The sequence below is a fragment of the Elgaria multicarinata genome, chromosome 11 (genome assembly GCF_023053635.1).
Source record: "Elgaria multicarinata webbii isolate HBS135686 ecotype San Diego chromosome 11, rElgMul1.1.pri, whole genome shotgun sequence".
In the NCBI taxonomy this organism is placed as follows: domain Eukaryota; kingdom Metazoa; phylum Chordata; class Lepidosauria; order Squamata; family Anguidae; genus Elgaria; species Elgaria multicarinata.
This window is the reverse complement of record NC_086181.1, coordinates 35,543,710-35,615,107: the sequence shown is the minus strand read 5'-3', so window position 1 is coordinate 35,615,107 and position 71,398 is coordinate 35,543,710. Positions and strand designations below refer to the sequence as shown.

At 43.5% G+C, this 71,398-nt stretch overlaps 4 protein-coding genes across 4 annotated transcripts in view; all 4 read left to right on the top strand.

Annotated features, from left to right (window-relative positions):
- LOC134405693 (vomeronasal type-2 receptor 26-like) overlaps positions 1 to 7,943 on the top strand; it is a 10,321-nt gene extending 2,378 nt beyond the window's left edge. Inside the window, exons 2-6 of the mRNA XM_063136937.1 lie at positions 447 to 738; positions 1,731 to 2,147; positions 3,732 to 3,959; positions 6,210 to 6,276; positions 7,033 to 7,943. Of these exons, the coding sequence (XP_062993007.1) occupies positions 447 to 738; positions 1,731 to 2,147; positions 3,732 to 3,959; positions 6,210 to 6,276; positions 7,033 to 7,943 (1,915 nt within the window). The remainder of the gene's footprint in view (positions 1 to 446; positions 739 to 1,730; positions 2,148 to 3,731; positions 3,960 to 6,209; positions 6,277 to 7,032) is intronic.
- A 15,065-nt stretch (positions 7,944 to 23,008) lies between these two features.
- On the top strand, positions 23,009 to 24,321 carry LOC134405692 (vomeronasal type-2 receptor 26-like). Its single transcript, XM_063136936.1, has 2 exons — positions 23,009 to 23,015; positions 23,411 to 24,321. Exons 1-2 carry the CDS (start codon positions 23,009 to 23,011, stop codon positions 24,319 to 24,321), a joined length of 918 nt encoding a protein of 305 aa, XP_062993006.1.
- An 11,375-nt stretch (positions 24,322 to 35,696) lies between these two features.
- Positions 35,697 to 48,958, top strand: LOC134405691 (vomeronasal type-2 receptor 26-like). Its single transcript, XM_063136935.1, has 5 exons — positions 35,697 to 35,942; positions 37,586 to 38,440; positions 40,841 to 41,068; positions 47,670 to 47,796; positions 48,048 to 48,958. The coding sequence occupies exons 1-5, from the start codon at positions 35,697 to 35,699 to the stop codon at positions 48,956 to 48,958; spliced, it is 2,367 nt and encodes a 788-aa protein (XP_062993005.1).
- A 6,173-nt stretch (positions 48,959 to 55,131) lies between these two features.
- LOC134405689 (vomeronasal type-2 receptor 26-like) lies at positions 55,132 to 64,041 on the top strand. Its single transcript, XM_063136934.1, has 6 exons — positions 55,132 to 55,211; positions 56,532 to 56,823; positions 57,812 to 58,666; positions 59,813 to 60,040; positions 62,295 to 62,361; positions 63,131 to 64,041. The coding sequence occupies exons 1-6, from the start codon at positions 55,132 to 55,134 to the stop codon at positions 64,039 to 64,041; spliced, it is 2,433 nt and encodes an 810-aa protein (XP_062993004.1).
- The last annotated feature ends 7,357 nt before the right edge of the window (positions 64,042 to 71,398 follow it).

The following is a 71,398-nucleotide window of genomic DNA, read 5'->3' as shown; positions in this document are numbered from 1 at the left end:
CCTGGAAGGCCTCCAGGTGTGGATTAAGCCTTAGTAAACTTTACAAAAGAAAAGAGGTTTCAAGAACTTGGGTTTTTCGTATCCAAACCAAACCCGGGAGCCACTTCATCCTACTGGCTGTGCTGTTTACATTGCCTAAGAAGGTTATCCTTGTTTAATAATTAATTAATTATTTTTAAAAAATAATTAATTAATTAATTTTTGCAGCAACCTCTCATTTACTCAGATCAGGGGAGGGCAACTTATGGTCTTCCTACTACTTTGCCCTAAAACTCCCATGATCACTTACAATTGACTTGGGCTGATCTGAGTGGTATGTTTTGGCCCACATTTGGAGGACCAGTAGTTGCCCACCCTCACCACAGATGGATACATCATAATGTAAGCTGTAATACACTTGATTCTGTGATGTAAGGATCGAAGTCTACATTCAAATCTTCTTGCAGGGTGATCCCTAAAAACTACCAGCATGTCCTTGCTTTTGTTTTTGCCATGAGTGAGATCAATAAAGATGCCAAGTTATTACCCAACAGCACACTGGGAGCCAAAATCTATGACAATGCTTTCAATGCAATAAGGACTTACTGGACCACTCTGGATCTGCTATTCAGAGGACTGAGGAATCCTTCTACTTACAAATGTAACAGGAGAGAGGAACCCATGGCTGCCCTTGGTGGGATCAACTCCCAAACATCCATCCAGATGGCCAACATCTTAAATATCTTCAAGATTCCACAGGTATGTGTGTAGAGCAGAGGAAGGCTAACTTTGCGGGCTTGAGGCTCATTTGAATTTTTGAAGAGGTATTCAAAAATACTTGACAGGAAAAACTTCTTGACTGTTAGAGCAGTGCGACAATGGAATCAGTTACCTAGGGAGGTTGTGGGCTCTCCCACACTAGAGGCCTTCAAGAGGCAGCTGGACAAGCATCTGTCGGGGATGCTTTAGGGTGGATTCCTGCATTGAGCAGAGGGTTGGACTCGATGGCCTTGTAGGCCCCTTCCAACTCTGCTATTCTATGATTCTATGATTCTATGAAGGTGCCTTTACAAAATTGGCTGGTGTTGGTGTTCTCAACAATGTGGGCTAAAAGGAAGGAAGGAAGGAAGGAAGGAAGGAAGGAAGGAAGGGGGAGGAGACGGAGGACACTTTCAGATATCTTGAAGTTTGGGGAACGGGTGTTAATGAAATGTGGGACCTTTGGCATGCAAGGCATGTAATGATTCATTTTATGAGGGAACTCACATAGGCAGACAGAAACACACAAAGGCTCATTCACTCGCCGACACTCTTGTGGCACAGAGGAAGCAAGTGTTAATTGGGGTTGGAAAGCCACTGTAACTGGTTTAAACCAGGGTTAGTTTTGGTTCACATTGCACACTAAGACATACATCACCTAGCATGCTAAGCCATAATGTTGAGTTCAAAAATGCTTAACCACCGTGGCTTAGCATGTCATCTGAACAGGGTCGATGAAGGGGAGGGATCTGAGAGGGGGTAAAGCTTAGTGACAAAACAGTATTCACAGAAGAAGTAACTTGTACATCTGTACTCCCACGCAAAGTAAAAATGATGGTTTAGGTCTCAAATATGAAAACTGCCAAATTAGTTGACTGAGCTTTTAAAATCCAGTACATTTCCTTCGCATGTCGAGTGTCAGTTTCCATTGAAGAAAAAAATGAATGCCATTCACTCATTCATTCCTTCATTCATTGTATCTTTCCCACTAGCTCAGCTATGGCTCCTTTGATCCAGTGCTGAGTGACAAAATTCAGTTCCCTTCTTTCTACCAGATGGTCCCAAATGAAGATCCTCAGTATGTCGGGATTGTTGGGCTGCTCAAGCATTTTGGATGGAACTGGATTGGCCTCATTGTTTCAGAGGTTGACAGCGGAGAAACTTTCCTTCAGACCCTCAGACCAAGGCTCCTGCAGAACACTATCTGCATTGCTTGGACTCAAGTGATCCCAACAGTGACACCACATTTACCAAATAAGATAATCCAAGAAAAATTGCTCCCAATTAGTAATACCCTCTTTTTGAGTGACATCAATGTGATCCTTGTGTATGGGGATGGTCAGTCTGTGGAGGGTTTTCGAATGGTTTTGTATTCAGCTGAGTTCTTTAAAAAGCGCCCATTGGAAAGGGTATGGATCATAACTGCTCAATGGGATTTCACTGCTGTATCCATTGGGGCAATGCTCACCACAAGGACTTTCAATGGCACCTTGTCATTTACATTCCATACAAATCTGGTGCCAGGATTTCAGGACTTTCTTGAGAGCATCAATCCATTTCAGTCAACGATTTATTTCATCCAGCAGTTCTGGGCCAGTGCGTTTCTCTGTTCACTCCCACAATATAAACTTTATGTGCCAAACAAGGAAAGCTGCACTGGGGAGGAGAAGCTGGGAAGAGTCCCTGGACCTTGGTTTGAAATGGGGATGTCTGGCCAGAGTTACAGTATCTACAATGCTGTTTATGCTGTAGCACATGCTCTCCATGCCATGGATTCATCGAGAGCCCTGAAGAGGGCAATGGGAGATGGGGGGAAGTGGAGCCTCCTGAACGTTCAGCCGTGGCAGGTAGCTGCAGCTATCAAACATAATCATAAAACATAAAATAATGTAGAACCATTAAAAACAAAGGGGGGAGCAAAAATCTATATAAAAATCAAGGGGACTGTCCAATTCCAGCTTCCTTTGAATGAAAATAAAATCATTGTCTAAAACCATTTAAATCCAGCTTCAGGTTTGGTTCAGCCTTCATTACCATAATGAAAGGGCTGGAAAGAGGTAATGGGAGTGTAACCTTCTCAATGGCTTATTGTAGTATTAACCAAGTTATCCTTCTGAACGAATTCTGTAAGCTGGGAGCTGAAGTGTGGTTCAGATAGTTGTTGCAGGGTCAGTTCCAAGAGGTTGTCCCGGTTGCTTTCTGCTTGTGCCCTTGAAAGTTGCTCTAGATCATTCCACTGGTGACCATCTTGTCCCTCATGCATTTTAATATCTATGGCAAGCTGCTGGTTATCCAGGGGTTTGGACATCAGAGCCATTAGTATGTGGTGGACATACACTTCTACATCTCTTTGACCCTGTTCAGAAGATATGCTAAGCAATGGTTGTTAAGCATTTTGAGCTGAAAATTAAGGCTTAGCATGCTATGTGAACTATGTCTTAGCATGTCATGTGAACCCAATACTAACCCTGGTGGTTACATAACCATGGCTTAAACACATTCACTAGCATTTGCTGCAAAAACACTAGCAGCCTGACCATGGCTTAGGAATTGCTCTGCTGGGAGCTTCTCTGCCGGCAGCCATGCTTCAAAGAGGGCAGGATGAGGGTCCCCAAAGGCTAAAATAGCCTCATCAGCCCCTCTTCTGGCCAGTGTCACCACAAAGCCCCACCAATGCTAGGTCTTGAGGAACATCTCCTCAACCCCTCCCGCCTCACCAACAATAGCCCTCCAATGGTCAGGCAACCCAAGCGCAGGCTAGGAACATTAGTTTTAGTATTGATCTGCCTTCTGCCTTTGGATAGAATTTTTTGTAATAAAAGTGGTATTTCTGTAAAGTACATCCTCTTGTAGATTTATGCCAGGCAGTACTGATACATTGAGAAATGATACTCAGGACACAACTTGGCAAAATTTCAAAGACAGAATGCTAACCCTTTCCCCAAGATTGGCCTTAATTTGTATTTTTGTCCGTTTGTTTCCTTGCAATCTAGCTTCACTCTTTTCTCAGGAACATCAGATTTAACAATAGTGCAAAGGAAGAAATATCCTTCGATGAGAAGTGGGACCTTGCAAGTGGATTTGATATCATCAACCTGGTCACATTTCCCAACCAATCCTTCCAGAGAGTCCGAGTTGGAGAGATGGACCCTCAAGCTCCTGCAGGCAAAGAGTTCAAAATCAATGCAAGTGCTGTTACATGGAACCCCAAGTTTAAGCAGGTGGGTGTTACTTACATACTACTTCCTCCTCTTCATTCATCATCATCATCATCAATGAGCATAGCCTGTATAATGTTCAAATATGTCAGAGATGCCTATTTCTCAAAGTATGCTTGTTATTCTCTCCCCTCACCCTGGGCAACGCACACGCACACACACACAAACCCAATAATGTGATTTATTAAGTTAAATATTATCTGGAGAATATTTATTTTTTATGTGTGCATGAAAAGACAGAATGGAATGCCACCTCATGTCTCCTTTGGGCTCCACTAAGTGAGTGATTTATTTCACGCTCAAAATTGGACACTCAGGGATGTTTGAGGGTCAATTACATGATGTCGGCAACAACCAGGATGTCTCCCGAGCTATTTCCTGAAAATTCCGCTATGAAAAAAACCACTTTTAATATGATAATATCCAAAAAATGTGGGATTCATCCCCTACTAGATGGTGCTGTCACTATGGAACTGAATGGAGCACACTTACAGGGGAACTATTCAAATCACATGGTTACCCTCTGCAACGATTTAGTGCAGCCCATAACAATCATGCAAAAGAAGAAGGAAGCACAAAGCCAAGGGTAAGCAAGGCAATTTGCCTTTAATGTTGAGGTGTTCTCAATCTGACTTGTTGGGATTAGGAACGGATGAATCTATTTCGTTTCCTGTAATATTAACACTTTCTCAGGCATTTTTTGCACATATTTGACACAACTTTCCCCACTATGACTTTTTGTAAGCTGTTTTCATGAATGTATACATTTCTGTACACACTGTTTTGATTGGAGGACTGCAACACAAAATTTGGAGCAGAGTGAAAAATAAAGGATAATTGTATCCCCATTTGCAGATTAGTTTGCAAAGTGGGTATTAGGTCCATTCATATTAAAATGCTTGTGAAGTTACAATCATTTTTGAAGCCGCTAAATTGTAGCTATTTGGATCTCAGATATATAGGAATGTGATGCTTTTTAGCTGCTTCAGAATGCATAATTCAAATGTTTCACATTATTTCCTTCCCCCGTCACACACACATTTTAAATGATGCTCAATAGTGCAGAGCCAAAGTCACACATACGCTGTTATCAAGTGGATATGTTTTTTTATTTATTTACAATATTTATATACCATTCCATATCTAAGAAAGATTCCGGAGTGGTGAAAATAATAATTAAAAACAGTAAAAAGATTTTTAAAAGATGAAAACAGCATATAAAAATTGTTCATTTCAAAACTGAATACCAATAAAAATGGTGGCTGGTCAGTTATGGAATGCTTTCTGGAAAAGAGCTGTTTTCAGGAGGCACTAAAAGCATCAAAGTGTTGGTGCCTGCCTGAACACTAGAGGCACGGAATTCCAAAGAAAAGGGGCCACCACACTGAAGGCTCTTCTGCTGGTGAACTCCAACTGGGCCGTAGATCCATGTGGAACCAACAGAAGCATGCTCTCTAATGACCTCAATGACCAGGCAGGTTGGAAGGAAGAACGCACTCTCTCAAGTATCCTGGTCCCAAGTTGTTTAGGGCTTTGATGCTAATAAAAAGAACCCTTAAACTTGGCCCAATAGCAAATAAGCAGCCAGTGCAGTTTCCTCAGCAAAGGAGTTATTTTAATAGTTATTAAAATATTGATAACTCTTCTTATGGCCCCAACACCCTCATGACTATTAGAAACTCTTCATCAGCGTTGGATCCCTAGTCTACTTCCCATAGGTGCACCCAGCTTTGATTAATAGTACCCAAAGCTCTTGCATGGAATAGATAACATCTGTATGCACTTAGAAGGGAAGAAACTCAACACTCTTTTGTTCACTCGAACAATTCAGATTTTATATGAAGGCAATATACATGCATGGACTTGGCCTTCTGTACACTCAAGGCAGAACATGCTATTTGGGATTCAGAGGCACAGACAATGGAATAAACTGCATCACTGGGATAATGAACTGTAATGATGGAGTGGACAATATGCAACTCAGAAGTGGTGGTATGGGTGATAAATGAAGAAGTTTTGGAATCGGAGTGATGATTCTAGTTTCAGAGATAAAAATCATGAGATTAGATCTTACAAAGCCATCACCAACAGTTGAGGATCACTTGGGTTTTGTGGGCCTAGTCTTCTTGCCATGGGAATGGCGACTCCTTTTCATCAATACTATTGCCATTATTACCACCTTTCAGTTACCCGAGAGCCACCAGGTGAACCAGCAAAGTAGTGCTTGTAAATTCACCTGTCTTCTCCTTCTAGTTGGTTGTGAGAATTAGGTCCAGTAAGCCCCAGTCCTCAACACCCCCTGAAAAGATAGAGCAAGTGAGTGAGTTGTCCATCTGTGTGTTTGGGGAAGAGAGTGAGTGACAAGGTGTGTGAGATGAATTATCACCAAGAATTATGGTGATGGGTTTTTCTCAGGTGGTACATCCTTGACATCTTCACATTTTGAGATGCTGGTCACAAGGTGTTGCAATGTTCCAAGGCAAAAAAGGTGTAATTGAGAATTAGAGCAATGAGGACAAACTAGCTTAGCCAAATGTCCTTCCTTGTGGTTACCATTAGATGCTGCCCAGTTCTACCTGTGTCAAGAGCTGCCACCCTGGACAGAGCATGTTGATCCAGCAGGGACAACAAATCTGTTGCTACGATTGTCCTCAATGTGCTAAAGAAATGATTTCAATAATGATAGGTAAGTGAAGGCATCTCGATTCACATGGAAAATGTACCAGAACTTTAAAAATGTGTGTCTACTGTAATTCTGTCATGTGTGTGTGTGTGTGTGTGTGTGTGTGTTTGTGTGTTTGTGTTTATTGGAATGTATTACCATTACTTTAACTTTTGTAAACTGCCCTGAAAGCTTCAGCTATGGGACAGTATATAAATTTAAATAATAATAATAATAATAATAATAATAATAATAATAATAATAATAATGTGAAGGTAAAATTGAATACTACACATTTGTTGTCTAAGCCCAATAATGGTGCTTAAAGAACAAAATAATTTTGTTTGTCACCATTAAAATTAGTAGACGTCAACTAAGAACAGGGAATACTGAGACTTTTCTCATGACTTTCAGATGCAGACCAATGTGAGAAGTGCCCAGAAGATCAGTATCCAAACAAGAACCAGGATCAGTGTATTCCTAAAGACATAAGTTACTTATCCTATGAGGAGCCTTTGGGGGCAGTTCTTGTTTCCTCGGCTCTTTTCCTTTCTGTAATCACAGTTGTGGTGTCGTGGAGCTTCATTCAACATCAAAATACTCCCATCGTCAAAGCCAACAACTGGAGCATCACGTGTGCCCTGCTCTGCTCTCTGCTGCTCTGCTTCCTCTGCTCCTTCTTGTTCATTGGGAGGCCTGGGATGGTGACCTGCCTTCTGAGGCAAACTGTGTTTGGCATTGTCTTCTCCATTGCAGTTTCTTGTGTGTTGGCCAAAACCATCACTGTGGTTTTGGCCTTCATGGCCACAAAGCCCGGAAACAGAATGAGAAAATGGGTTGGGAAGAGGCTGGCTTTATCAGTCATCATTCTCCCTTCTCTTATTCAAGCTGGTATCTGTGCAGTGTGGTTGGTAATCTCTCCCCCCTTCCCAGAGTTTGACATGCACTCCCACATTGGGCAGATCATAGTGCAATGCAATGAAGGCTCAGTCATCATGTTCTACCTTGTCCTGGGCTACATCAGTTTTCTTGCTATCGTCAGCTTCACTGTGGCTTTCTTTGCCAGAAAGTTGCCCGATACTTTCAATGAAGCCAAGCTGATCACCTTCAGCATGTTGGTCTTCTGTAGTGTTTGGGTGTCCTTTGTGCCCACCTACCTAAGCACCAAGGGGAAATACATGGTGGCCGTGGAGATCTTCTCCATCTTGGCCTCTAGTGCTGGCTTATTAGGTTGTATCTTTCTTCCCAAATGCTACATTATTATATTTCAACCTGAGTTAAACACTAGGCAGCAGTTGGTGAGGAAAAAGAATGAACAGCTTTGAAGTGGTGACCACAAACCTTATTTTGTAGCCATAGACATCATTTATTTATTCATTTATTTATTGCATTTTTATACCTCCAAAGAGCCGAAGCTCACCTGCATATTGCGCGTCTGAGGCTGGGTTACTGGGTTGAATCTGTTCCCCAAATGCTATATCATTATACATTGAGAGGTAGAGCAGCTGTGAAAGAATTGAATTCTCTTGCTTCACTCTTTGAACATTTTAAATTAGCTGTATTTCCCTTCCTGGAGTAACTGCTCTCAAGCATCTTCTTTGATTCCACACATATTAGTGGTGGTTGGGCTGTATTTAAATGTTCTCCAACTGTTTCATTACCATTTACAACCTATCCACATGGCAGAGAGCATCTTGGTGACCCTTTTGGTAAAAAATGGGGGTACCTGTGTTGGCCTTTCCCCATAGCTGATTTTGTATGGAGGAATACTGCTATGTGAGTTCCTCCTGCAATGTGAAATTATATAGAGTACGTGCAGGTTTATGAAGCTGCATTACGCTGAGTCAGACCATTGTTCAATTTGGCTCAGAAGTGTCTACACGGACTGGCAGCTTGCATTCAAATTTTCAGAGAGGAATCTTTCCCACGTCTTTCAAGGTTTAAGCTGTCCCCTAGTTTTGTGTAGAATTGAGGGGCCTGGCTTGAGTGCAGATGCATGTCATTTGGGGAAGTTGCATGGTAAATTGGAAAGTAACATAAATGACTGGCATCCATTTTTGAAGGAAGAGCACCATTATTAAAACTAGCCAGGTACTTGAGTTGCATCTTTCTCCGCAAATTCTACATTATTGAGCTGACCAGCTAGTAAGGAAAAAGGGTCAAAAGTATTGACTTCTCCCTTTATTCTCCTAACTTCTTTACCCCCTCTTCTTCTGTATTGTCTTTTTGACTGTTCAAAAAAAGGTTAATTCCATAGACAATGCCATTTCCACTTTTTTGTTTGTTAAGCAGTTAGCAAGGTGTATGTACTCAAGAAATAATAAATAATAATTTATTAGCTCTTTATGTGTGTTTATATAAGCAGGCCATAGGCACCGGGCATTTCTGGAAACCTCCAGGGAAATCAGGCCCACCCGAGCTGGGGCCCAACTTACCGGAGAAACGGGGGCACCCAGCCCACAGTTGGCAGAGGTATGGCCTTCTTTCCCCAGCAGTTCAGCCATCTTTGCAGTGGGAAGTCTCGCAAGATATCCCAGATGGCAACGGAAGGCCAGAGCGTGGGTGGGGGTGGGGGCTGTTCTACGTGTTCTCTCACTTCTGGGAACACGTACAGCAGCCCTCTTAGAGTCACTCTAGGATTTGTCTGGTCTGGTCACAGGCAGAGTGTGGCTGGGGGTGGGAGCTACTCTATGTGTTTATACCCACCCAATAAACTCTCTCCATCAAAACTTCAGCATCCTATGGCCCCTTGTCTGACTGGGCATAAGGTGACTGTATGGTTTCCCTGTTCATAATTGAAACAGTCGCCTTTTAGGCTATATAGTCAGTGCTCTTGCAGCTTACTGGGATAAATGCTTTTGTAGTGTTCATGGATCATTGTGTTAGTGCATATGCTTTGCATGCAGTGGGTCCCATGTTTTATCCCCCCGTCCTGCATATCCAAGTTGGGTTGGGAAGGAATCCTGCCTGAATCCCAGGAGAGAGAGAAAATGTCCTACAACCAGCATGTGAGAAATAAACAAACATACAGCCACCAATTGCTTTCAGTTAAGAATATTCCTTGTTTTATAGATTTGTGTGTGTGTTTTGAATTTGAACACAGAGAAAAAAAACTAGGTCTCTTAAAAACCATTTATTCATTTATTCATTTATTTATTACATTTTTATACCGCCCAATAGCCGAAGCTCTCTGGGTGGTTCACAAAAATTAAAACCCATTAAGAGCATAATAAAACATCCAACAATCTAAAAACCCAAATACAAAATACAATATAAAAAGAACAACGGGGATAAAACCACACAGCAGAAATTGATATAGGATTAAAATACAGAATTAAAACAGCAAAGTTTAAATTTAGATGATAAAATACGGAGAAAATAAAAAGGCCTTCAGCTGGCAAAGAAAAGAATATAGTGTAGGCGCCAGGCGGACCAGCTTCTAGTGTGAAGCCGAACGTTTTAGTTATAAGATACATGCACATTGTACATTTTAGAACACATTTCCTTTCTCTGTACCACTTTCTTATAAGCTAGTTATATAAATCTGCTGTTTTATTAGAACCCACCCATTCCATACCTTGAGAGGATGCTGCAACAATCTAGGGCATATATGATGGGATTTTAAAAAGCTTTACCTGTTTCCTCAGAGTTTCTTTTCTATTATTGGATATGAGAAAGGTGATGGGGGAAAGAGGGTTCAATGTTAGGAAAGGTGAGGCTATGGTCATCTAGTGAAAGATTTGCAGCCAGAAAAGATATTTGAGGAAAGGGGAGACTGTATCATACATAGTATAGCAAAAGCTTCAAAAGTAGGAGTGAGTGAAGTTAGTTTCAGATACATTATGATGTTATGTAGAACAGGATTGTCTTAATTGTGTGCTGTGAAAGCAGACACGTGTCCAAGGCCATGTTTGGGTGGGCACACCCCCTTGGGGGCTGGGCATGTTGGTAGGCACGCCCCCTTGGGGCGGCCATGTTATCCTCCTTTTTGGTTTTGAAAATATGGTCAGCCTAGCTTATAATTCAGCAACAAGGGGGAAACAAAACCTTCTTTCCAGTTTCAAAAGGAGTGAAAAGAGAAGAAATATATCAAGGAAGAGGCTTCAGCTTCTTGGATGCCATTACCTTTTTAAAAGGATTGAACATGTCTCTGCACTTTCCTAATCTTCTGGTTGATTTGATTTTTCTTCTACTCTATTGGACTGATACATGTGATGTTGGCTTGAAGGTGGGCCTATTCATACCATTTCAATGTAGATCTCAGAGAATAACTTCCTAGTGGGTTGTACTTAGTGAGTCAGATCTATTTCTCAGCTCTTCCATCCCTAATGACATAGGAATTGCAATAGCTGAGAATGAGCAGTAACCTTGTGGTAGAGCATCCTCTGATGACATTGGCTTTCATAAAGCTTCCTCTGGATGTTGCACCTGCACCACATACAGATGACAACATGGCAGAAATGGCCAAGGGATGGACTCCTTGGCTGCTTTGGGGAGAGCCTATGTTTATGTGTGTTAGGGTGCATACTGGCTCAGAGGAAGGACTCATGGCTCAGTGGCAGAGCACATGTATGAGGCCCCTTGCTCCATCTTTAGCTGCAAGGGTAGTCAACATATGTCTCTCCAGATGTTGAGTGATTGCACTGTTGACCATGCTTTCTGGGGCTGATGGAGCCCAACAACACCTGGAAGGCCCACGATTCACTATCCCTGATCTACTTTTTAAAAGATTGCATACCTGAGAGAACGCCTTCTCCCCTACCAACCTGCCTGGTCACTGAGATCATCCGAGGGCATGCTCCTGGTGGTTCCACAAAGACCCATCCTCTGATTGGAGTCCACCACTGGAAGAGCCTTCAGCCTGGTGCCTCCCTTGCTATGGAATTCCCTGCCTCTGGAGGGAGGCACCAACTTTGTATTCCTTTCAGCGCCTCCTGAAAACGTCATTATTGCAAGAAGCCTTTCCTTAATCACCAGCCATAGTTCACTGTAAATTTTCTTTTTAAAAAATCTATTTTGAAGTGTTTAATTTTGTTTTTATCTTATTTTGTCTTGTACACCACCCTTAAATTTTCAATTGGGAGCAGTATATAAATATTGTAAATAAATAAATAAGTGGGAGATTAGGCTGGCCACATGTGGATTGATAATGTGATTTATTAAGTTGAATTTCCTTTCCTCCCACTGGTCAGGTCCCAATTCCTCTGTTAGGGCCAACTATCCAAGAGACATTAGTATCCTTTTTTAAAGTATGATTTCCTATAGAATAGCAGAGGTATTGTGGGATTATAGAGAAATTTTCTTTGCTTGTGTCAAGACCTGAGCAGATTGGAACAACAATGATTTGCCATGTAATTAACACTTAAAAAAGGAAATTACTGTGATCAGCACTGCAATTTTTGAAAACTCCATTGGCATCAAAAAGCCATGTGTGGAATCCGTTCCGAACCTGCCCATTTTAGCTTTGATGTGTTTATTTGGTGCACAGTGTATAAAGACTTCATCCCAAACCACATGCACTACCCTCGCCAGGAACGTCAGTTTGATACTGTGTCCACTTGAGCTTTGATACATTTTCTGTTAGACAAAGAGGCCTCGATTGGTGCATAGGTGAAATCTCTTCCTCCTTCTGAAGTAAAGTTGACTGTAACTCTTACCAGGACAAAGCCTAGTTGAGCAAGTGAATAGGTGGCCATGGAGACCTGCAGCCAGGAGTTCGGGCAAGATTTTTTAGCACTCACTTTGATTTTGCTGCTGCTACATAATTCTTTTAGCAAGAGTCTGAATTCCACCATCTGTAGATGGCAGACGACAACTCAAAATCATTCATATAGTCAGGCAAATGAGATAACCATTGCTGAATTTGTATCTCTTACACTTATTAAAGTGATTCCGCCTGGGTTTGTTGAAAATCCAGTTTCCTCCTATGTTGGCATGTAAGTAGTTCTTTCTTTTCATTTTCTTTGAAATGCTCTACTGGAATATATTATCATTGTCATCACTACAAAATACATGATTCCCTCTTCCTCCACTCTCCCATTATTGTTTTTGTCGTGCTGATATAGGCCATTTCTACACCTACCTTTTCTCCCTGGGAACATGCCCGGATCATCCCTGTGCATCCAAATGACACACAGGGGGTCCCAGGAGCAAGCAGGGATGATCCCTCCATTTCCCTGGGATAATCCTTAGGTGTACAAAGGGCCATAGATTCAGGCTAATTTCCTTTATACCGCTTTTAGCTGGTAGGAAACAGGGCATTGCCATTTAACCCTCCCGCTGAATTCAAGCAAATAATGTCTGCATTGCATATGCATGAATTGATAAGCTATGTGTTTTGCACTGGGCAGTGGAGTTTCATGTTTGAATTCAAGTGGTCTTATTTTACTTCCCATTTACACATTGTACACATTGAGTGACACACTTTGCACACTGCAATTGCTCTGTGGTTCCATGGCTTTAAGCAGTCTGTATTCAGTGAGTGTTAGCAAATATTCAGCCAGAAGAGGGGTTTGACATGATTCCTTTTAAATTTGGATTTTCCTGAAATCAGATTAGCTCCTCCTGGGGCAGATGGTAGCCAGTAATGTGATGTATAGATGAAAAAAAACCCCACTTCAATAGATTCATAATAGAGTTGGTTCAATATGCTGGGTTTGAGGCACTCAGCAAAGTTTTTAAATTCAATCAAGCTCTATGTACTTCAATCATTCCAAACCTAAGGGTGTGGTTTCATTGTGAAATCCTGGAAAGCAGTTGTGAGTCAACATATAGACAATGGGCTCATTAACACCATGCAGGATATAGCACTATGAAAGTGGTATATAAAAGGCAGGAGCCACACCAAGCAGTACATAGCAGTATGAAAGTGGTATTTGGTATGTGTCATGGGACACAACAGTTGTCAGTGCACTTCAATACCACTATTCTTTTTTTAAAAAAAAATATTAACTTTTATAACACAATTACCAAAAAAAAGGAACATAGTACATAAACATAAAATAGCATTTGTATCATATATTCAAGCTTAATCTATTAAACATATTCACACTCAACATAAAAGTGCACCCCCCACCTCGGGATCTCATTCCTGTTTCCAAAAACTCATAGTTTCTTCTGTTGGTGGTTTCTCGCTTCCCTTAGAAAACACAAATACTAGGAACTTTTTCCAAATTCCCTCAAAATCATTTGTTTTTACTATACCTCTTTTCATTTTAATATTACATGTCAATTTATCATTAATAGCAATATCCCACACTTCTTTATACCATTCTTCAATACAATAATCTCCTTGAGTCCTCCAGTTCCTAGCTACGATTAACCTTGCAGCCGTCAGCAAATTCGTTATCTGTTCCTTAATTTCTTTACTACATTTAAGATCTTCTTGCAGTGAGAGTAATGCAATCCTTGGTGCATTACTCATTACTTGGTGCATTACTCATTACTTCTTGCAGTGAGAGTAATGCAATCCTTGGTGCATTACAAAAAATATATATTAAAAAATAGAGGAATAGAGGACTTCAATACCATTATAAAGCAGTAGTTTTGATCCTGTCTTTTATATACCACTTTCATAGTGCAATATCCTGCATGATGTAGATGAGGTCAATATTGAGATCAATGGACCAATATTCTGAGTTCGTGTAAGGAAGCTTCCTGTGTGCAAGTTGTTACAAACACAAAGACGCCAAGCTGATTTCATCCCTATCCATCTAAGCACCCACGAGCATGTCACTTCCCAAAATACAAACAGTGTTTTCTGCATTTGGGGAGGGGGGGTGTTTACAGGTTGAGCAGAAATTTCTGCCGAATTCTTGTATTGTTCTTGTAATAATAAAGAGCAAGGAGGGAAGAGAGAAAGAGGAAAGGACGTGTTTATAGTGAGAGACAGGTAAAGGAGAAAAAAGGTGGAAAGAAGTTGAGTCTTAAAGAGAGACGGGAGAGGAGGAGAAGGAGAGAGGGAAAGAAATGTTTCTCCTGGGTTTGCTCAACCCTTGGGCAGATCAACCATTAGGGAGAAAGAAGGGCAGGAAGAACGGTTCAATCTGCCAGCCACCATGTGGGCTGTGTTCTAGCCACTTCTTACTTTGTATTATTGCATGCTTCTTCGGAAAACTTTGAAATAACAATATATCCTCACAACAACCCAAGAGGTAGCATTATCCAGAAGCACACTTAGGCCTAAGCTACAACTGCCATTTATCCCAGAGTGCACTCAAGTTCATCGCTGCGGGTCCAAATGCTGCACAGCTGTTCTAAGGATGAACCGGGAATGACCAGTCAGTTGTTCCGGGATATCTAGGATTGCTTTTGTCCTTGTTTTCTTTCTGGTCCTGGAACAATTCCAAGGTTCACAGGCGGTGTGGCACTCTCTCCTCAGGTCCTCCGTCTTCCCCATGAGTATCAGGGCTCAGGAAACGGGCAAGGAGCTGTGCAGGCAGAGTCCATGGGCCTCTGGGGTAAGGGGGAGAGCATTTTCACCATCTTTCTTCATTGTGCGTGTTTTTCAAAATGCACCTTCGCGAAGGATCATGCCCTCACTGTTGCGCAAATGCCTCTGCTTTAAGAAAAAACACTATTGTACCCCAGAATGGCCCTCCTTTACTTCAGGAAAAACTCGCTGATGTGTGGCCCCTGAGGGATGTTCCCGGAAGCGCAAATCCCAATGACCATCTCTTCCCACTCTTGGAAGGCCTCCAGGTGTAGATTAAGCCTTAGTAAACTTTACAAAAGGAAAGATGTTTGGAGAACTTGGGTTTTTCGTATCCAAACCAAACCCGGGAGCCACTTCATCCTACTGGCTGTGCTGTTTACATTGCCTAAGAAGGTTATCCTTGTATCATATATATTTTAAAATAAATATATATCATACAAGTAAGTATATTTTTTATATATATATATATATTGATTAATTATTGCAGCAACATCTCATTTACTTAGATCAGGGGAGGGCAACTTATGGCCTTCCAATTGCTTTGCCCTAAAACTCCCATAATCACTTACAATTGACTTGGGCTGATCAGAGTGGTATGTTTTGGCCCACGTTTGGAGGACCAGTAGTTGCCCACCCTCAACACGGATGGATACATCATAATGTAAGCTGTAACACACTTGATTCTGTGATGTAAGGATCGAAGTCTACATTCAAATCTTCTTGCAGGGTGATCCCCAAAAACTACCAGCATGTCCTTGCTTTTGTTTTTGCCATGGCTGAGATCAACAAAGACGCCAAGTTATTACCCAACATCACACTGGGAGCCAAAATCTATGACAATTTTTTCAATGCAATAAGGACTTACTGGACCACTCTGGATCTGCTATTCAGAGGACTGAGGAATCCTTCTACTTACAATTGTAACAGGAGAGAGGAACCCATGGCTGCCCTTGGTGGGCTCAACTCCCAAACATCCATCCAGATGGCCAACGTCTTAAATATCTTCAAGATTCCACAGGTATGTGCGTAAAGCAGAGGAAGGCTACTTTTGTGGGCTTCAGGCTCATTTGAATTTTTGAAGAAGTATTGAGGGTGCCTTTACAAAATTGGTTAGTGTTGGTGTTCTCGACAATGTGGGGCCAAAAAGAAGGAAGGAAGTGGGAGAGAGAGGGAGGACACGTTCAGAGATCTTGAAGTCTGGAAAATGGGGGTTGATTAAATGTGGGAGCTTTGGCATTCAAGGCATGTAAAGATTCATTTTATGAGGGAACTCACACAGGCAGGCACACACACACACAAAGGCTCATTCACTCGCCGACACTCTTGTGGCACAGAAGAAGCAAGTGTTAATTGGGGTTGGGAAGCCACTGAAACTGGTTATGTGTTTAAACCAGGGTTAGTATTGGTTCACATGACACGCTAAGACATGGATCGCATAGCATGCAAAGCCATAATGTTTAGCTCAAAAATGCTTAACCACCGTGGCTTAGCATGTCATCTGAACAAGGTCGATGAAGGGGAGGGATCTGAGAGGTGGTAAAGCTTAGTGACAAAACAGAATTCACAAAAGAAGTGGCTTCCACATGCAGGAAAAATGATGGTTTAGGTCTCAAATATGAAAACAGCCAAATAACTGGACTGAGCATTTAAAATCGAGCACATTTCCTTCACATGTCCAGTGTCACTTTCCAAAAAGGAGAAAGAAATGAATGCCATTCACCAACTCACTCACTCATTCATTCATTCAATCACTCACTGTATCTTTCCCTCTAGCTCAGCTATGGCTCCTTTGATCCAGTGTTGAGTGATAAAAATCAGTTCCCTTCTTTCTACGGGATGGTCCCAAATGAAGATCCTCAGTATGTCGGGATTGTTGGGCTGCTCAAGCATTTTGGATGGAATTGGATTGGCCTCATTATCTCAGAGGATGACAGCGGAGAAACTTTCCTTCGGACCCTGAGGCCACGGCTTCTGCAGAACACTATCTGCATTGCTTGGACTCAAGTGATCCCAACAGTGACACAATATTTACCAAATAAGATAATCCAAGAAAAATTGCTCCCAATTAGTAATACCCTCTTATTGAGTGACATCAATGTGATCCTTGTGTATGGGGATGGTCAGTCTGTGGAGGGTTTACGAATTGTTTTGTTCTCAGCTGAGTTCTCTCATAAGCGCCCATTGGAAAGAGTATGGATCATAACTGCTCAATGGGATTTCACTGCTGTATCCATTGGGGCAATGCTCACCACAAGGACTTTCAACGGCACCTTGTCATTTACATTCCATACAAATCTGGTGCCAGGATTTCAAGACTTTCTTGAGAGCATCAATCCGTTTCAGTCAACGATTTATTTCATCCAGGAGTTCTGGGCCAGTGCGTTTCTCTGTTCACTCCCACAATATAAACTTTATGTGCTAAACAAGGAAAGCTGCACCGGGGAGGAGAGGCTGGGAAGACTCCCTGGACCTTGGTTTGAAATGGGGATGTCCGGCCGGAGTTACAGTATCTACAATGCTGTTTATGCTGTAGCACATGCTCTCCATGCCATGGATTCATCGAGAGCCCTGAAGAGAGCAATGGGAGAGAGGCGGAAATGGAGCCTCCTGAACGTTCAGCCGTGGCAGGTAGCTGCAGCAATGAAACATAATCATAAAATGTAAAATAATGTAGAACCATTAAAAACAAAGGAGGGGAGCAAAAATCTATATAAAAATCAAGGGGACTGTCCAATTCCAGGCTTCCTTGGATGAAAATGAAATGATTATCTAAATCTATTCCAATCCAGCTTTAGGCCTGGTTTAGCCTTTGTCACCACAATAAAAGGGCAGGAAACAGATAATGGGAGTGTAACTTTCTCAATGGCTTATTGTACTACTAACCAAGTTATCCTTCTGAACCAATTCTGTAAGCTGGGAGTTAAAGCGTGGTGAAGTGAGGTTCAAATAGTTGTTGCAGGGTCAGTTCCAAGAGGTTGTCCCAGTTGCTTGCGCCTTGTGCCCTTGAAACTTGCTCTAGATCATTCCACTGGTGACCATCTTGTCCCTCATGCATTTTAATATCTATGGGAAGCTGCTGGTTATCCAGGGATTTGGACATCAGAGCCATTAGTATGTGGTGGACATACACCTCTACATCTCTTTGACCCAGTTGAGCTGACATGCTAAGCCATGCTAGTTATGCATTTGAGCCAAAAATTAAGGCTTAGCATGCTATGTGATCTATGTCTTAGCATGTCATGTGAACCAATACTAACCCTGGTGGTTACATAACCATGGTTTAAACACATTCACTTGCATTTGCTGCAAAAGCACTAGCAGTCTGATCCGGAACTTATGGGCTGACCCGCCCGTCCCCCTCTCTGCTCTGTGGAGTGAGATCTGGCTGCTCCACTGCCACTGCATGGACACCGGTGGTGGTGCAAGGTAAGCCAACACCCCCACCCCTTACCTGTGTCCATCACCACAGGCTTCAATTGGGCCTCAATTGAAGCCTGTGATGGATGCAGGTAAGCCTACTTCCTCCCTGCCCCCTTACCTGGCTCTGCCGCCGCCGCATGGACAGTGGTGCTGGTGGCAACAGGTGGGCCAACCCCCCACCCCGTTACCTGCATCCATCGAGGGTTTCAATTGAGGCTCCGGCTTGAATTGCTACCAAGTAGTTCTGCCCCCTTGTGGAGTGACATCACTGTGATCCTTGTGTATGGGGATGGTCAGTCTGTGGAAGGTTTACGAATGGTTTTGTACTCAGCTGAGTTCTCTCATAAGTGCCCATTGGAAAGGGTATGGATCATAGCTGCTCAATGGGATTTCACTGCTGCATCCAATGGGGCAATGCTCACCACAAGGACTTTCAATGGCATCTTGTCATTTACATTCCATACAAATCTGGTGCCAGGATTTCAGGACTTTCTTGGGAGCATCAATCCATTTCAGTCAACGATTTATTTCATCCAGCAGTTCTGGATTAGTGTGTTTCTCTGTTCGCTCTCACAATATAAACTTTATTTGCCAAAGAAGGAAAGCGGGGAGGAGAAGCTGGGAAGACCCCCTGGACCTTGGTTTGAAATGGCGATGTCCGGCCGGAGTTACAGTATCTACAATGCTGTTTATGCTGTAGCACATGCTCTCCATGCCATGGATTCATCAAGAGCCCTGAAGAGAGCAAGGGGAGATGGGGGGAAATGGAGCCTCCTGAACGTTCAGCCATGGCAGGTAGCCATGGGGAGGAGAAGCTGGGAAGCTTGACCATGGCTTAGTGTGTTGTCTGCACAGGCCCAATGTCATGAAAGTCAGGTGAAGCCATGGAAGTTCTTGCATTCAGTAATGGACTGCATGAGCATTAATAAACTGAAGCTGGATCCCAACAAGACAGAAGTGCTGTAAGTAAGTGGGCTTGGTGTCCAGACATAGGCATGCCCAAGGGGCCCAGGCACACCCTGATGTCCAAAGCAATGAGTGCTGAATTGAGGGGGGTCATTGAGTAGGGATCCAAACAATGGGGCAACAACCCTCTGGCTGCTGTTCTGCCAAACCTAAGAACTGCTGCCTCCAGGAGAAGACCATTCACCCTGCCAGCAGTAGCAAAAAAGGAATTGCTCTGCTGGGAGCCTCTCTGCCGGCAGCCATGCTTCAAAGAGGCGAAGATGAGGGTCCCCAAAGGCTAAAATTGCCTCATCAGCCCCTCTTCTGGCCAGTGTCAACACAAAGCCCCACCAATGCTAGGTCTTGAGGAGTGTCTCCTTATCCCCTCCCCCCTCCCCTACAATGGCCCTCCCATGGTCAGGCAACCCAAATGCAGGTTAGGAACATTAATGTTAGTATTGATCTGCCTTCTGCCTTTGGATAGACTTTATTGTAATAGAAGTGGCGTATCTGCAAAGTACATCATCTTGTGGATTTATGCCAGACAAATGGTACTCACGACACAACTTGGCAAAATTTCAAAGACAGAATGCTAAGCCTTTCCCCAAGACTGGCCTGAATTTGTATTTCTGTTTGTTTGTATTCTTGCAATCTAGCTTCACTCTTTTCTCAGGAACATCAGATTTAACAATAGTGCAAAGGAAGAAATATCCTTCAATGAGAAATGGGAGCTTGCAAGTGGATTTGATATCATCAACCTGGTCACATTTCCCAACCAATCCTTCCAGAGAGTCCGAGTTGGAGAGATGGACCCTCAAGCTCCTGCAGGCAAAGAGTTCAAAATCAATGCAAGTGCTGTTACGTGGAACCCCAAGTTTAAGCAGGTGGGTGTTACTTACATACTACTTCCTCCTCTTCATTCATCATCATCATCATCATCATCATCAATCAGCATAGCCTGTATAATGTTCAAATATGTTAGAGATGCCTATTTCTCAAAGTATGCTTGTTATTCTCCCCCCTCACCCTGGGCAACGCACACGCACACACACACAAACCCAACAATGTGATTTATTAAGTTCAAAATTATCTGGAGAATAATCATTTTTTATGTGTGGATGAAAAGATAGAATGGAATGCGAACTCATGTCTTCTTTGGGCTCCTCTAATTGGGTGATTTTTTGCACGCTCATAATTGGACACTCAGGGATGTTTGAGGGTCAATTACATGATGTCGGCAACCACCAGCATGTTTCCCAAGCTATTCCCTGAAAATTCCGCTATGAAAAAAACCACTTTTAATGTGATAATATCCAAAAAATGTGGGATTCATCCCCTACTAGATGGTGCTGCCACTATGGAACTGAATGGAGCACACTTACAGGGGGAAGTATTCAAACCACATGGTTACCCTCTGCACCCATGTAGTGCAGCCCATAACAATCATGCAAAAGAAGCAGGAAGCACAAAGCCAAGGGTAAGCAAGGCAATTTGCCTTTAATGTTGAGGTGTTCTCAATCTGACTTGTTGGGATTAGGAACGGATGGATCTATTTCATTTCCTGTAATATTAACACTTTCTCAGGCATTTTTTGCACATATTTGACACAACTTTCCCCACAATGACTTTTTGTAAGCTGTTTTCATGAATGTATACATTTCTGTACACACTGTTTTGATTGGAGGACTGCAACACAAAATTTGGAGCAGAGTGAAAAATAAAGGATAATTATATATCCCCATTTGCAGATTAGTTTGCAAAGTGGGTATTAGGTCCATTCATATTAAAATGCTTGTGAAGTTACAATCATTTTTGAAGCCGCTAAATTGTAGGTATTTGGATCTCAGATATATAGGAATGTGATGCTTTTTAGGTGCTTCGGAATGCATAATTCAAATGTTTCACATTATTTCCTTCCCCCATCACACACACATCTTAAATGATGTTCAATAGTGCAGAGCCAAAGTCACACATACGCTGTTATCATTGGATATGTTTTTTATTTAATTACAGTATTTATATACCGTTCCATATCTTAAGAAAGATTCCGGAGTGGTGAAAATAATAAATTAAAAACAGTAAAAAGATTTTTAAAAGATGAAAACAGCATATTAAAATTGTTCATTTCAAAACAGAATACCAATAAAAATGGTGGCTGGTCAGTTATGGAATGCTTCATGGAAAAGAGCTGTTTTCAGGAGGCACTAGAAGCAGCAAAGTGTTGGTGCCTGCCTGAACTCTAGAGGCACGGAATTCCAAAGAAAAGGGGCCACCACACTGAAGGCTCTTCTCCTGGTGAACTCCAACTTGGCCATAGATCCATGTGGAACCAACAGAAGCATGCTCTCTAAAGAACTCAATGACCAGGCAGGTTGGAAGGAAGAATGCACTCTCTCAAGTATCTTGGTCCCAAGTTGTTTAGGGCTTTGATGCTAATAAGAAAAAATCTTAAACTTGGCCCAATAGCAAATAAGCAGCCAGTGCAGTTCCCTCAGCAAAGGAGTTATTCTAATAGTTATTAAAATATTTATAATTCATCCTATGGCCCCAACACCCTCATGACTATTAGAAACTCTTCATCAGCATTGGATCCCTAATCTACTTCCCATAAGTTCACCCAGCTATGATTAATAGTACCCAAAGCTCTTGCATGGAATAGATAACATCTGTATGCACTTAGAAGGGAAGAAACTCAACATTCTGATGTTCAATCGAAAAATTCACATTTTTTATGAAGGCAATATACATGCATGGACTTGGCCTTCAGTACACTCAAGGAAGAACATGCTATTTGGGATTCAGAGGCATAGACAATGGAATAAACTGCATCACTGGGATAATGAACTGTAATGATGGAGTGGACAATATACAACTCAGAAGTGGTGGTATGGGTGATAAACCAAGAAGCTTTGGAATCGGAGTGATGATTCAACTTCAGAGATAAAAATCATGAGATTAGATCTTACAAATCCAACACCAAAAGTTGAGGATCACTTGGGTTTTGTGGGCCTAGTCTACTTGCCATGGGAATGGGGACTCCTTTTCGTCAATACTATTGCCATTATTACCACCTTTCAGTTACCCAAGAGCCACCAGGTGAACAAGCAAACTAGTGCTTGTAAACTCACCTGTATTCTCCTTCTAGTTGGCTGTGAGAATTAGGTCCAGTAAGCCCAGTCCTCACCACCACCTGAAAAGATAGAGCAAGTGAGTGTGTGGCAATCTAGTTTTTACCAGTTGTCCACCTGTGTGTTTGGGGAAGAGAGTGAGTGACAAGGTGTGTGAGATGAATTATCACCAGGAATTACGGTGATGGGTTTTTCTCAGATGGTATATCCTTGACATCTTCACATTTTGAGATGCTGGTCGCAAGGTGTTGCAATGTTCCAAGGTAAAAAAGGTGTAATTGAGGATTAGAGCAGAGAGGAAAAACAAGTTTAGCCAAATGTCCTTCCTTGTGGTTACCATTAGACGCTGCCCAGTTCTACCTGTGTCAAGAGCTGCCACCCTGGACAGAGCATGTTGATCCGGGAGGGACAACAAATCTGTTGCTATAATTGTGTTCAATGTACTAAAGCAATGATTTCAATAATGAAAGGTAAGTGAAGGCATCTCGATTCACATGGAAAATGTACCAGAACTTTAAAAATGTATGTCTACTGTAATTCTGTCGTGTGTGTGTGTGTGTGTGTGTGTGTGTGTGTGTGTGTGTGTGTGTTTATTGGAATGTATTACCATTACTTTAACTTTTGTAAACCGCCCAGAAAGCTTCAGCTATGGGACGGTATATAAATTTAAATAATAATAATAATAATAATAATAATAATAATAATAATAATAATAATAATGTGAAGGTAAAATTGAATACTACACATTTGTTGTCTAAGCCCAATAATGGTGCTTAAAGAACAAAATAATTTTGTTTGTCACCATTAAAATTAGTAGACATCAACTAAGAACAGGGAACACTGAGAATTTTCTTATGACTTTCAGATGCAGACCAATGTGAGAAGTGCCCAGAAGATCAGTATCCAAACAAGAACCAGGACCAGTGTATTCCTAAAGACTTAAGTTACTTAGCCTATGAGGAGCCTTTGGGGGCAGTTCTTGTTTCCTCGGCTCTTTTCCTTTCTGTAATCACAGTTGTGGTGTCGTGGAGCTTCATTCAACATCAAAATACTCCCATCGTCAAAGCCAACAACTGGAGCATCACGTGTGCCCTGCTCTGCTCTCTGCTGCTCTGCTTCCTCTGCTCCTTCTTGTTCATTGGGAGGCCTGGGATGGTGACCTGCCTTCTGAGGCAAACTGTGTTTGGCATCGTCTTCTCCATTGCAGTTTCTTGTGTGTTGGCCAAAACCATCACTGTGGTTTTGGCCTTCATGGCCACAAAGCCCGGGAACAGAATGAGAAAGTGGTTTGGGAAGAGGCTGGCAGTATCAGTCATCATTCTCCCTTCTCTTCTCCAAGCTGGCATCTGTGCAGTGTGGTTTGTAATCTCTCCCCCCTTCCCAGAGTTTGACATGCACTCCCACATTGGGCAGATCATAGTGCAATGCAATGAAGGCTCAGACATCATGTTCTACCTTGTCCTGGGCTACATCAGTTTTCTTGCTATCGTCAGCTTCACGGTGGCTTTCTTTGCCAGAAAGTTACCTGATACTTTCAATGAAGCCAACCTGATCACCTTCAGCATGTTGGTGTTCTGCAGTGTTTGGGTGTCCTTTGTGCCCACCTACCTAAGCACCAAGGGGAAATACATGGTGGCCGTGGAGATCTTCTCTATCTTGGCCTCTGGAGCTGGCTTATTAGGTTGTATCTTTCTTCCCAAATGTTACGTTATTATATTTCAACCTGAGTTAAACACTAGACAGCAGTTGGTGAGGAAAAAGAATGAACAGCTTTGAAGTGGTGACCTCAAACCTCATTTTGTAGCCATAGACATCATTTATTTATTTATTTATTTATTTATTGCATTTTTATACCTCCAAAGAGCCGAAGCTCACCTGCATGTTGCGCATCTGAGGCTGGGTTACTGGGTTGAATCTGTTCCCCAAATGCTATATTATTATACATTGAGAGGTAGAGCAGCTGTGAAAGAATTGAATTCTCTTGCTAGACTCTTTGAACATTTTATATTTGCTGTATTTCCCTTCCTGGAGTAACTGCTCTCAAGCATCTTCTTTGATTCCACACATATTAGTGGTGGTTGGGCTGTATTTAAATGTTCTCCAACTGTTTCATTACCATTTACAACCTATCCACATGGCAGAGAGCATCTTGGTGACCCTTTTGGTAAAAAATGGGGGTACCTGCGTTGGCCTTTCCCCATAGCTGATTTTTTATGGTGGAGTACTGCTATGTGAGTTCGTCCTGCAATGTGAAATTATATAGAGTATGTGCAGGTTTATGAAGCTGCATTACCCTAAGTCAGACCATTGTTCAATCTTTCTCAGAAGTGTCTACATGGACTGGCAGCTTGCATCCAAATTTTCAGAGAGGAGTCTTTCCCACATCTTTCAAGGTTTAAGCTGTCCCATAGTTTTGTGTAGAATTGAGGGGCCTGGCTTGAGTGCAGATGCATGTCATTGGGGAAGTTGCATGGTAAATTGGAAAGTAACATAAAAGTCTGGCATCCATTTTTGAAGGAAGAGCACCATTATTAAAACTAGCCAGGTACTTGACTGAGTGTCCAAAAACCACACAGGGTTTGATGACCTCTCTTCAGCTATTCCACAAGATCTAAAAGGATTGTTCAAAGGATCCCAACATCCAAAGGGAATCGCAAGGAATACATATATATGTAGGCAGTCTTGCCTATTTGTCGAAGAATTTTTGTAAAATGTTTTTCTGTGAGTTTTTTCCCCTTGTAAAATAATTTCAAAGGAGTTTAGAGACACTCATGGAAGAAGAATAGCTCAACGGCACTTAGCCTGGGTACCTATGAGTGAATCAGCAAAACCAGAGCTCACGGAAGTGTCCCAAATTTTATTCTGAAGCTCACTTTGACCCTGTTCAGACGACACGCTAAGCCACAGTGGTTAAGCATTTTGAGCTAAATGTTATGGCTTAGCATGTCATGTGAACCATGCATTAGTGTGTCATGTGAACCACTCCTAAGCATGGTTGCTACATAACCACAGTTTAAACACACTGGCACCACAGCTAGACCTTAGGTTTATCCTGGGATCATCCCGGGTTCACCCCTGCCTGAGCACTGGATCCCCTGTGTGTAACCTAGGTGAACAGGTTTGACCCCTGGATGATCCAGGGATAAACCTTAGGTCTAGCTGTGGCCTCACTTACCATTTGCTGCAAAGGGGTTAATGGCCTAACCATGGCTTAGTATGTTGTCTGAACAGGCCTTCTGACTTGAGTTGCATCTTTCTCCCCAAATTCTACATTATTGAGCTGACCAGCTCGTAAGGAAAAAGGGTCAAAAGTATTGACTTCCCCCTTTATTCTCCTAATTTCTTTATCCCCTCTTCTTCTGTATCATCTTCTTGACTGTTCAAAAAAAGGTTAATTCCATAGACAATGCCATTTCTACTTTTCTGTTTGTTAAGCAGTTAGCAAGGTGTATGTACTCAAGAAATAATAAATAATAATTTATTAGCTCTTTATGTGTGTTTATGTAAGCAGGCCATAGACACCAGGGATTTCCGGAAACCTCTAGGGAAATCAGGCCAACCGGAGCAACCGGAGCTGGGGCCCAACTTACTGGAGAAACGGGGGCACCCAGCCCACGGTTGGTATTGGTATGGCCTTCTTTCCCCAACAGTTCTGCCATCTTTGCAGTGGGAAGTCTCGCAAGATATCCCAGATGGCAACGGAAGGCCAGAGAGTGGGTGGGTGTGGGGGATGCTCTACGTGTTCCTGCACTTCCGGGAACAGGTGCAGCATCCTCTGCCTCCCCCCAGTGCAAGAAAAGGGCAAAATCAGCCTGGGAGGTGGGGCAGGGGACGTGTTCCATCCTCCAGCTTACCCCCTCCCAATGCTGATCTAGAAGAAGGTGGAAGAGAAGAAAGAAGAAGAATCAGCAGCAAGAAGAAGAAGCAAGAAGCAAAAAGAATCAAGCAGCAGCAGGAGGAAAAGAAGCAAGTAGGAGGTATGATTGAGGTGTGTGTGAGAGAGAGAGAATGTATGGGTGAATGGGGTGTTTGAGCAAGGAAAGTAAAAGTAACTCACGAGTAGTGCCCTTCTCCCACGTCCCATTTACGTGGCCGCGGGGCGCCTATTGCAAGCAAGGTGGAGAAAGAGACATGCCTCCTAGCTATAGGAGGAGGCTCCATGGCGTCACTGGTTGGGGACGGGGCGGCAGAGCATATATTAAGCAGCTGCACCCAGCACCCCCCCCCCTCAGCCTCTGTTGGATCGTGGCTGCTGCGGGTGCAGCGCCGAGGAAATGCTCACAGCCATGCTAAGAAACAAGTGGCTGGCAGCAGCATAGGTGACAACAGCACCCTCAGCCTCCTTCACAGGGGCACGTGTTGAGTAGGGTGACCATATGACCGGATGCGCCCGGATTTGTCCGGGTTTTTGATGGCAAATCCGGGAGGGGGAGGGGAAATCCGGATTGCCCCCCCCCAAAGAGCAGCTCTAACAGGAATTAACAAAAATGCTTATAACTCTGTCATTTTTTACAATAAAGACATGAAACTTGGCACAACGGTAGCTCTTAGGTAGAGCTTTAGCCACACCAAATTTGAAACAGATCCTTTCATCCATTGATTTTTTAGGATTTTTTTTAAAAATGAGGTTTTAAAATTATTACTTTTAAAATCGTCATTTTTAAAGATAAAGAGATGAAACTTTGCACCATGAAAGGATTTAGGTAGAGCTTTAGCCACACCAAATTTGAAACAGATCCTTTCATCCATTGATTTTTTAGGATTTTTTTTAAAAATGAGGTTTTAAAATTATTATTTTTAAAACTGTCATTTTTAAAGGTAAAGAGCTGAAAGTTGGCACCATGATAGCTTTTAGGTAGAGCTTTAGCCATACCAAATTTGAAACAGATCTGGGGCCAGTAGCAAACCCTGTTAACAACAACACAAGCTTGAAGTGAAGATACAGTCAGAAAAAATATTTGAGGGAAGGGGAGAATGTAACACATAGAGTATAGCTTCAAAGTACAGCAAAAGCTACAAAAGTAGGAGTGAGTGAAGTTAATTTCAGATACATCGAATCTCTCACTTGTTCTTTATTTCAGTGATTTTAACATTAAGATGTTATGTAGAACAGATTTGTCTTAAATGTGTGCTGTAAAATCAGGCATGTGACCAAGGCTATGTTCTCAGCTTTTGTGAATAGGGTGCCCGATTTTCATAAATTCCCCAAAAATCAGGGGATGATGGGATTGCCTTGAAACTTGGCGTGCGTGTGTATACCTCCATGAGGTGTCATGGTGCCAAACGTGAGGTTTCTAACTTGAACAGAAAAAAAGTTGTTTACTTTTTTAGCTTTCAATGCAACCCTATGGGGGGCGGGAAACGGAGCTCCGATCCGGATCCAGAGCTCCGAGCGGAGCGGAGCGGAAATGGGCGGAGCTGGGGTGGGGCAAAGCGGCCCGATCCGAAAATGGCGGATCTGGAAGTGAAGCGGAGCGGGGGGTCCGTGCACACCCCTACTTTTAGGTAGAGCTTTAGCCATACCAAATTTGAAACAGATCTGGCGCCAGTAGCAAACCCTGTTTACAACAACAGCAGCTTGCAATGAGTGAAGATACAGTCAGAAAAGATATTTGAGGGAAGGGGAGAATGTAACACATAGAGTATAGCTTCAAAGTATAGCAAAAGCTGCAAAAGTAGGAGTGAGTGAAGTTAATTTCAGATACATCGAATCTCTCACTTGTTCTTTATTTCAGTGATTTTAACGTTAAGATGTTATGTAGAACAGATTTATCTTAAATGTGTGCTGTAAAATCAGGCATGTGACCAAGGCTATGTTCGGGTGGGCACGCCCCCTTGGTACTGAACACGCCCACTTGGGGGGGCAACAATGTTGTCCTCCTTTTTGGTTTCCAAAATATGGTCACCCTTGTGTTGAGGCTTGTGGCACGGGTGCAGAGCAAGCAGCAGTGGCTGCCTCGGCCTCCTGTGTTAGGAGGCACGAGGAGCCTTGTGGCGGCACCGCCAGTATCACTGGCCTCGGACTCCTTTGGAGGAGGCTTGCTGCATGATGGTGATGGCAGCACCAGCCTCAGCTTTTGTGAGGGCGTGACGCCAATGGCGCCCAGATTCATTTGGGGAAGGCTTCTGGCGGTGCTCGGCGCGCTTCTGTAGCAGCAGCAGGGGCTTAGTTGACCCAAAGGTTTGCACTGGGCGAGCCAATAGGGCTTTCCCTGTCCAACATCGGGGCGAGGGGCTCCCCTTGAGTAGGCATGTGTGTGTTGTCTTGGGAATTCCCTCCCTCTCTCGGCTTACCGTTTTGCCTTCAGAGTCAGTGGGCCTGGGATTGGCAGGAAATTGAGGACACTGCGCAAGTAAGCCCATTCTGCCTCCCCTCTCCCACTTTCCTCATCGGGGGCATGGCTCTGCAAGCAGTGCACCTGCTTTGCATTTGGGGTGCTGGATTTATACCCACCCAATAAACTCTCTCCATCAAAACTTCAGCATTCTATGGCCCCTTGTCTGACTGGGCATAAGGTGACTGTATGGTTTCCCTGTTCATAATTGAAACAGTCGCCTTTTAGGCTATATAGTCAGTGCTCTTGCAGCTTACTGGGATAAATGATTTTGTAGTGTTCATGGATCATTGTGTTAGTGCATATGCTTTGCATGCAGTGGGTCCCATGTTTTATCCCCCCCGTCCTGCATATCCAAGTTGGGTTGGGAAGGAATCCTGCCTGAATCCCTGGAGACTTTCTGGCAGTCTCAGCAATACTGGGCTCAAGGGACCAATAATCTGATACTGAGCTAGACGTATCAATGGTCTGACCCAGTATAAGGTAATGTTAAAAAGGATAAGGGCATTAAGCCCTATTGAATTCAATGGGCCTTATTTTTGAGTAGATGTGTTTTCAATTTGTTATGAGTAATCTGTGCCAACTCATGTCATTGTAGTGGCATTTTTGGCCACTACAAATCCATACACGGGGTCAGGAGAGAGAGAAAATGTCCTACAACCAGCATGTGAGAAATAAACAAACATACAGCCACCAATTGCTTTCAGTTAAGAATATTCCTTGTTTTATAGATTTGTGTGTGTGTTTTGAATTTGAACACAGAGAAAAAAAACTAGGTCTCTTAAAAACCATTTATTCATTTATTCATTTATTACATTTTTATACCGCCCAATAGCCGAAGCTCTCTGGGTGGTTCACAAAAATTAAAACCAATAAGAACATAATAAAACATCCAACAATCTAAAAACCCAAATACAAAATACAATATAAAAAGAACAACCGGGATAAAACCATACAGCAGAAATTGATATAGGATTAAAATACAGAATTAAAACAGCAACGTTTAAATTTAGGTGATAAAATACGGAGAAAATAAAAAGGCCTTCAACTGGCAAAGAAAAGAATATAGTTTAGGCGCCGGCGGATCAGCTTCTAGTGTGAAGCCGAATGTTTTAGTTATAAGATACATGCACATTGTACCTTTTAGAACACATTTCCTTTCTCTGTACCTGTTTCTTATAAGCTAGTTATATAAATCTGCTGTTTTATTAGAACCCACCCATTCCATAGCTTGAGAGGATGCTGCAGTAATCTAGGGCATATATGATGGCATTTTAAAAAGCTTTATCTGTTTCCTCAGAGTTTCTTTTCTATTATTGGATATGAGAAAGGTGATGGGGGAAAGAGGGTTCAATGTTAGGAAAGGTGAGGCTATGGTCATCCAGTGAAAGATTTACAGCCAGAAAAGATATTTGAGGAAAGGGGAGACTGTATCATACATAGTATTGCAAAAGCTTCAAAAGTAGGAGTGAGTGAAGTTAGTTTCAGATACATTATGATGTTATGTAGAACAGGATTGTCTTAATTGTGTGCTGTGAAAGCAGACACGTGACCAAGGCCATGTTTGGGTGGGCACACCCCCTTGGGGGCTGGACATGTTGGTAGACATGCCCCCTTGGGGCGGCCATGTTATCCTCCTTTTTGGTTTTGAAAATATGGTCAGCCTAGTTTATAATTCAGCAACAGGGGGGAAACAAAACCTTCTTTCCAGTTTCAAAAGGAGTGAAAAGAGAAGAAATATATCAAGGAAGAGGTTTAAGCTTCTTGGATGCCATTACCTTTTTAAAAGGATTGAACATGTCTCTGCACTTTCCTAATCTTCTGGTTGCTTTAATTTTTCTTCTACTCTATTGGACTGATACATGTGATGTTTGCTTGAAGGTGGGCCTATGCACACCATTTCAATGTGGAATTCAGAGAATAACTTCCTAGTGGTTTGTGCTTAGGGAGTCAGATCTGTTTCTCAGCTCTTCCATCCCTAATGACATAGGAATTGCAATAGCTGAGAATGAGCAGTAACCTTGTGGTAGGGCATCCTCTGATGACATTGGCTTTCATAAAGCTTCCTCTGGATGTTGCACGTGCACCACATACAGAGGACTTCATGGCAGAAATGGCCAAGGAATGGACTCCTTGGCTGCTTTGGGGAGAGCCTATGTTTATGTGTGTGAGGGCGCATACTGGCTCAGAGGAAGGACTCATGGCTCAGTGGCAGAGCACATGTATGAGGCCCCTTGTTCCATCTTTAGCTGCAAGGGTAGTCAACATAATGTCTCTCCAGATGTTGAGTGACTGCACTGTTGACCATGCTTTCTGGGGCTGATGGAGCCCAACAACACCTGGAGGGCCCACGATTCACTATCCCTGATCTACTTTTTAAAAGGTTGCATACCTGAGAGAATGCCTTCTCCCCTACCAACCTGCCTGGTCACTGAGATCATCCGAGGGCATGCTCCTGGTGATTCCACAAAGACCCATCCTCTGATTGGAGTCCACCAGTGGAAGAGCCTCCAGCGGGGTGCCTCCCTTACTATGGAACTCCCTGCCTCTGGAGGGAGGCGCCAACTTTGTATTCCTTTCAGCGCCTCCTGAAAACGTCATTATTGCAAGAAGCCTTTCCTTAATCACTAGCCATAGTTCACTGTAAATTTTCATTTTAAAAAATCTATTTTGAAGTGTTTTATTTTGTTTTTATCTTATTTTGTCTTGTACACCACTCTTAAATTTTCAATTGGGAGCAGTATATAAATATTGTAAATAAATAAATAAATGGGAGATTAGGCTGGCCACATGTGGATTGATAATGTGATTTATTAAGTTGAATTTCCTTTCCTCCCACTGGACAGGTCCCAATTCCTCTGTTAGGGCCAACTATCCAAGAGACATTAGTATCCTTTTTTAAAGTATGATTTCCTATAGAATAGCAGAGGTATTGTGGGATTATAGAGAAATTTTATCTTTGCTTGTGTCAAGACCTGAGTAGATTGGAACAACAATGATTTGCCATGTAATTAACAGTTGAAAAAGGAAATTACTGTGATCAGCACTGCAATTTTTGAAAACCCCATTGGCATCAAAGAGCCATGTGTGGAATCCGTTCCGAACCTGCCCATTTTAGCTTTGATTTATTTGGTGCACAGTGTATAAAGACTTCATCCCAAACCACATGCACTATCCTCACCTGGAATGTCAATTTGATATTGTGTCCACATGAGCTGTGATACAGACAAAGAGGCCTCTATTGGTGCATAGGTGAAATCTCTTCATCCTTCTGAAGTAAAGTTGACTGTAACTCTTACCAGGATAAAGGCTAGTTGAGCAAGTGAATAGGTGGCCATGGAGACCTGCAGCCAGGAGTTCAGGCAAGATTTTTTAGCACTCACTTTGATTTTGCTGCTGCTACATAATTCTTCTAGCAAGAGTCTGAATTTCACCATCTGTAGATGGCAGACGACAACTCAAAATCATTCATATAGTCGGGCAAATGAGATAACCATTGCTGAATTTGTATCTCTTACACTTATTAAAGTGATTCCGCCTGGGTTTGTTGAAAATCCAGTTTCCTCCCATGTTGGCGTGTAAGTAGTTCTTTCTTTTCATTTTCTTTGAAATGCTCTACTGGAATATATTATCATTGTCATCACTAGAAAATACATGATTCCCTCTTCCTCCACTCTCCCATTATTGTTTTTGTCATGCTGATATAGGCCATTTCTACACCTACCTTTTCTCCCTGGGAACATGCCCGGATCATCCCTGTGCATCCAAATGACACACAGGGGGTCCCAGGAGCAAGCAGGGATGATCCCTCCATTTCCCTGGGATAATCCTTAGGTGTACAAAGGGCCATAGATTCAGGCTAATTTCCTTTATACCGCTTTTAGCTGGTAGGAAACAGGGCATTGCCATTTAACCCTCCCGCTGAATTCAAGCAAATAATGTCTGCATTGCATATGCATGAATTGATAAGCTATGTGTTTTGCACTGGGCAGTGGAGTTTCATGTTTGAATTCAAGTGGTCTTATTTTACTTCCCATTTACACATTGTACACATTGAGTGACACACTTTGCACACTGCAATTGCTCTGTGGTTCCATGGCTTTAAGCAGTCTGTATTCAGTGAGTGTTAGCAAATATTCAGCCAGAAGATGGGGTTTGACATGATTCCTTTTAAATTTGGATTTTCCTGAAATCAGATTAGCTCCTCCTGGGGCAGATGGTAGCCAGTAATGTGATGTATAGATGAAAAAAAACCCCACTTCAATAGATTCATAATAGAGTTGGTTCAATATGCTGTGTTTGAGGCAATCAGCAAAGTTTTTAAATTCAATCAGGCTCTATGTACTTCAATCATTCCAAACCTAAGGGTGTGGTTTCATTGTGAAATCCTGGAAAGCAGTTGTGAGTCTACATGTAGACAATGGGCTCATTAACACCGTGCAGGATATAGCACTATGAAAGTGGTATATAAAAGGCAGGAGCCACACCAAGCAGTACACAGCAGTATGAAAGTGGTATTTGGTATGTGTCATGGGACCCAACAGTTGTCAGTGCACTTCAATAACACTATTCTTTTTTAAAAAAAAATATATTAACTTTTACAACACAATTACCAAAAAAAAGGAACATAGTACATAAACATAAAATAGCATTTGTGTCATATATTCAAGCTTAATCTATTAAACATATTCACACTCAACATAAAAGTGCATCCCCCACCTCGGGATCTCATTCCTGTTTCCAAAAACTCATAGTTTCTTCTGTTGGTGGTTTCTCGCTTCCCTTAGAAAACACAAATACTAGGAACTTTTTCCAAATTCCCTCAAAATCATTTGTTTTTACTATACCTCTTTTCATTTTAATATTACATGTCAATTTATCATTAATAGCAATATCCCACACTTCTTTATACCATTCTTCAATACAATAATCTCCTTGAGTCCTCCAGTTCCTAGCTACGATTAACCTTGCAGCCGTCAGCAAATTCGTTATCTGTTCCTTAATTTCTTTACTACATTTAAGATCTTCTTGCAGTGAGAGTAATGCAATCCTTGGTGCATTACTCATTACTTGGTGCATTACTCATTACTTCTTGCAGTGAGAGTAATGCAATCCTTGGTGCATTACAAAAAATATATATTAAAAAATAGAGGAATAGAGGACTTCAATACCATTATAAAGCAGTAGTTTTGATCCTGTCTTTTATATACCACTTTTATAGTGCAATATCCTGCATGATGTAGATGAGGTCAATATTGAGATCAATGGACCAATATTCTGAGTTCGTGTAAGGAAGCTTCCTGTGTGCAAGTTGTTACAAACACAAAGACGCCAAGCTGATTTCATCCCTATCCATCGAAGCACCCACGAGCATGTCACTTCCCAAAATACAAACAGAGTTTTCTGCACTTGGGGGGGGGGGTGTTTACAGGTTGAGCAGAAATTTCTGCCGAATTCTTGTATTGTTCTTGTAATAATAAAGAGCAAGGAGGGAAGAGAGAAAGAGGAAAGGACGTGTTTATAGTGAGAGACGGGTAAAGGAGAAAAAAGGTGGAAAGAAGTTGAGTCTTAAAGAGAGACGGGAGAGGAGGAGAAGGAGAGAGGGAAAGAAATGTTTCTCCTGGGTTTGCTCAACCCTTGGGCAGATCAACCATTAGGGAGAAAGAAGGGCAGGAAGAACGGTTCAATCTGCCAGCCACCATGTGGGTTGTGTTCTAGCCACTACTTACTTTGTATTATTGCATGCTTCTTCGGAAAACTTTGAAATAACAATATATCCTCACAACAACCCAAGAGGTGGCATTATACACAAGCACACTTAGGCCTAAGCTACAACTGCCATTTATCCCAGAGTGCACTCAAGTTCAGCGCTGCGGGTCCAAATGCTGCACAGCTGTTCTAGGGATGAACCGGGAATGACCAGTCAGTTGTTCCGGGATATCTAGGATTGCTTTTGTCCTTGTTTTCTTTCTGGTCCTGGAACAATCCCAAGGTTCACAGGCAGTGTGGCTCTCTCTCCTCAGGTCCTCCGTCTTCCCCATGAGTAGCACGGCTCAGGAAACAGGCAAGGAGCTGTGCAAGCAGAGTCCATGGGCCTCTGGGGTAAGGGGGAGAGCATTTTCGCCATCTTTCTTCATTGTGTGTGTTTTTCAAAATGCACCTTCGCGAAGGATCATGCCCGCACTGTTGCGCAAATGCCTCTGCTTTAAGAAAAAACACAATTGTACCCCAGAATGGCCCTCCTTTACTTCAGGAAAAACTCGCTGATGTGTGGCCCCTGAGGGATGTTCCCGGAAGCGCAAATCCCAATGACCATCTCTTCCCACTCCTGGAAGGCCTCCAGGTGTAGATTAAGCCTTAGTAAACTTTACAAAAGGAAAGATGTTTGGAGAACTTGGGTTTTTTGTATCCAAACCAAACCCGGGAGCCAATTCATCCTACTGGCTGTGCTGTTTACATTGCCTAAGAAGGTTATCCTTGTTTCATATATATTTTAAAATAAATATATATGATACTGATTAATTATTGCAGCAACATCTCATTTACTCAGATCAGGGGAGGGCAACTTATGATCTTCCAACTACTTTGCCCTAAAACTCCCATGGTCACTTACAATTGACTTGGGCTGATCAGAGTGGTATGTTTTGGCCCACATTTGGAGGACCAGTAGTTGCCCACCCTCACCACAGATGGATACATCATAATGTAAGTTGTAACACACTTGATTCTGTGATGTAAGGATCGAAGTCTACATTCAAATCTTCTTGCAGGATGATCCCTAAAAACTGCCAGCATGTCCTTGCTTTTGTTTTTGCCATGGGTGAGATCAACAAAGACGCCAAGTTATTACCCAACATCACACTGGGAGCCAAAATCTATGACAATTTTTTCAATGCAATAAGGACTTACTGGACCACTCTGGATCTGCTATTCAGAGGACTGAGGAATCCTTCTACTTACAAATGTAACAGGAGAGAGGAACCCATGGCTGCTCTTGGTGGGCTCAACTCCCAAACATCCATCCAGATGGCCAACGTCTTAAATATCTTCAAGATTCCACAGGTATGTGCGTAAAGCAGAGGAAGGCTACTTTTGTGGGCTTCAGGCTCATTTGAATTTTTGAAGAAGTATTGAGGGTGCCTTTACAAAATTGGTTAGTGTTGGTGTTCTCGACAATGTGGGGCCAAAAAGAAGGAAGGAAGGGGGAGAGAGAGGGAGGACACGTTCAGAGATCTTGAAGTCTGGAAAATGGGGGATGATTAAATGTGGGAGCTTTGGCATTCAAGGAATGTAAAGATTCATTTTATGAGGGAACTCACACAGGCAGGCACACACACACACAAAGGCTCTGTCAGGGAAAGCCGCCAAATGGCTTGACAAAGAAAGATAAGACCAGCTGGTAACTAAGCAACAGATGAGTTTATTACAGTACACAAACAGTTCAGGGAAGGCAGTGCAAACGGAGCTTTGAACGTAAAAGCAAAAGGACGTAACCGTTCAGGATTTAGGCTTACAGAGAAGTCAATGTCCAGTCCAGGGTCTAGGGAGCGTGGCAAAGTGGCGAATCGGTAGTTCAGTCCAAGGTCAACACAGCCGACGGTCAGCAAAATCCAATAACACAGTCCAGGAGTCACGGGAGCAATCACAGGCAAAACGTAGTCACAAAGCAGTCCAAGGTCGAAACAGGAGTCCAGAGTAGGCAGACGTGGTCACGGGGTCCGGGAGTCAAGGCTGGATTCAGGAACTAGGAATCTGGAGCAAGGCACGAGGTCACGAGATCTAAGAGCCAAGGCTTCCGCCGGAATGCTCGGATAATCTCTGACAACTTTGCATGGCTCACGGCTGCGCTTTTATCCTCAGTCAGAGTGCTGAGTCATGGTCTCTCAGCTGATCCCTAATTGCCTGGCGTTTCTGGTGGAGGCGGCGTGACCGCCGTCTGGTTTCCTTCTCCGCCCGCAGCTGGCTGAAACCAGGCTTCTCCGCCTCCTCCTCAGACCTCTGTGGCTCCTCCGCAGTCTTTGCTGGCATCAAGCCCTCAGAGCTGGCAGAGGTCCCAGCTGGCCCTGGCTCTTCTCCCTGAGGCTCTGCCACAGTCTCTGCCAGTCCAGCCTCCCCAATACCTGAGCTGGGCTTCTCAGCACTAGGTCCAGCCTCTGCCACCTCCTCCTCATCTCCTGACTCCATCTCTGTGCAGGGCATGACAGGCTCATTCACTCACCGACACTCTTGTGGCACAGAAGAAGCAAGTGTTAATTGGGGTTGGGAAGCCACTGAAACTGGTTATGTGTTTAAACAAGGGTTAGTATTGGTTCACATGACATGCTAAGACATGGATCGGATAGCATGCAAAGCCATAATGTTTAGCTCCAAAATGCTTAACCACCGTGGCTTACCATGTCTTCTGAACAGGGTCGATGAAGGGGAGGGATCTGAGAGGTGGTAGAGCTTAGTGACAAAACAGAATTCACAAAAGAAGTGGCTTCCACATGCAGGAAAAATGATGGTTTAGGTCTCAAATATGAAAACAGCCAAATAACTGGACTGAGCATTTAAAATCGAGCACATTTCCTTCACATGTCCAGTGTCACTTTCCAAAAAGGAGGAAAAAAATGAATGCCATTCACTCACTCACTCACTCACTCACTCATTCATTCATTCATTCATTCATTCATTCATTCAATCACTCACTGTATCTTTCCCTCTAGCTCAGCTATGGCTCCTTTGATCCAGTGTTGAGTGATAAAAATCAGTTCCCTTCTTTCTACCGGATGGTCCCAAATGAAGATCCTCAGTATGTCGGGATTGTTGGGCTGCTCAAGCATTTTAGATGGAATTGGATTGGCCTCATTATCTCAGAGGATGACAGCGGAGAAACTTTCCTTCGGACCCTCAGACCAAGGCTCCTGCAGAACACTATCTGCATTGCTTGGACTCAAGTGATCCCAACAGTGACACAATATTTACCAAATAAAATAATCCAAGAAAAATTGCTCCCAATTAGTAATACCCTCTTTTTGAGTGACATCAATGTGATCCTTGTGTATGGGGATGGTCAGTCTGTGGAGGGTTTTCGAATGGTTTTGTATTCAGCTGAGATCCTTAAAAAGCGCCCATTGGAAAGAGTATGGATCATAACTGCTCAATGGGATTTCACTGCTGTATCCAATGGGGCAATGCTCACCACAAGGACTTTCAACGGCACCTTGTCATTTACATTCCATACAAATCTGGTGCCAGGATTTCAGGACTTTCTTGAGAGCATCAATCCGTTTCAGTCAACGATTTATTTCATCCAGGAGTTCTGGATTAGTGCATTTCTCTGTTCGCTCCCCCAATATAATCTTTATGTGCCAAACAAGGAAAGCTGCACTGGGGAGGAGAAGCTGGGAAGACTCCCTGGACCTTGGTTTGAAATGGGAATGTCCGGCCAGAGTTACAGTATCTACAATGCTGTTTATGCTGTAGCACATGCTCTCCATGCCATGGATTCATCGAGAGCCCTGAAGAGAGCAATGGGAGAGAGGGGGAAATGGAGCCTCCTGAACGTTCAGCCGTGGCAGGTAGCTGCAGCAATGAAACATAATCATAAAACCTAAAATAATGTAGAACCATTAAAAACAAAGGGGGGGAGCAAAAATCTATATAAAAATCAAGGGGACTGTCCAATTCCAGGCTTCCTTGGATGAAAATGAAATGATTATCTAAATCTATTCCAATCCAGCTTTAGGCCTGGTTTAGCCTTTGTCACCACAATAAAAGGGCAGGAAACAGATAATGGGAGTGTAACTTTCTCAATGGCTTATTGTACTACTAACCAAGTTATCCTTCTGAACCAATTCTGTGAGCTGGGAGTTGAAACGTGGTGAAGTGAGGTTCAAATAGTTGTTGCAGGGTCAGTTCCAAGAGGTTGTCCCAGTTGCTTGCGCCTTGTGCCCTTGAAACTTGCTCTAGATCATTCCACTGGTGACCATCTTGTCCCTCATGCATTTTAATATCTATGGGAAGCTGCTGGTTATCCAGGGATTTGGACATCAGAGCCATTAGTATGTGGTGGACATACACCTCTACATCTCTTTGACCCTGTTGAGCTGACATGCTAAGCCATGCTAGTTATGCATTTTGAGCCAAAAATTAAGGCTTAGCATGCTATGTGATCTATGTCTTAGCATGTCATGTGAACCAATACTAACCCTGGTGGTTACATAACCATGATTTAAACACATTCACTAGGATTTGCTTCAAAAGCACTAGCAGTCTGATCCAGAACTTATGTGCTGACCCGCCCGTCCCCCTCTCTGCTCTGCGGAGTGAGATCTGGCTGCACCACTGCCACTGCATGGACACCGGTTGTGGTGCTAGGTAAGCCAACACCCCCGCCCCTTACCTGTGTCCATCACCACAGGCTTCAATTGGGCCTCAATTGAAGCCTGTGATGGATGCAGGTAAGCCTACTTCCTCCCTGCCCCCTTACCTGGCTCTGCTGCCGCCGCATGGACAGTGGTGCTGGTGGCAACAGGTGGGCCAACCCCCCACCCCCTTACCTGCATCCATCGACGGTTTCAATTGAGGCCCCGGCTTGAATTGCTACCAATTAGTTCTGCCCTCTTTTGGAGTGACATCACTGTGATCCTTGTGTATGGGGATGGTCAGTCTGTGGAAGGTTTACGAATGGTTTTGTACTCAGCTGAGTTCTCTCATAAGTGCCCATTGGAAAGGGTATGGATCATAGCTGCTCAATGGGATTTCACTGCTGCATCCAATGGGGCAATGCTCACCACAAGGACTTTCAATGGCACCTTGTCATTTACATTGCATACAAATCTGGTGCCAGGATTTCAGGACTTTCTTGAGAGCATCAATCCATTTCAGTCAACGATTTATTTCATCCAGTAGTTCTGGATTAGTGTGTTTCTCTGTTCGCTCCCACAATATAAACTTTATTTGCCAAAGAAGGAAAGCTGCACTGGGGAGGAGAAGCTGGGAAGACCCCCTGGACCTTGGTTTGAAATGGTGATGTCTGGCCGGTGTTACAGTATCTACAATGCTGTTTATGCTGTAGCACATGCTCTCCATGCCATGGATTCATCAAGAGCCCTGAAGAGAGCAAGGGGAGATGGGGGGAAATGGAGCCTCCTGAACGTTCAGCAATGGCAGGTAGCCATGGGGAGGAGAAGCTGGGAAGCTTGACCGTGGCTTAGTGTGTTGTCTGCACAGGCCCAATGTCACGATTGTCAGGTGAAGCCATGGAAGTTCTTGCATTCAGTAATGGACTGCATGAGCATTAATAAACTGAAGCTGGATCCCAACAAGACAGAAGTGCTGTAAGTAAGTGGGCTTGGTGTCCAGACATAGGCATGCCCAAGGGGCCCAGGCACACCCTGATGTCCAAAGCAATAAGTGCTGAATTGAGGGGGGTCATTGAGTAGGGATCCAAACAATGGGGCAACAACCCTCTGGCTGCTGTTCTGCCACACCTAAGAACTGCTGCCTCCAGGAGAAGACCATTCACCCTGGCAGCAGGAGCAAAAAAGGAATCGCTCTGCTGGGAGCTTCTCTGCCGGCAGTCATGCTTCAAAGAGGCCAAGATGAGGGTCCCCAAAGGCTAAAATTGCCTCATCAGCCCCTCTTCTGGCCAGTGTCAACACAAAGCCCCACCAATGCTAGGTCTTGAGGAGTGTCTCCTCATCCCCTCCCCCCTCCCCTACAATGGCCCTCCCATGGTCAGGCAACCCAAATGCAGGTTAGGAACATTAATGTTAGTATTGATCTGCCTTCTGCCTTTGGATAGACTTTATTGTAATAGAAGTGGCGTATCTGCAAAGTACATCATCTTGTGGATTTATGCCAGACAAATGGTACTCATGACACAACTTGGCAAAATTTCAAAGACAGAATGCTAAGCCTTTCCCCAAGACTGGCCTTAATTTGTATTTTTGTTTGTTTGTATTCTTGCAATCTAGCTTCACTCTTTTCTCAGGAACATCAGATTTAACAATAGTGCAAACGAAGAAATATCCTTTGATGAGAAATGGGAGCTTGCAAGTGGATTTGATATCATCAACCTGGTCACATTTCCCAACCAATCCTTCCAGAGACTCCGAGTTGGAGAGATGGACCCACAAGCTCCTGCAGGCAAAGAGTTCAAAATCAATGCAAGTGCTGTTACATGGAACCCCAAGTTTAAGCAGGTGGGTGTTACTTACATACTACTTCCTCCTCTTCATTCATCATCATCATCCTCATCATCATCAATCAGCATAGCCTGTATAATGTTCAAATATGTTAGAGATGCCTATTTCTCAAAGTATGCTTGTTATTCTCTCCCCTCACCCTGGGCAACACAGATGCACACACACACACACACACACACACACACACACGATTGTTTAAGGTCACAATTTTCTGGAGCATAATTACTTTTTATTTGTGGATGAAAAGACAGAATGGAATGCCAGCTCATGTCTATTTTGGGCTCCTATAAATGACTGATACACGGCACACTCGTGATTGACCACTCAGGGATGTTTGTGGGTCAATTACGTGATGTCGTCAACAACCAGGATCTCTCTCGAGCTATTCCTTGAAAATCCAACTATGAAAAGAACCACTTTTAATGTGATAATATCCAAAAATGTGGGATTACCACCCACTAGATGGTGCTGTATCATTGGAATTGAATGGAGCACACTTAGAGGGGAAGCATTCAAACCATATGGTCACCCTCTGCACCCATGTAGTGCAGCCAATACTAATGCAAAAGAAGCAGGAAGTACAAAGCCAAGGATAAGCAATGCAATTAACCTTTAATGTAGAGGTCCATTCCTATTAAAATCTTTGTGAAGTTCAAATCATTTTTTGAAGCAACTAAATTGTAGATATTTAGATGTATAGGAATGTGATGCTTTCTAGGTGCTTCAGAATGTATAATTCACATTATTTCCTTCCCCGTCACACACACACACACCAGAAGAAGAAGGACCGAGGGGACAGGAGCAGGCAGAAGTAACATCGGGGCCTGCTCCTGTTGGACTCTTCCCCCCTCCACACAGGGCAAACTGCCATCTTGGCCCTGTGGGGAAGAAGAAGGACCGAGGGGACAGGAGCAGGCAGAAGTAACATCGGGGCCTGCTCCTGCTGGATTCTTCTCCCACCCCCACAGGGCAAACAGCCATCTTGGCCCTGTGGGGAAGAAGAAGGACCGAGGGGACAGGAGCAGGCAGAAGTAACATCGGGGCCTGCTCCTGTTGGACACTCCCCCCCCCACAGGGCAAACTGCCATCTTGGCCCTGTGGGGAAGAAGAAGGACCGAGGGGACAGGAGCAGGCAGAAGTAACATCGGGGCCTGCTCCTGCTGGACTCTTCCCCCCCCACAGGGCAAACTGCCATCTTGGCCCTGTGGGGAAGAAGAAGGACCGAGGGGACAGGAGCAGGCAGAAGTAACATCGGGGCCTGCTCCTGTTGGACTCTTCCCCCCCCCACAGGGCAAACTGCCATCTTGGCCCTGTGGGGAAGAAGAAGGACCGAGGGGACAGGAGCAGGCAGAAGTAACATCGGGGCCTGCTCCTGCTGGACTCTTCCCCCCCCCACAGGGCAAACTGCCATCTTGGCCCTGTGGGGAAGAAGAAGGACCGAGGGGACAGGAGCAGGCAGAAGTAACATCGGGGCCTGCTCCTGTTGAACTCTTCCCCCCCCCACAGGGCAAACTGCCATCTTGGCCCTGTGGGGAAGAAGAAGGACCGAGGGGACAGGAGCAGGCAGAAGTAACATCGGGGCCTGCTCCTGTTGGACTCTTCCCCCCCCCACAGGGCAAACTGCCATCTTGGCCCTGTGGGGAAGAAGAAGGACCGAGGGGACAGGAGCAGGCAGAAGTAACATTGGGGCCTGCTCCTGTTGGACTCTTCCCCCCCCCACAGGGCAAACTGCCATCTTGGCCCTGTGGGGAAGAAGAAGGACCAAGGGGACAGGAGCAGGCAGAAGTAACATCGGGGCCTGCTCCTGCTGGACTCTTCCCCAACCCCCACAGGGCAAACTGCCATCTTGGCCCTGTGGGGAAGAAGAAGGACCGAGGGGACAGGAGCAGGCAGAAATAACATCGGGGCCTTCTCCTGTTGAATTCTTCCCCCCCCCCCACAGGGCAAACTGCCATCTTGGCCCTGTGGGAAAGAAGAAGGACCGAGGGGACAGGAGCAGGCAGAAGTAACATCGGGGCCTGCTCCTCTTGGACTCTTCCCCCCCCCCACAGGGCAAACTGCCATCTTGGCACTGTGGGGAAGAAGAAGGACCGAGGGGACAGGAGCAGGCAGAAGTAACATCGGGGCCTGCTCCTGTTGGACTCTTCTCCCCCACACACAGGGCAAACTGCCATCTTGGCCCTGTGGGGAAGAAGAAGGACCGAGGGGACAGGAGCTGGCAGAAGTAACATCGGGGCCTGCTCCTGCTGGACTCTTCCCCCACCCCCACAGGGCAAACTGCCATCTTGGCCCTGTGGGGAAGAAGAAGGACCGAGGGGACAGGAGCAGGCAGAAGTAACATCGGGGCCTGCTCCTGTTGAACTCTTCCCCCCCCCACAGGGCAAACTGCCATCTTGGCCCTGTGGGGAAGAAGAAGGACCGAGGGGACAGGAGCAGGCAGAAGTAACATCGGGGCCTGCTCCTGTTGAACTCTTCCCCCCCCCCACAGGGCAAACTGCCATCTTGGCCCTGTGGGAAAGAAGAAGGACCGAGGGGACAGGAGCAGGCAGAAGTAACATCGGGGCCTGCTCCTGTTGGACTCTTCCCCCCCCCCCACAGGGCAAACTGCCATCTTGGCCTTGTGGGGAAGAAGAAGGACCGAGGGGACAGGAGCAGGCAGAAGTAACATCGGGGCCTGCTCCTGTTGGACTCTTCTCCCCCACAAACAGGGCAAACTGCCATCTTGGCCCTGTGGGGAAGAAGAAGGACCGAGGGGACAGGAGCAGGCAGAAGTAACATGGGGCCTGCTCCTGCTTGACTCTTCCCTCCCCCCCACAGGTCAAACTGCCATCTTGGCCCTGTGGGGAAGAAGAAGGACCGAGGGGACAGGAGCTGGCAGAAGTAACATCGGGGCCTGCTCCTGCTGGACTCTTCCCCCACCCCCACAGGGCAAACTGCCATCTTGGCCCTGTGGGGAAGAAGAAGGACCGAGGGGACAGGAGCAGGCAGAAGTAACATCGGGGCCTGCTCCTGTTGAACTCTTCCCCCCCCCCACAGGGCAAACTGCCATCTTGGCCCTGTGGGGAAGAAGAAGGACCGAGGGGACAGGAGCAGGCAGAAGTAACATCGGGGCCTGCTCCTGTTGAACTCTTCCCCCCCCCCACAGGGCAAACTGCCATCTTGGCCCTGTGGGGAAGAAGAAGGACCGAGGGGACAGGAGCAGGCAGAAGTAACATCGGGGCCTGCTCCTGTTGGACTCTTCCCCCCCCCCACAGGGCAAACTGCCATCTTGGCCCTGTGGGGAAGAAGAAGGACCGAGGGGACAGGAGCAGGCAGAAGTAACATCGGGGCCTGCTCCTGTTGGACTCTTCTCCCCCACACACAGGGCAAACTGCCATCTTGGCCCTGTGGGGAAGAAGAAGGACCGAGGGGACAGGAGCTGGCAGAAGTAACATCGGGGCCTGCTCCTGCTGGACTCTTCCCCCACCCCCACAGGGCAAACTGCCATCTTGGCCCTGTGGGGAAGAAGAAGGACCGAGGGGACAGGAGCAGGCAGAAGTAACATCGGGGCCTGCTCCTGTTGAACTCTTCCCCCCCCCTCAGGGCAAACTGCCATCTTGGCCCTGTGGGGAAGAAGAAGGACCGAGGGGACAGGAGCAGGCAGAAGTAACATCGGGGCCTGCTCCTGTTGGACTCTTCCCCCCCCCACAGGGCAAACTGCCATCTTGGCCCTGTGGGGAAGAAGAAGGACCGAGGGGACAGGAGCAGGCAGAAGTAACACCGGGGCCTGCTCCTGCTGGACACTCTCTGTCTCTCTCTCTCTCTCTTTCTTTCTCTCCCCTCCCTCCCTCCCTCCTTGACTCCTTTTCCTTGTGTGTCATGTCTTTATTAGATTGTAAGCCTGAGGGCAGGGACTGTCTTTTTTGCTAAGTGTAAGCCGCTCCGAGAGCCTTTTTTGGCTGAGGAGCGGGGTATAAGTATGATAAATAAATAAATAAATAAATAAATGATGCTCAATAATGCAGAGCTAAAGTCACACATATACTGTTGTCAAGTGGAGATATTATTTATTTATTTACAATTTTTATATACCGTTCTATATCTAAAATAGATTCCGGAGTGGTGAACATAAGAAATAAAACAGTAAAAAGGTTTTAAAGGGATGAAAACAGCATATTAATATTGTTTATTTCAAAACAGAATACCAATAAAAGCGGTGGTTGCTCAGTTATGGAATGCTTCCTGGGAAAGAACTGTTTTCAGGAGGCATTAGAAGCAGCACAGTGTTGGTGCCTGCAGGGAACTCTCTAGGGGCAGGGAATTCCAAAGAAAAGGGGCCACCACACTGAAGGCTCTTCTCCTGGTGAACTCCAACTGAGCCATAGATCCATGTGGAACCAACAGAAGCATGCTCTCTAATGATCTCAATGTCCAGGCAGGTTGGAAAGGAAGAAGGCTCTCTCTCAAGTATCCTGGTCCCAAGTTGTTTAGGTCTTTGATACTAGTACCAAAACCTTAAACCTGGCTGAATAGCAAGTAGGCAGCCAATGCGGTTCCCTCATCAAAGGAGTTATTTTAATAGTTATCAAAATATTTATAACCCATCTTTTGGCCCCAACACCCTCATGACTATTATAAACTCTGAGAGGCATCAGAGTTGGATCTCTCATCAAATTCCCATAGTTGCACCCAGCTACAATTAATAGTACCCAAAGCTCTTGCATGGAATGGTTAACATCAGTATGCACTTAGAAGAGAAGAAACTTAACGCTCTGATGTACAATCAAACAATTCACATTTTCTATGATGGCAATATTCATGCATGAACTTGGTATGGATTGGCCTTCTGTACACTCATGGAAGAACATGCTATTTGGGATTCAGAGACACAGACAATGGAATAAACTGCATCACTGGGATAATGAACTGTAATGATGGAGTGGACAATATGCAACTCAGAAGTGGTGGTATGGGAGATAAATCAAGAAGCTTTGGAATCGGAGTGATGATTCAAGCTTCAGAGATAAAAATCATGAGATTAGATCTTACAAAGCCAACACCAAGAGTTGAGGATCACTTGGGTTTTGTGGGCCTACTCTTCTTGCCGTGGGAATGGGGACTCCCTTTCGTCAATAGTATTGCCATTAGTATTGGCTACTAGGAGGAGGGCTTTCTCTGTTGTCGCACCCCAGCTGTGGAATGAGCTCCCCAGAGACGTCCGCCTGGTGCCTACACTGTGTTCTTTTCGTAGCCAGCTGAAGACCTTTTTATTTTCTCAGTATTTTAACACCTAAATTTAAACTTTGCTGTTTTAATTCTGTATTTTAATCCTATATCATTTTATGCTGTGTGGTTTCATCCTGTTTGTGCTTTTTATATTTTATTTTGTATTTGGGTTTTTAGATTGTTGGATTTTTTATTATATTCTTAATGGTTTTAATTTTTGTGAACCGCCCAGAGAGCTTTGGCTATTGGGCGGTGTAAAAAAGTAATAAATAAATAAATAAATTATCACCACCTTTTATTATTTATTTGTTTGTTTACTACATTTTTTTTACCGCCCAATAGCCGAAGCTCTCTGGGCAGTTCACAAAAATTAAAAGCATGAATAGCATAATAAAACAACCAACAATCTAAAAACACAAATACAAAATACAATATAAAAAGCACAACAAGGATAAAACCGCACAGCAGAAATTGATATAGGATTAAAATACGGAATTAAAACAGCAAAGCTTAAATTTAAGTTAAATTTGGTGTTAAAATACTGAGAAAATGAAAAGGTCTTCAGCTGGCGATAAAAGGAGTACAGTGTAGGTGCCAGGCTTACTTCTCTGGGGAGCTCGTTCCGCAGCTGAGGCACTACAGCAAAGAAAGCCCACCTCCTAGTAGCCATCTGCCTCACTTCCTTTGGCAGGAGAAGATCTTAAGGTCTGGGCAAGTACATATGGGAGGAGGAGTTCCTTCAAATAACCTCACCCCACATCATTTAGGGCTTTGAATGTTAGTACCAGTACTTTGAATCGAGCCCGGACCTGGACTGGCTGCCAATGAAGTTGTAAAAGGACTGGCGTGATGTGGTCTTGCTGGCCACCAGGTCTACACGCAAAGTAGTGCTTATAAACTCACCTGTCTTCTACTTCTAGGTGTGTGTGAGAATTATGTCAAGTAAGCCCAGTCCTCACCACCACCCGAAAAGAGAGAGCAAGTGAGTGACTGGCAAGCGTTAGTTTTTAACCAGTTGTCCACCTGTGCGTTTGGGGAAGAAAGTGAGTAGCAAGATGTGTGAGATTAATTATCACTAGAAATTATGGTGATGGATGTTTCTCAGGTGGTACTTCCTTGACATCTTATCATCTTGAGATGCTGGTCACAAGGGCCTTAGCTAGACCTAAGGTTTATCCCAGGATCATCCCGGAGTCATACCTGCCTGCTCCAGGGATATCCTGTGTGTCATTTACATGAAAAGGGACAACCCCAGGATGATCCCAGGATAAACCTTAGGTCTAGCTAAGGCCAAGGACTTGCAATGTTCCAGGGCAAAAAAGGTGTAGTTGAGAATTAGAGCAGTGAGGAAAAACTCGCTTAGCCAAATGTCCTTCCTTGTGGTTACCATTAGATGCTGCCCATTTCTACCTGTGTCGAGAGCTGCCGCCCTGGACAGAGCATGTTTATCCAGCAGGGACAACAACTCTGTTGCTATGATTGTGTTCAATGTGCTAAAGCAATGATTTCGATAAAGATAGGTAAGTGAAAAGCATCTTATTTACATGGAAAACGTACCAGAACTTTAAAAATGTGTGTCTGCCTTAATTCTGTCATTTTTATGGGTGTGTGATTGTGTATATTGGAATGTATAACCATAAGCAGGTGAAGGTGAAACTGAATACTACAGCTTTGTTGTTTAAGCCCAATAATGTGTTTTGTTTGTCACCATTAAAATTAGTAGACGTCACCTAAGAACAGGAAATACTGAGACTTTTCTCATGACTTTCAGATGCAGACCAATGTGAGAAGTGCCCAGAAGATCAGTATCCAAACAAGAACCAGGATCAGTGTATTCCTAAAGTCATAAGTTACTTAGCCTATGAGGAGCCTTTGGGGGCAGTTCTTGTTTCCTCGGCTCTTTTCCTTTCTGTAATCACAGTTGTGGTGTCGTGGAGCTTCATTCAACATCAAAATACTCCCATCGTCAAAGCCAACAACTGGAGCATCACGTGTGCCCTGCTCTGCTCTCTGCTGCTCTGCTTCCTCTGCTCCTTCTTGTTCATTGGGAGGCCTGGGATGGTCACTTGCCTTCTGAGGCAGACTGTGTTTGGCATCATCTTCTCCATTGCAGTTTCTTGTGTGTTGGCCAAAACCATCACTGTGGTTTTGGCCTTCATGGCCACAAAGCCCAGGAACAGAATGAGAAAGTGGCTTGGGAAGAGGCTGGCAGTATCAGTCATCATTCTCCCTTCTCTTCTCCAAGCTGGCATCTGTGCAGTGTGGTTTGTAATCTCTCCCCCCTTCCCAGAGTTTGACATGCAGTCCCAGATTGGGCAGATCATAGTGCAATGCAATGAAGGCTCAGACATCATGTTCTACCTTGTCCTGGGCTACATCAGTTTCCTTGCTATCGTCAGCTTCACGGTGGCTTTCTTTGCCAGAAAGTTGCCCGATACTTTCAATGAAGCCAAGCTGATCACCTTCAGCATGTTGGTGTTCTGCAGTGTTTGGGTGTCCTTTGTGCCCACCTACCTAAGCACCAAGGGGAAATACATGGTGGCCGTGGAGATCTTCTCTATCTTGGCCTCTGGAGCTGGCTTATTAGGTTGTATCTTTCTTCCCAAATGCTACATTATTATATTTCAACCTGAGTTAAACACTAGACAGCAGTTGGTGAGGAAAAAGAATGAACAGCTTTGAAGTGGTGAGCTCAAACCTTATTTTGTAGCCATTAGGGATGTGCTCCGCTCCGATTAGGAGCGTAGAAGCAGTAGCGGATTGGCCTGCTCCGCCTTACCCAGAGGCGGAGTAGGAGCGGACCGCGGACCCCCTAGAAGCAAGGCGAAGAGAAGCGACCATTTTTCGGAGCTCCGAGTTCAGGCGGAGTGCTCCGGTCGCCATCTTGAAAACATTTCGCCATAGGATTGCATTGCGGCAAATAATCGCGCATAACTACGTTGTTTTTGAAGCTATCGTTCTGGAAATTCTTGTGCACAGAGAGTCGTGGATGGGGGTCATTTTGAGACCACTCTCACCTCTCTGCGTGCTGTGGTTCACGTGCAATATTTTTTTAAAAATCGGGTCAACCGCGGGGCTCAAACTGCGTTTCGGCTTTTCGCCCATAGGATTGCATTGAGGGAAAGAATCGGGGATAACTGGGGGGGGGGGTTTAAGCTATCGTTCTGAAAATTCTTGTGCTCAGAGAGTCGTGGATGGGGGTCATTTTGAGACCACTCTCACCTCTCTGCGTGCTGTGGTTCACGTGCAATATTTTTTTAAAAATCGGGTCAACCGCGGGGCTCAAACTGCGTTTCGGCTTTTCGCCCATAGGATTGCATTGAGGGAAAGAATCGGGGATAACTGGGGGGGTGGTTTAAGCTATCGTTCTGAAAATTCTTGTGCACAGAGAGTCGTGGATGGGGGTCATTTTGAGACCACTTTCAACTTTCTGCGTGCTGTGGTTCACGTGCAATATTTTTTAAAAAATCGGGTCAACCGCGGGGCTCAAACTGCGTTTCGGCTTTTCGCCCATAGGATTGCATTGAGGGAAAGAATCGGGGATAACTGGGGGGGGGGTTTAAGCTATCGTTCTGAAAATTCTTGTGCACAGAGAGTCGTGGATGGGGGTCATTTTGAGACCACTCTAAACTTTCTGCATCGTACGGGTCGCGGGCTAGACGTTTTTAAAAAATCGGCGGGAAAAATACCTTTTTCAAAGGGCTGAGGGGCAGAGTCAGCTTCCGGTCATGATGATCCCAAAGTTGGAGGAGGGCATAGGCAAAACAGGTAACTTGGGATTCTGGGAAACTTCTCTTTCTTCATCTGAACGGGCTTTTCCCCGTGTTTTTTAACACAGTAGCCCCACCAAATGCACAAACACAACCTGAAATCATATACTAAGCCGAGAATAAGAGATAGAAAAACACAGCACTGCTCCCCACCCTAACCTTGGGGAACAACTGAATCGATGTGGTGCAAGGGGATGAGCTCCCCTAGGGCATCTCATCGTGGACGTGCCCCCACTCTCTCTTGCACTGGAAGGCCATAGAGCCTTCCAAAGAGAGTAAAACGGTGGAGCAATGCCTCTCATGAGTTGAAGTGAATGGTCACTTTTCAGTGGTGGAGCAATGCCTGTTCTGAGTCGAAGTGAGCGTTTTACTTCTTCTCGGAGCTGTGGCTGTCAGTGTCTTGAACTGGCAGCTACTTCCCCCTCCCCCGGGCACGTCCCCCTATTGCTGGTAAAAGACAGATATAGCCTTTTAAAAAAAGTTCTTCTTGTTGTTTATTGAGCAACACTGCTGCTTTTAATTCCACCCCTCCTTTGTTTATTGATTGATTTATTCCATTTTCTATGCATTACTGGCTTATCCTTGGCTCACTTCCTTATGCCCCCAGAAATGCCAGCTGCATGCCTGCCTGCCTTCCCTCCCTCCTCCCCTGCCCACCTTGCAGGGATGTTGTGTGTGGGGTGCCCGATTTTCAAAAATTCGCCAAAAATCAGGGGATGATGGGATTGCTTTGAAACTTGGCATGCGTGTGTATATCCCCATGAGGTGTCATGGTGCCAAATATGAGGTTTCTAACTTGAACAGAAAAAAAGTTGTATAATTTTTTAGCTTTCAATGCAAGCCTATGGGGGGGGAAATCCGGAGCTCCGGGCGGAGCGGAGCGGAAGTGGGCGGAGCGGGAGCGGAGCGGAGCGGCCCGATCCGGAAAATGGCGGATCTGCAAGTGAAGCGGAGCGGGGGGTCTGTGCACACCCCTAGTAGCCATAGACATCATTTATTTATTTATTTATTTATTGCATTTTTATACCTCCAAAGAGCCGAAGCTCACCTGCATATTGCGCTTCTGAGGCTGGGTTACTGGGTTGAATCTGTTCCCCAAATGCTATATTATTATACATTGAGAGGTAGAGCAGCTGTGAAAGAATTGAATTCTCTTGCTTGACGCTTTGAACATTTTATATTTGCTGTATTTCCCTTCCTGGAGTAACTGCTCTCAAGCATCTTCTTTGATTCCACACATATTAGTGGTGGTTGGGCTGTATTTAAATGTTCTCCAACTGTTTCATTACCATTTACAACCTATCCACATAGCAGAGAGCATCTTGGTGACCCTTTTGGTGAAAAATGGGGGTACCTGCATTGGCCTTTTCCCATAGCTGATTTCATATGGAGGAATACTGCTATGTGAGTTCCTCCTGCAATGTGAAATTATATAGAGTATGTGCAGGTTTATGAAGCTGCATTACGCTGAGTCAGACCATTGGTCAATCTGGCTCAGAAGTGTCTACACTGACTGGCAGCATGTATCCAAATTTTCAGAGAGGAATCTTTCCCACGTCTTTCAAGGTTTAAGTTGCATAATGACTGGCATCCATTTTGAAGGAAGAGCACCATTATTAAAACTAGCCAGGTACTTGACTGAGCGTCCAGAAACCACACAGGGTGTGATGACCTCTCTCTAGCCATTCCACAAACTCAGAAGGGATTGTGCAAAGGATCCCAACATCCATAGTGAATCGCCAGGAATACATATATATGTATGAGGCACTCTTACGTTTGACCAAGAATTTTTGTAAAACCATTTTTCTGTGAGTTTTTTCCCCTTGTAAAATAATTGCAAAGGAGTTTAGAGAAATTCATGGAAGAAGGATATCTCAATGGCACTTAGCCTGGGTACATAAGAGTGAATCAGCAAAACCAGAGCTCACAGAGGTGTCCCAAATTTCATCCTGAAGCTCCCTTTGACCCTGTTCAAACCCTGTTCAAACGACACGCTAAGCCACAGTGGTTAAGCATTTTGAGCTAAACGTTGTGGCTTAGCATGTCATGTGAACCATGCTTTAGTGTGCCATGTGAACCACTCCTAAGCATGGTTGCTACACAACCACAGTTTAAACACACTAACTAACCATTTGCTGCAAAGGGGTTAATGGCCTAACCATGGCTTAGTATGTTGTCTGAACAGGCCTTCTGACTTGAGTTGCAACTTTCTCCCCAAATTCTACATTATTGAGCTGACCAGCTAGCAAGGGAAAAGGCTCAAAAGTACTGACTTTCCCCCTTTATTCCCCTAATTTCTTTCCCCCCTCTTCTTCTGTATTGTCTTTTTGACTATTTAAAAAAATGTTAATTCCATAGACAATGCCATTTCTACTTTTCTGTTGGTTAAGCAGTTAGCAAGGTGTATGAACTCAAGAAATAATAAATAATAATTTATTAGCTCTATATGTGTGTTTATAATTCAGCAACAGGGGAAAACCATAACCTTCTTTCCAGTTTCAAAAGGAGTGAAAAGAGAAGAAATATATCAAGGAAGAGGCTTCAGCTTCTTGGATGCCATTCGGTTTTTAAAAGGATTGAATATGTCTCTGCACTGTCCTAATCTTCTGGTTGCTTTAATTTTTCTTCTACTCTATTGGACTGATACATGTGATGCCGGCATGAAGGTGGGCCTATGCACACCATTTCAATGTGGATCTCAGAGAATAACTTCCTAGTGTGTTCTGCTTAGTGAGTCAGATATGTTTCTCAGCTCTTCCATGCCTAATGACATAGGAAACGTAGCAGCTGAGATGAAGAGTATCATTGTGGTAGGGCGTCCTCTGATGACATTGACTTTCATAAAACTTCCCCTGGATGTTGCACCTGTACCACATACAGAGGACTTCATGGCAGAAATGGCCAAGGGATGGACTCCTTGGCTGCTTTGGGGAGAGCCTATGTTTATGTGTGTGAGGGCGCATAATGGCTCAGAGGAAGGAGTCATGGCTCAGTGCCAGAGCCCATGTGTCTTGTACACCACTCTTTAAATTTTCAGTTGGGAGCAGTATATAAATATTGTAAATAAATAAATAAATGGGAGATTAGGCTGGCCACATGTGGATTGATAATGTGATTTATTAAGTTGACTTTTCTGTCCTTCCACTGGTCAGGTCCCAATTCCTCTGTTAGGGCCAACTATCCAAGAGACATTAGTATCCTATTTTAAAGTATGATTTCCTATTGAATAGCAGAGGTATTGTGGGATTACAGAGAAATGTTATCTTTGCTTGTGTCAAGACCTGAGCAGATTGGAACAACAATGATTTGCCATGTAATTAACATTTTAAAAAGGAAATTACTGTGATCAGCACTGCAATTTTTGAAAACCCCATTGGCATCAAAAAGCCATGTGTGAAATCCATTCCAAACCTGCCCATTTTAGCTTTGATGTGTTTATTTGGTGCACAGTGTTTAAAGACTTCATCCCAAACCACATGCACTACCCTCGCCTGGAATGTCAGTTTGATATTGTGTCCACTTGAGCTTTGATACATTTTCTGTTAGACAAAGAGGCCTCAATTGGTGCAGAGGTGAAATCTCTTCCTCCTTCTGTAGTAAAGTTGACTGTAACTCTTACCGGGACAAAGGCTAGTTGGGCAAGTGAATAGGTGGCCATTGAGATCTGCAGCCGGGAGTTCGGGCAAGATTTTTTAGCACTCACTTTGATTCTGATGCTGCTAAATAATTCTTCTAGCAAGAGTCTGAACGCCACCATCTGTAGATGGCAGACAACAACTCAAAGTCATTCATATAGTCAGACAGATGAGATTATCATTGGTGAATTTGTATCTCTTACACTTGTTAAAGTGATTCCGCCTGGGTTTGTTGAAAATCCAGTTTCCTCCTATAATGGCGCGTAAGTAGTTCTTTCTTTTCTTTTCCTTTTCTTTTTCTTTGAAATGCTCTACTGGACTATGTGATCATTGTCATCTCAACAAAATACATATTTCCCTCTTCCTCCCCTCTCTCATTATTGTTTTTGTCATGCTAACGTAGGCAATTTCTACACAATGGCCCCTGGAAACATGCCCGGATCATCCCTGTGCATACAAATGACACAAAGGGGGTCCCGGGAGCAAGCAGGGATGATCCCTCCATTTTCCTGGGATAATCCTTAGGTGTAGAAAGGGCCATAGATTCCGGTTAATTTCCTTTATACTGCTTTTAGCTGGTAGGAAACAGGGCACTGCCAGATAACCCACCCGCTGAATTCAAGCAAATAATGTCTGCATTGCATATGCATGAATTGATAAGCTACGTGTTTTGCACTGGGCAGTGGACCTTCATGTTTGAATTCAAGTGGTCTGTTTTCTTCCAATTTACACATTGTATGCATTGAGTGATAAACTTTGCACACTGCAATTGCTCTGTGGTTCCATGGCTTTAAGCAGTCTGTATTCAATGAGTGTTAGCAAATATTGGGCAAGAAGACGGGTTTTGACATGATTCCTTTTAAATACAGATTTTCCTGAAATCGGATTAGCTCCTCTTGGGGCAGATGGCAGCCAGTAATGTGATGTATAGATGAGAAAAATAACACCACAGATTCATAATAGAGTTGGTTCAATATGTCAGGTTTGAGGCACTCAGCAAAGTTTTTAAAATCAGTCAGGCTCTGTGTACTTTAACCATTCCAAACCTAAGGGTGTGGTTTCATCGTGAAATCCTGGAAAGCAGTTGTCAGTCAACCTATAGACAATGGGCTCATCGACACCATGCAGGATATTGCACTATGAAAGTGGTATATAAAAGACAGGAGCCACACCAAGCAGTACATAGCAATATGAAAGTGGTATTTGGTATGTGTCATGGGACCCAACAGTTGTCAGTGCACTTCAATACCGCTATAAAGCAGTAGTTTTGATCTTATCTTTTATATACCACTTTCATAGTGCAATATCCAGCATGATGTAGATGAGGTCAATGTTGAGCTCAATGGACCAATATTCTGAGTTCGTGTAAGGAAGCTTCCTGAGTGCAAGTTGTTAAAAACAGAAAGCCACCAAGCTGATTTTATCTCTATCCAGCTAGGCACCCACGAGCATGTCACTTCCCAAAGTACAAACAGAGTTTTCTGCACTAGGGGGTCTTACAGGTGGAGCAGAAATTTCTGCCGAATTCTGGTATTGTTCATATAATAATAAAGAGCAAGGAGGGAAGAGAGAAAGAGGAAAGGACGTGTTTATAGTGAGAGAGGGGTGAAGGAGAAAAAGTCAGGTGGAAAGAAGTTGAGTCTTAAAGAGAGACGGGAGAGGAGGAGAAGGAGAGGGGGAAAGAAATGTTTCTCCTGGGTTTGCTCAACCCTTGGGCAAATCAACCATTAGGTAGAAAGAAGGGCAGGAAGAACGGTTCAATCTGCCAGCCACCATGTGGGTTGTGTTCTAGCCACTTCTTACTTTGTATAATTCCATGCTTCTTCGGAAAACTTTGAAATAACAATATATCCTCACAACAACATTATACACAAGCACACTTAGGCCTAATCTACAACTGCCATTTATCCCAGAGTGCACTCAAGTTCATCGCTGCGGGTCCAAATGCTGCACAGTTGTTCTAGGGATGAACTGGGAATGACCAGTCAGTTCTTCCGGGATATGTAGGATTGCTTTTGTCCTGGTTTTTTTTTCTTTTTCTTTCCTGGTCCTGGAACAATCCCAAGGTTCACAGACAGTGCGGCTCTCTCTCCTCGGGTCCGTCTTCCCCATGAGTAGCAGGGCTCAGGAAACAGGAAAGGAGCTGTGCAGGCAGAGTCCACGGGCATCATGGATAAGGGGGAGAGCATTTTCGCCATCTTTCTTCATTGTGTGTGTTTTTTGAAATGCACCTTCGCGAAGGATCATGCCCGCACTGTTGAGCAAATGCCTCTGCTTTTAAAAAAAGCAATTTCACCCCAGAATGGCCCTCCTTTACTTCAGGAAAAACTCGCTGATGTGTGGCCCCTGAGGGATGTTCCCGGAAGCGCAAATCCCAATGATCATCTCTTCCCACTCCTGGAAGGCCTCCAGGTGTGGATTAAGCCTTAGTAAACTTTACAAAAGAAAAGAGGTTTCAAGAACTTGGGTTTTTCGTATCCAAACCAAACCCGGGAGCCACTTCATCCTACTGGCTGTGCTGTTTACATTGCCTAAGAAGGTTATCCTTGTATCATCAGTATGGCTAAGCAGTGTTTTTTTAAAAAAATAATTAATTAATTAATTTTTGCAGCAACCTCTCATTTACTCAGATCAGGGGAGGGCAACTTATGGTCTTCCTACTACTTTGCCCTAAAACTCCCATGATCACTTACAATTGACTTGGGCTGATCTGAGTGGTATGTTTTGGCCCACATTTGGAGGACCAGTAGTTGCCCACCCTCACCACAGATGGATACATCATAATGTAAGCTGTAATACACTTGATTCTGTGATGTAAGGATCGAAGTCTACATTCAAATCTTCTTGCAGGGTGATCCCTAAAAACTACCAGCATGTCCTTGCTTTTGTTTTTGCCATGAGTGAGATCAATAAAGATGCCAAGTTATTACCCAACAGCACACTGGGAGCCAAAATCTATGACAATGCTTTCAATGCAATAAGGACTTACTGGAACACTCTGGATCTGCTATTCAGAGGACTGAGGAATCCTTCTACTTACAAATGTAACAGGAGAGAGGAACCCATGGCTGCCCTTGGTGGGATCAACTCCCAAACATCCATCCAGATGGCCAACATCTTAAATATCTTCAAGATTCCACAGGTATGTGTGTAGAGCAGAGGAAGGCTAACTTTGCGGGCTTGAGGCTCATTTGAATTTTTGAAGAGGTATTCAAAAATACTTGACAGGAAAAACTTCTTGACTGTTAGAGCAGTGCGACAATGGAATCAGTTACCTAGGGAGGTTGTGGGCTCTCCCACACTAGAGGCCTTCAAGAGGCAGCTGGACAAGCATCTGTCGGGGATGCTTTAGGGTGGATTCCTGCATTGAGCAGAGGGTTGGACTCGATGGCCTTGTAGGCACCTTCCAACTCTGCTATTCTATGATTCTATGATTCTATGAAAGTGCCTTTACAAAATTGGCTGGTGTTGGTGTTCTCAACAATGTGGGCTAAAAGGAAGGAAGGAAGGAAGGAAGGAAGGAAGGAAGGGGGAGGAGACGGAGGACACTTTCAGATATCTTGAAGTTTGGGGAACGGGTGTTAATGAAATGTGGGACCTTTGGCATGCAAGGCATGTAATGATTCATTTTATGAGGGAACTCACATAGGCAGACAGAAACACACAAAGGCTCATTCACTCGCCGACACTCTTGTGGCACAGAGGAAGCAAGTGTTAATTGGGGTTGGAAAGCCACTGTAACTGGTTTAAACCAGGGTTAGTTTTGGTTCACATTGCACACTAAGACATACATCACCTAGCATGCTAAGCCATAATGTTGAGTTCAAAAATGCTTAACCACCGTGGCTTAGCATGTCATCTGAACAGGGTCGATGAAGGGGAGGGATCTGAGAGGGGGTAAAGCTTAGTGACAAAACAGTATTCACAGAAGAAGTGACTTGTACATCTGTACTCCCACGCAAAGGAAAAATGATGGTTTAGGTCTCAAATATGAAAACTGCCAAATTAGTTGACTGAGCTTTTAAAATCCAGTACATTTCCTTCGCATGTCGAGTGTCAGTTTCCATTCAAGAAAAAAATGAATGCCATTCACTCATTCATTCCTTCATTCATTGTATCTTTCCCACTAGCTCAGCTATGGCTCCTTTGATCCAGTGCTGAGTGACAAAATTCAGTTCCCTTCTTTCTACCAGATGGTCCCAAATGAAGATCCTCAGTATGTCGGGATTGTTGGGCTGCTCAAGCATTTTGGATGGAACTGGATTGGCCTCATTGTTTCAGAGGTTGACAGCGGAGAAACTTTCCTTCAGACCCTCAGACCAAGGCTCCTGCAGAACACTATCTGCATTGCTTGGACTCAAGTGATCCCAACAGTGACACCACATTTACCAAATAAGATAATCCAAGAAAAATTGCTCCCAATTAGTAATACCCTCTTTTTGAGTGACATCAATGTGATCCTTGTGTATGGGGATGGTCAGTCTGTGGAGGGTTTTCGAATGGTTTTGTATTCAGCTGAGTTCTTTAAAAAGCGCCCATTGGAAAGAGTATGGATCATAACTGCTCAATGGGATTTCACTGCTGTATCCAATGGGGCAATGCTCACCACAAGGACTTTCAATGGCACCTTGTCATTTACATTCCATACAAATCTGGTGCCAGGATTTCAGGACTTTCTTGAGAGCATCAATCCATTTCAGTCAACGATTTATTTCATCCAGCAGTTCTGGATTAGTGCGTTTCTCTGTTCGCTCCCACAATATAAACTTTATGTGCCAAACAAGGAAAGCTGCACTGGGGAGGAGAAGCTGGGAAGAGTCCCTGGACCTTGGTTTGAAATGGGGATGTCTGGCCAGAGTTACAGTATCTACAATGCTGTTTATGCTGTAGCACATGCTCTCCATGCCATGGATTCATCGAGAGCCCTGAAGAGGGCAATGGGAGATGGGGGGAAGTGGAGCCTCCTGAACGTTCAGCCGTGGCAGGTAGCTGCAGCTATCAAACATAATCATAAAACATAAAATAATGTAGAACCATTAAAAACAAAGGGGGGAGCAAAAATCTATATAAAAATCAAGGGGACTGTCCAATTCCAGCTTCCTTTGAATGAAAATAAAATCATTGTCTAAAACCATTTAAATCCAGCTTCAGGTTTGGTTCAGCCTTCATTACCATAATGAAAGGGCTGGAAAGAGGTAATGGGAGTATAACCTTCTCAATGGCTTATTGTAGTATTAACCAAGTTATCCTTCTGAACGAATTCTGTAAGCTGGGAGCTGAAGTGAGGTTCAGATAGTTGTTGCAGGGTCAGTTCCAAGAGGTTGTCCCGGTTGCTTTCTGCTTGTGCCCTTGAAAGTTGCTCTAGATCATCTTACAGGTGACCATCTTGCCCCTCATGCATTTTAATATCTATGGCAAGCTGCTGGTTATCCAGGGGTTTGGACATCAGAGCCATTAGTTTGTGGTGGACATACACCTCTACATCTCTTTGACCCTGTTCAGAAGATATGCTAAGCAATGGTTGTTAAGCATTTTGAGCTGAAAATTAAGGCTTAGCATGCTATGTGAACTATGTCTTAGCATGTCATGTGAACCCAATACTAACCCTGGTGGTTACATAACCATGGCTTAAACACATTCACTAGCATTTGCTGCAAAAACACTAGCAGCCTGACCATGGCTTAGGAATTGCTCTGCTGGGAGCTTCTCTGCCGGCAGCCATGCTTCAAAGAGGGCAGGATGAGGGTCCCCAAAGGCTAAAATAGCCTCATCAGCCCCTCTTCTGGCTAGTGTCACCACAAAGCCCCACCAATGCTAGGGCTTGAGGAACATCTCCTCAACCCCTCCTGCCTCACCAACAATAGCCCTCCAATGGTCAGGCAACCCAAGCGCAGGCTAGGAACATTAGTTTTAGTATTGATCTGCCTTCTGCCTTTGGATAGAATTTTTTGTAATAAAAGTGGTATTTCTGTAAAGTACATCCTCTTGTAGATTTATGCCAGGCAGTACTGATACATTGAGAAATGATACTCAGGACACAACTTGGCAAAATTTCAAAGACAGAATGCTAACCCTTTCCCCAAGATTGGCCTTAATTTGTATTTTTGTCCGTTTGTTTCCTTGCAATCTAGCTTCACTCTTTTCTCAGGAACATCAGATTTAACAATAGTGCAAAGGAAGAAATATCCTTCGATGAGAAGTGGGACCTTGCAAGTGGATTTGATATCATCAACCTGGTCACATTTCCCAACCAATCCTTCCAGAGAGTCCGAGTTGGAGAGATGGACCCTCAAGCTCCTGCAGGCAAAGAGTTCAAAATCAATGCAAGTGCTGTTACATGGAACCCCAAGTTTAAGCAGGTGGGTGTTACTTACATACTACTTCCTCCTCTTCATTCATCATCATCATCATCATCAATGAGCATAGCCTGTATAATGTTCAAATATGTCAGAGATGCCTATTTCTCAAAGTATGCTTGTTATTCTCTCCCCTCACCCTGGGCAACGCACACGCACACACACACAAACCCAATAATGTGATTTATTAAGTTAAATATTATCTGGAGAATATTTATTTTTTATGTGTGCATGAAAAGACAGAATGGAATGCCACCTCATGTCTCCTTTGGGCTCCACTAAGTGAGTGATTTATTTCACGCTCAAAATTGGACACTCAGGGATGTTTGAGGGTCAATTACATGATGTCGGCAACAACCAGGATGTCTCCCGAGCTATTTCCTGAAAATTCCGCTATGAAAAAAACCACTTTTAATATGATAATATCCAAAAAATGTGGGATTCATCCCCTACTAGATGGTGCTGTCACTATGGAACTGAATGGAGCACACTTACAGGGGAACTATTCAAATCACATGGTTACCCTCTGCAACGATTTAGTGCAGCCCATAACAATCATGCAAAAGAAGAAGGAAGCACAAAGCCAAGGGTAAGCAAGGCAATTTGCCTTTAATGTTGAGGTGTTCTCAATCTGACTTGTTGGGATTAGGAACGGATGAATCTATTTCGTTTCCTGTAATATTAACACTTTCTCAGGCATTTTTTGCACATATTTGACACAACTTTCCCCACTATGACTTTTTGTATGCTGTTTTCATGAATGTATACATTTCTGTACACACTGTTTTGATTGGAGGACTGCAACACAAAATTTGGAGCAGAGTGAAAAATAAAGGATATTTGTATCCCCATTTGCAGATTAGTTTGCAAAGTGGGTATTAGGTCCATTCATATTAAAATGCTTGTGAAGTTACAATCATTTTTTGAAGCAGCTAAATTGTAGCTATTTGGATCTCAGATATATAGGAATGTGATGCTTTTTAGCTGCTTCAGAATGCATAATTCAAATGTTTCACATTATTTCCTTCCCCCATCACACACACATTTTAAATGATGCTCAATAGTGCAGAGCCAAAGTCACACATATGCTGTTATCAAGTGGATATGTTTTTTTATTTATTTACAATATTTATACACCATTCCATATCTAAGAAAGATTCCGGAGTGGTGAAAATAATAATTAAAAACAGTAAAAAGATTTTTAAAAGATGAAAACAGCATATAAAAATTGTTCATTTCAAAACTGAATACCAATAAAAATGGTGGCTGGTCAGTTATGGAATGCTTTCTGGAAAAGAGCTGTTTTCAGGAGGCACTAAAAGCATCAAAGTGTTGGTGCCTGCCTGAACACTAGAGGCACGGAATTCCAAAGAAAAGGGGCCACCACACTGAAGGCTCTTCTGCTGGTGAACTCCAACTGGGCCGTAGATCCATGTGGAACCAACAGAAGCATGCTCTCTAATGACCTCAATGACCAGGCAGGTTGGAAGGAAGAACGCACTCTCTCAAGTATCCTGGTCCCAAGTTGTTTAGGGCTTTGATGCTAATAAAAAGAACCCTTAAACATGGCCCAATAGCAAATAAGCAGCCAGTGCAGTTCCCTCAGCAAAGGAGTTATTTTAATAGTTATTAAAATATTGATAACTCTTCTTATGGCCCCAACACCCTCATGACTATTAGAAACTCTTCATCAGCGTTGGATCCCTAGTCTACTTCCCATAGGTGCACCCAGCTTTGATTAATAGTACCCAAAGCTCTTGCATGGAATAGATAACATCTGTATGCACTTAGAAGGGAAGAAACTCAACACTCTTTTGTTCACTCGAACAATTCAGATTTTATATGAAGGCAATATACATGCATGGACTTGGCCTTCTGTACACTCAAGGAAGAACATGCTATTTGGGATTCAGAGGCACAGACAATGGAATAAACTGCATCACTGGGATAATGAACTGTAATGATGGAGTGGACAATATGCAACTCAGAAGTGGTGGTATGGGTGATAAATGAAGAAGTTTTGGAATCGGAGTGATGATTCTAGTTTCAGAGATAAAAATCATGAGATTAGATCTTACAAAGCCATCACCAACAGTTGAGGATCACTTGGGTTTTGTGGGCCTAGTCTTCTTGCCATGGGAATGGCGACTCCTTTTCATCTATAGTATTGCCATTATTACCACCTTTCAGTTACCCGAGAGCCACCAGGTGAACCAGCAAAGTAGTGCTTGTAAATTCACCTGTCTTCTCCTTCTAGTTGGTTGTGAGAATTAGGTCCAGTAAGCCCCAGTCCTCAACACCCCCTGAAAAGATAGAGCAAGTGAGTGAGTTGTCCATCTGTGTGTTTGGGGAAGAGAGTGAGTGACAAGGTGTGTGAGATGAATTATCACCAAGAATTATGGTGATGGGTTTTTCCTAGGTGGTACATCCTTGACATCTTCACATTTTGAGATGCTAGTCACAAGGTGTTGCAATGTTCCAAGGCAAAAAAGGTGTAATTGAGAATTAGAGCAATGAGGACAAACTAGCTTAGCCAAATGTCCTTCCTTGTGGTTACCATTAGATGCTGCCCAGTTCTACCTGTGTCAAGAGCTGCCACCCTGGACAGAGCATGTTGATCCAGCAGGGACAACAAATCTGTTGCTACGATTGTCCTCAATGTGCTAAAGAAATTATTTCAATAATGATAGGTAAGTGAAGGCATCTCGATTCACATGGAAAATGTACCAGAACTTTAAAAATGTGTGTCTACTGTAATTCTGTCATGTGTGTGTGTGTGTGTGTGTGTGTGTGTGTGTGTGTGTTTGTGTGTTTGTGTTTATTGGAATGTATTACCATTACTTTAACTTTTGTAAACTGCCCTGAAAGCTTCAGCTATGGGACAGTATATAAATTTAAATAATAATAATAATAATAATAATAATAATAATAATAATAATAATAATAATGTGAAGGTAAAATTGAATACTACACATTTGTTGTCTAAGCCCAATAATGGTGCTTAAAGAACAAAATAATTTTGTTTGTCACCATTAAAATTAGTAGACGTCAACTAAGAACAGAGAATACTGAGACTTTTCTCATGACTTTCAGATGCAGACCAATGTGAGAAGTGCCCAGAAGATCAGTATCCAAACAAGAACCAGGATCAGTGTATTCCTAAAGACATAAGTTACTTATCCTATGAGGAGCCTTTGGGGGCAGTTCTTGTTTCCTCGGCTCTTTTCCTTTCTGTAATCACAGCTGTGGTGTCGTGGAGCTTCATTCAACATCAAAATACTCCCATCGTCAAAGCCAACAACTGGAGCATCACGTGTGCCCTGCTCTGCTCTCTGCTGCTCTGCTTCCTCTGCTCCTTCTTGTTCATTGGGAGGCCTGGGATGGTGACCTGCCTTCTGAGGCAAACTGTGTTTGGCATCGTCTTCTCCATTGCAGTTTCTTGTGTGTTGGCCAAAACCATCACTGTGGTTTTGGCCTTCATGGCCACAAAGCCCGGAAACAGAATGAGAAAATGGGTTGGGAAGAGGCTGGCTTTATCAGTCATCATTCTCCCTTCTCTTATTCAAGCTGGTATCTGTGCAGTGTGGTTGGTAATCTCTCCCCCCTTCCCAGAGTTTGACATGCACTCCCACATTGGGCAGATTGTAGTGCAATGCAACGAAGGCCCAGTCATCATGTTCTACCTTGTCCTGGGCTACATCAGTTTTCTTGCTATCTTCAGCTTCACTGTGGCTTTCTTTGCCAGAAAGTTGCCCGATACTTTCAATGAAGCCAAGCTGATCACCTTCAGCATGTTGGTCTTCTGTAGTGTTTGGGTGTCCTTTGTGCCCACCTACCTAAGCACCAAGGGGAAATACATGGTGGCCGTGGAGATCTTCTCCATCTTGGCCTCTAGTGCTGGCTTATTAGGTTGTATCTTTCTTCCCAAATGCTACATTATTATATTTCAACCTGAGTTAAACACTAGGCAGCAGTTGGTGAGGAAAAAGAATGAACAGCTTTGAAGTGGTGACCACAAACCTTATTTTGTAGCCATAGACATCATTTATTTATTCATTTATTTATTGCATTTTTATACCTCCAAAGAGCCGAAGCTCACCTGCATATTGCGCGTCTGAGGCTGGGTTACTGGGTTGAATCTGTTCCCCAAATGCTATATCATTATACATTGAGAGGTAGAGCAGCTGTGAAAGAATTGAATTCTCTTGCTTCACTCTTTGAACATTTTAAATTAGCTGTATTTCCCATCCTGGAGTAACTGCTCTCAAGCATCTTCTTTGATTCCACACATATTAGTGGTGGTTGGGCTGTATTTAAACGTTCTCCAACTGTTTCATTACCATTTACAACCTATCCACATGGCAGAGAGCATCTTGGTGACCCTTTTGGTAAAAAATGGGGGTACCTGTGTTGGCCTTTCCCCATAGCTGATTTTGTATGGAGGAATACTGCTATGTGAGTTCCTCCTGCAATGTGAAATTATATAGAGTACGTGCAAGTTTATGAAGCTGCATTACCCTGAGTCAGACCATTGTTCAATCTGGCTCAGAAGTGTCTACACGGACTGGCAGCTTGCATCCAAATTTTCAGAGAGGAATCTTTCCCACATCTTTCAAGGTTTAAGCTGTCCCATAGTTTTGTGTAGAATTGAGGGGCCAGGCTTGAGTGCAGATGCATGTCATTAGGGAAGTTGCATGGTAAATTGGAAAGTAACATAAATGACTGGCATCCATTTTTGAAGGAAGAGCACCATTATTAAAACTAGCCAGGTACTTGAGTTGCATCTTTCTCCGCAAATTCTACATTATTGAGCTGACCAGCTAGTAAGGAAAAAGGGTCAAAAGTATTGACTTCTCCCTTTTTTCTCCTAACTTCTTTACCCCCTCTTCTTCTGTATTGTCTTTTTGACTGTTCAAAAAAAGGTTAATTCCTTAGACAATGCCATTTCCACTTTTCTGTTTGTTAAGCAGTTAGCAAGGTGTATGTGCTCAAGAAATAATAAATAATAATTTATTAGCTCTTTATGTGTGTTTATATAAGCAGGCCATAGGCACCGGGCATTTCTGGAAACCTCCAGGGAAATCAGGCCCACCGGAGCTGGGGCCCAACTTACCGGAGAAACGGGGGCACCCAGCCCACAGTTGGCAGAGGTGTGGCCTTCTTTCCCCAGCAGTTCAGCCATCTTTGCAGTGGGAAGTCTCGCAAGATATCCCAGATGGCAACGGAAGGCCAGAGCGTGGGTGGGGGTGGGGGATGCTCTACGTGTTCTATCACTTCTGGGAACACGTACAGCAGCCCTCTTAGAGTCACTCTAGGATTTGTCTGGTCTGGTCACAGGCAGAGTGTGGCTGGGGGTGGGAGCTACTCTATGTGTTTATACCCACCCAATAAACTCTCTCCATCAAAACTTCAGCATTCTATGGCCCCTTGTCTGACTGGGCATAAGGTGACTGTATGGTTTCCCTGTTCATAATTGAAACAGTCGCCTTTTAGGCTATATAGTCAGTGCTCTTGCAGCTTACTGGGATAAATGCTTTTGTAGTGTTCATGGATCATTGTGTTAGTGCATATGCTTTGCATGCAGTGGGTCCCATGTTTTATCCCCCCGTCCTGCATATCCAAGTTGGGTTGGGAAGGAATCCTGCCTGAATCCCTGGAGACTTTCTGGCAGTCTCAGCAATACTGGGCTCAAGGGACCAATAATCTGATACTGAGCTAGACGTATCAATGGTCTGACCCAGTATAAGGTAATGTTAAAAAGGATAAGGGCAGTAAGCCCTATTGAATTCAATGGGCCTTATTTTTGAGTAGATGTGTTTTCAATTTGTTATGAGTAATCTGTGCCAACTCATGTCATTGTAGTGGCATTTTTGGCCACTACAAATCCATACACGGGGTCAGGAGAGAGAGAAAATGTCCTACAACCAGCATGTGAGAAATAAACAAACATACAGCCACCAATAGCTTTCAGTTAAGAATATTCCTTGTTTTATAGATTTGTGTGTGTGTTTTGAATTTGAACACAGAGAAAAAAACTAGGTCTCCTAAAAACCATTTAGTCATTTATTCATTTATTACATTTTTATACCGCCCAATAGCCGAAGCTCTCTGGGTGGTTCACAAAAATTAAAACCATTAAGAACATAATAAAACATCCAACAATCTAAAAACCCAAATACAAAATACAATATAAAAAGAACAACCGGGATAAAACCACACAGCAGAAATTGATATAGGATTAAAATACAGAATTAAAACAGCAAAGTTTAAATTTAGGTGATAAAATACGGAGAAAATAAAAAGGCCTTCAGCTGGCAAAGAAAAGAATATAGTGTAGGCGCCAGGCGGACCAGCTTCTAGTGTGAAGCCGAATGTTTTAGTTATAAGATACATGCAGATTGTACATTTTAGAACACATTTCCTTTCTCTGTACCTGTTTCTTATAAGCTAGTTATATAAATCTGCTGTTTTATTAGAACCCACCCATTCCATAGCTTGAGAGGATGCTGCAGTAATCTAGGGCATATATGATGCCATTTTAAAAAGCTTTATCTGTTTCCTCAGAGTTTCTTTTCTATTATTGGATATGAGAAAGGTGATGGGGGAAAGATGGTTCAGTGTTAGGAAAGGTGAGGCTATGGTCATCTAGTGAAAGATTTGCAGCCAGAAAAGATATTTGAGGAAAGGGGAGACTGTATCATACATAGTATTGCAAAAGCTTCAAAAGTAGGAGTGAGTGAAGTTAGTTTCAGATACATTATGATGTTATGTAGAACAGGATTGTCTTAATTGTGTGCTGTGAAATCAGACATGTGACCACGGCCATGTTTGGGTGGGCACACCCCCTTGGGGGCTGGGCATGTTGACATCCTCCTTTTTGGTTTTGAAAATATGGTCAGCCTAGCAGGGGAAAAACAAAACCTTCTTTCCAGTTTCAAAAGGAGTGCACCACCTGCAGAGGACAAAATGGCAGAAATGGCCAAGGGATGGACTCCTTGGCTGCTTTGGGGAGAGCCTTTGTTTATGTGTGTGAGGGCGCATACTGGCTCAGAGGAAGGACTCATGGCTCAGTGGCAGAGCACATGTATGAGGCCCCTTGTTCCATCTTTAGCTGCAAGGGTAGTCAACATATGTCTCTCCAGATGTTGAGTGACTGCACTGTTGACCATGCTTTCTGGGGCTGATGGAGCCCAACAACACCTGGAGGGCCCACGATTCACTATCCCTGATCTACTTTTTAAAAGATTGCATACCTGAGAGAATGCCTTCTCCCCTACCAACCTGCCTGGTCACTGAGATCATCCAAGGGCATGCTCCTGGTGGTTCCACAAAGACCCATCCTCTGATTGGAGTCAACCAGTGGAAGAGCCTTCAGCGTGGTGCCTCCCTTACTATGGAACTCCCTGCCTCTGGAGGGAGGCGCCAACTTTGTATTCCTTTCAGCGCCTCCTGAAAACGTCATTATTGCAAGAAGCCTTTCCTTAATCACTAGCCATAGTTCACTGTAAACTTTCTTTTTAAAAAATCTATTTTGAAGTGTTTTATTTTGTTTTTATCTTATTTTGTCTTGTACACCACTCTTAAATTTTCAATTGGGAGCAGTATATAAATATTGTAAATAAATAAATAAATGGGAGATTAGGCTGGGCACATGTGGATTGATAATGTGATTTATTAAGTTGAATTTCCTTTCCTCCCACTGGTCAGGTCCCAATTCCTCTGTTAGGGCCAACTATCCAAGAGACATTAGTATCCTTTTTTAAAGCATGATTTCCTATAGAATAGCAGAGGTATTGTGGGATTACAGAGAAATGTTATCTTTGCTTGTGTCAAGACCTGAGTAGATTGGAACAACAATGATTTGCCATGTAATTAACACTTAAAAAAGGAAATTACTGTGATCAGCACTGCAATTTTTGAAAACCCCATTGGCATCAAAAAGCCATGTGTGGAATCCGTTCCGAACCTGCCCATTTTAGCTTTGATGTGTTTATTTGGTGCACAGTGTATAAAGACTTCATCCCAAACCACATGCACTATCCTCGCCTGGAATGTCAATTTGATATTGTGTCCACATGAGCTGTGATACAGACAAAGAGGCCTCTATTGGTGCATAGGTGAAATCTCTTCATCCTTCTGAAGTTAAGTTGTCTGTAACTCTTACGAGGACAAAGGCTAGTTGAGCAAGTGAATAGGTGGCCATGGAGACCTGCAGCCAGGAGTTCGGTCAAGATTTTTTAGCACTCACTTTGATTTTGCTGCTGCTACATAATTCTTTTAGCAAGAGTCTGAATTCCACCATCTGTAGATGGCAGACGACAACTCAAAATCATTCATATAGTCGGGCAAATGAGATAACCATTGCTGAATTTGTATCTCTTACACTTATTAAAGTGATTCCCCCTGGGTTTGTTGAAAATCCAGTTTCCTCCTATGTTGGCATGTAAGTAGTTCTTTCTTTTCATTTTCTTTGAAATACTCTACTGGAATATATGATCATTGTCATCACTACAAAATACATGATTCCCTCTTCCTCCACTCTCCCATTATTGTTTTTGTCATGCTGATATAGGCCATTTCTACACCTACCTTTTCTCCCTGGGAACATGCCCGGATCATCCCTGTGCATCCAAATGACACACAGGGGGTCCCAGGAGCAAGCAGGGATGATCCCTCCATTTCCCTGGGATAATCCTTAGTTGTACAAAGGGCCATAGATTTAGGCTAATTTCCTTTATACTGCTTTTAGCTGGTAGGAAGCAGGGCATTGCCATTGAACCCTCCCGCTGAATTCAAGCAAATAATGTCTGCATTGCATATGCATGAATTGATAAGTAATGTGTTTTGCACTGGGCAGTGGAGTTTCATGTTTGAATTCAAGTGGTCTTATTTTACTTCCCATTTACACATTGTACACATTGAGTGACACACTTTGCACACTGCAATTGCTCTGTGGTTCCATGGCTTTAAGCAGTCTGTATTCAGTGAGTATTAGCAAATATTCAGCCAGAAGATGGGGTTTGACATGATTCCTTTTAAATTTGGATTTTCCTGAAATCAGATTAGCTCCTCCTGGGGCAGATGGTAGCCAGTAATGTGATGTATAGATGAAAAAAAAAACACTTCAATAGATTCATAATAGAGTTGGTTCAATATGTCGGGTTTGAGGCAATCAGCAAAGTTTTTAAATTCAATCAGGCTCTACATACTTCAATCATTCCAAACCTAACGGTGTGGTCCTGGAAAGCCGTTGTGAGTCTACATGTAGACAATGGGCTCATTAACACCATGCAGGATATCGCACTATGAAAGTGGTATGTAAAAGGCAGGAGCCACACCAAGCAGTACATAGCAGTATGAAAGTGGTATTTGGTATGTGTCATGGGACTCAACAGTTGTCAGTGCACTTCCATACCACTATTCTTTTTTAAAAAAAAAATATTAACTTTTATAACACAATTACCAAAAAAAAGGAACATAGTACATAAACATAAAATAGCATTTGTATCATATATTCAAGCTTAATCTATTAAACATATTCACACTCAACATAAAAGTGCACCCCCCACCTCGGGATCTCATTCCTGTTTCCAAAAACTCATAGTTTCTTCTGTTGGTGGTTTCCTGCTTCCCTTAGAAAACACAAATACTAGGAACTTTTTCCAAATTCCCTCAAAATCATTTGTTTTTACTATACCTCTTTTCATTTTAATATTACATGTCAATTTATCATTAATAGCAATATCCCACACTTCTTTATACCATTCTTCAATACAATAATCTCCTTGAGTCCTCCAGTTCCTAGCTACGATTAACCTTGCAGCCGTCAGCAAATTCGTTATCTGTTCCTTAATTTCTTTACTACATTTAAGATCTTCTTGCAGTGAGAGTAATGCAATCCTTGGTGCATTACTCATTACTTGGTGCATTACTCATTATTTCTTGCAGTGAGAGTAATGCAATCCTTGGTGCATTACAAAATATATATATTAAAAAATAGAGGAATAGAGGACTTCAATACCCTTATAAAGCAGTAGTTTTGATCCTGTATTTTATATACCACTTTCATAGTGCAATATCCTGCATGATGTAGATGAGGTCAATATTGAGATCAATGGACCAATATTCTGAGTTCGTGTAAGGAAGCTTCCTGTGTGCAAGTTGTTACAAACACAAAGACGCCAAGCTGATTTCATCCCTATCCATCTAAGCACCCACGAGCATGTCACTTCCCAAAATACAAACAGAGTTTTCTGCATTTGGGGAGGGGGGGTGTTTACAGGTTGAGCAGAAATTTCTGCCGAATTCTTGTATTGTTCTTGTAATAATAAAGAGCAAGGAGGGAAGAGAGAAAGAGGAAAGGACGTGTTTATAATGAGAGATGGGTGAAGGAGAAAAAAGGTGGAAAGAAGTTGAGTCTTAAAGAGAGACGGGAGAGGAGGAGAAGGAGAGAGGGAAAGAAATGTTTCTCCTGGGTTTGCTCAACCCTTGGGCAGATCAACCATTAGGTAGAAAGAAGGGCAGGAAGAACGGTTCAATCTGCCAGCCACCATGTGGGTTGTGTTCTAGCCACTTCTTACTTTGTATTATTGCATGCTTCTTCGGAAAACTTTGAAATAACAATATATCCTCACAACAACCCAAGAGGTAGCATTATCCACAAGCGCACTTAGGCCTAAGCTACAACTGCCATTTATCCCAGAGTGCACTCAAGTTCATCGCTGCGGGTCCAAATGCTGCACAGCTGTTCTAGGGATGAACCGGGAATGACCAGTCAGTTCTTCCGGGATATCTAGGATTGCTTTTGTCCTTGTTTTCTTTCTGGTCCTGGAACAATTCCAAGGTTCACAGGCGGTGTGGCTCTCTCTCCTCAGGTCCTCCGTCTTCCCCATGAGTATCAGGGCTCAGGAAAAAGGCAAGGAGCTGTGCAGGCAGAGTCCATGGGCCTCTGGGGTAAGGGGGAGAGCATTTTCGCCATCTTTCTTCATTGTGTGTGTTTTTCAAAATGCACCTTCGTGAAGGATCATGCCCTCACTGTTGCGCAAATGCCTCTGCTTTAAGAAAAAACACTATTGTACCCCAGAATGGCCCTCCTTTACTTCAGGGAAAACTCGCTGATGTGTGGCCCCTGAGGGATGTTCCCGGAAGCGCAAATCCCAATAACCATCTCTTCCCACTCCTGGAAGGCCTCCAGGTGTAGATTAAGCCTTAGTAAACTTTACAAAAGGTAAGATGTTTGGAGAACTTGGGTTTTTTGTATCTAAACCAAACCCGGGAGCCACTTCATCCTACTGGCTGTGCTGTTTACATTGCCTAAGAAGGTTATCCTTGTATCATATATATTTTAAAATAAATATATAT

Coding starts and splice junctions, on each gene's coding strand:
- LOC134405691 (XM_063136935.1), top strand. CDS start 35,697: ATGGGTGAGATCAACAAAGACGCCAAGTTATTACCCAACATCACACTG. Junction 35,943..37,585: donor ATATCTTCAAGATTCCACAG/GTATGTGCGTAA, acceptor CTTTCCCTCTAG/CTCAGCTATGGCTCCTTTGA. Junction 41,069..47,669: donor GGAACCCCAAGTTTAAGCAG/GTGGGTGTTACT, acceptor GGTTACCATTAG/ATGCTGCCCATTTCTACCTG.
- LOC134405689 (XM_063136934.1), top strand. CDS start 55,132: ATGTCACTTCCCAAAGTACAAACAGAGTTTTCTGCACTAGGGGGTCTT. Junction 58,667..59,812: donor TGAACGTTCAGCCGTGGCAG/GTAGCTGCAGCT, acceptor CTTGCAATCTAG/CTTCACTCTTTTCTCAGGAA. Junction 60,041..62,294: donor GGAACCCCAAGTTTAAGCAG/GTGGGTGTTACT, acceptor TTCTCCTTCTAG/TTGGTTGTGAGAATTAGGTC.